At 41.1% G+C, this 72089-nt stretch overlaps 2 protein-coding genes across 2 annotated transcripts in view; one reads left to right on the forward strand and one right to left on the reverse strand.

The window, feature by feature from the left end:
- The first annotated feature begins 41423 nt into the window (after nt 1–41423).
- On the forward strand, nt 41424–55306 carry CD40LG (CD40 ligand). Its single transcript, XM_006881823.1, has 5 exons — nt 41424–41579; nt 43753–43884; nt 49136–49193; nt 51780–51842; nt 54930–55306. The coding sequence occupies exons 1-5, from the start codon at nt 41424–41426 to the stop codon at nt 55304–55306; spliced, it is 786 nt and encodes a 261-aa protein (XP_006881885.1).
- A 9505-nt stretch (nt 55307–64811) lies between these two features.
- Nucleotides 64812–72089, reverse strand: part of ARHGEF6 (Rac/Cdc42 guanine nucleotide exchange factor (GEF) 6) — a 157682-nt gene continuing 150404 nt past the window's right edge. The window contains exons 21-22 of the mRNA XM_006881824.1: nt 70487–70541; nt 64812–64952 (exon numbers count right to left, since the gene is read on the reverse strand). Of these exons, the coding sequence (XP_006881886.1) occupies nt 64812–64952; nt 70487–70541 (196 nt within the window). The remainder of the gene's footprint in view (nt 64953–70486; nt 70542–72089) is intronic.

Consider the following 72089-nt stretch of genomic DNA (forward strand, 5'->3'; position numbering starts at 1 on the left):
CTCCAGCTACTTAAATAGCAGACACATGGTCCTGCAATTCACCAACAGCTATGGGACTAGGATAAGAGAGAGTCCTTCCCACACTAAGCAGCAAGAATTGAGGAAAACTGGAGCAAGACCCTGATGAAAGTGAGACACTGGTGATGGTGGAGAGGCTGTGGCATTGCTGTGGAAAACTGTGGCAAGGTGTAACCAGAGGAGACCTGAGATAAATGCTACAGATAAAAGTTTTGGTGTTCTTGACGATGTTGAAAGGAAAAGATGACTGCTGAACTGAATCTGGAGCCTGGACTAATTAAAGAATTGTGCCTTGGGATTTCTGGGCTAAAGCCTGGAGTTGCATTGGATGATATTGTTTGGCTTCCCCACTCTTCGACTTATTTCCATAATAAACCCCACAATTGTGAGTAAAATATGTGAGTCAACAATGAATAGCAGACCTGAATGATTGGTAGAAAGAGGTGTAGAAGCATGGGGGGGGCGTGTCTAACTGAGCAGTTATCTGTTTGCTGCTATGGCTATTGATGGGGACAGGTCAGTTTATGAAATGGGCAGAAGTTAGATTCGTCCACTTCCATGTCATTGCATCTGCTCCTTTTGCAGTACTCTTCTCCAATATAACAACTAAAAGTCATCAGTTCTTTTTCTGTCATCCTTATTCATTGTCTAGCTCTCAGATTCATAGAAAGTGCTTGAATCAGGAACACCTTAGTCTTCAAACTGACACAATTGCTCCTCAATAATTTGGATAGATCTCTCCAAGTTTCTAAGGTATGTGTTATGGAAGGACAAATAAAATTTGAGATTGTACGAATTCCTGTGTTTTCTTTGAGAACAGACAGCTTGAAATTACAGTATGGAGTTAAATAAGCATAAGTGTGGCAACTAGTTCCCTGGGTTGTGCTGCCATCCTAAAGGTACATACTTTCAATCCACCAGCTGTTCCATGGGAGAAAGATGGACAATCCACTCCTGTACAATTTACTGCCAATGAAATTCTTTTGAAAGGTGAACTACAAGTCAGTTCTGACTCAATGGTTCATAACAACAACAACAATGTTTCATGGCAGGTAAAATGTTTCTCGAGTTCCTATTTCCCTGGGACTTGTTCCTCCAGAAATTAGGATGGATATTTGGATGGGACCTTTCTGGCTCTCCTATTCCAAGTGTGCTCCTAGAAATGAAACACAAATCATGCCAAACCATCCCATCTACACCTCCACCAGCAAACTCATGACCATATCACTACAAGTACATTGCTTCAACCAACTATGTCAACCAATGCATCTGGAGAACTGTTTTCCTTAAAAGCCATGGCAGCATTTCTTTATGCGCATCACAACCTCAGTCTGGGCTCTTATCCCAGTACGCTGGAAGATTTTGCTTTAGTTCAGATGTTTTAAAAATTAAGTCAGTCATCTCTGAAAAGTAGAGTGTCTGCCAGGACCATCTCTGGGCACAGTGCCCACCCAACTCACAGTTTTCAAATAATACTCTGGTGCTCATTTGGGCTTCAGAAAGTCCCAGTTCTGATTTTCTGATGTTTGGGTATGAAAAACTCTTCAGGGAAGTGTGTGGGCTGGTAACAGACAATTATAAGCCAGCCAGTTGGTAGACATTTGGTGAAATCCTTTCCTAAGTAAATCCTTAGAGGCTAAGTTACCACCAACAATCTTTTCTGGAAGTAGTTGGGGAAGAAATAAATAATACATTAAATGAGTGGTTGAGGTAGAGTTGAAGCAAAAGAGAAATACTAAAAGCTGGTAGCAGCTGTCGCTTAGGGAAAGGAAGGTGCTGGAGAAAGAGTCGTCTTCTCATTACGGATAAGAGACAGGCTCAGAAAGGAGGCAACCTAGATCTAGATCCTGTTCTATCATCCTCTAGCTGATCAACTTAATTAACCTCAGTTTCCCAATCTGTAAACTAGAGGTAATAATAGGATAGAACCTCCCTCCTGAAGCTATGATTTTATTAAATGCTTATTACTATAACTTGGAAGCAAGAATGGCATCCACTTCCTAAACAACTTGCTTCCGGAAACTCTATGAACTTTGATAAATGTCGATAGTTGTAGAGGGGATTCAGGCCTTTTGTTCATAGGGTCGCTATGGGTCGTGCTCAACTCGAAGGCAATCAACAACATATAGAAAGTAGGGCACGCTGGTGGCCTAGTGATAAGAAGCTGCACTGCAGTCCCAAAGGCCTGAGGGTGTACTCACTCTCAATTCATTGCAATTGAGTTGCAATTGACTCAGTTGACCCTCCAGTGGCTTATCAGAGGCTATAAGCTGTGCAGTAGGAGGTTTTTCATCTTTCTCCCTCAGACCCACTGGTGGATTTGAACAATGAGAGAGATGTCACTTTTGCATGAGCAACTCCCTGTAGACCTACCTAAGAGCTGCATATTTGTGTTGCCAAGTTTTAGACGTTTCTCGAATGTTCAATTGACTTTAACTGCTTTCCAGATTGAGGAGCAGCTGTTAAAGGCAGAGCAATTTGAATGCGGGGGGGGGGGGGAGGCGGGCCTGTGGGTGAGGAGAGCAGCTGTGAGAAAAACACACAACAAATGGAGGCCATTAATGACTGTCCACCCAATCTTTACTTGAAGTTGTTTTGTATTCTTGTTCTTACACACCCACATTTCTGGGGCAGGGGAGAGTGGGGAGTGTTTCCACATGGAAATTAAAGCTTGAAATTGCTTGTTTCAGGAAAAGCAAAAATAAACAATATGGAGGTATGCTTGGGGCCGTCCCCACCTACTTCCTAAGTGGCTTCATAGGAAGCTGACACTGGACCTCAAACTGAGTGTGGGGTCATCTGGGTAGGGTGCTGTCACACACCTACTCTTTTCTATTCCACCATGTAACAAATAACCAAGTCACCTTTCTTTGGTTACCAGTCACTTTGATGAGTACAGCTCTTCATTTCCTAGTAACCGTTTCCTTCCTCATTACTAAGCCCTACCCACCGAAGGCCCCTGAGCTCTTCCACTGTGACTCAGAACAAGAGGCCTACACAGCAAGGCCGGAGCCATGAGCTCTTCCAGTGTTTGTTGATAGGAAGGGAAGACTGCAGGTATGGCAACAGTGATCACAAGCCTACGGCTCTGGAAACCTCTCAAACCAATTTCTAGTCACTCATCATCGCAAATTTGTTCCTGAGCGGAAAAGCACCTTGATGCGCATGCGGAAATAATGATGCAGAAGCTGCGGAAGGGCTCCCTCTCACCCTGTCCAGCCTCTGCCCTACTTGGCCTCTCTGTCCTCATGTCACTTCATCACTCTGGAAAGGGGGGAAAGGATTTAACATGTGGCAGTGGATGCTACTCCTTTATATTTACAACTTGTATCAGTGCAGATAGGGTAAGAAACTTCTGGTGGTCAACAGACAGGCCCTCGGGCCACTAGACCCTAAAATCCTGGTCATTCTCTAACTCAGAACTCTGTTTCCTTTTCTTTCGAATCCTGGTTACTCTCTGAAAACATTTTGCTAATTTATGCCTTTATTTCACTGTTGTCTGTCTACTCTCTCTGAAATGAAATGCTTTTAAAGACAGGGATGTTGTCTACTTTGTCGCTCCCATATCCTGAGGGGCCTAGAACAGTCCTTGGCATACAAAACAAAGATATTCCATAAAGATTTGTGGCCTCAGTAAAAGAATAATGACCTGAAAGGGTTGGGGTTTTTTTTCCCCCAGCAAATTCCTTCTGAAATTATATAGTTCACCCTCCATGTTTTAACGCCCCTTGACAGCCTTTGCCAAATCAGACCCCATGAAATTTTGATGAGGCAAACAACACTACCCTTTGTCATGCCTATACACTAGTTCCCTCTTTAAATATCAGTGGTAGAAAGCACCAGAGATTTAGTAGCTGTCACTCAAGGGGGTTAGGGCAAGAGGTAAACTGTTGTTAGTGCCATCGAGTCGCTTGCGACTCATAGTGACCCTATGTACAACAGCCCTAAACCCTGCTCTGTCCTGTGCCACTCGCACTGTCTCTGACACACCCCACCCGATTACCCCAGTCACTGAGTCAATCCACCTCATAGAGGGCCTTACCCTCCTGCGCTGTCCATCCACCCTCCCAAACATGATGTCCCTCTCCAAGGACCGGTCCCTCCTTACAACCTCACACACCAGTTTGGGGCTGGAAGGGAACACTTCACTTGTAACGTAATTGAAAAGCTGAAGGAGTTTGAAAGATGAAGATAAGAGGTCTCCACACAACAACCCCGCGACTCTGAAAGTTCAAAGGTTTCCACTTTGTTAAATGTACCTCTTCTTCTAATGATTCCCCCGCTCTGCATGGCCTTTGCCTACAATAACACTCACAACAGCAATAAGGAGTGTAGGTGGTGTGTATTCTTAGACCCATGCAGGTGGAGAAAGTGAGGCACAGTCAAGTAAGAGTGAGGTGAATCAGCCACCTAACTTACGGTGTGCTTGCTCCTTCAGGTCACCACCCATTGAGTTCCTACTGTGTACAAACATAATTCTCAGGCCTTGTCAACCAACAGCCCATGTTGTTCCTCCCAACCCCACAGACCTGAATTTGCTGGGCTCGGGGCTTGGATAGACTGCTTTGCTAGCCAACAGGCTGCACTAGAAAACTCAGACACACATGAACAGAGCTGGAAGACCAGTTTCTGGGCTGACGCTCAGTGCTTAAGAACCATGGGTTTCCTGTGTGTAGAATGAAAGGAACCTTCTGATTGGTTCGAGATGACAAGGCTCACTCAGAGTCAAGCACTGTGCTAAGTGCTTCCCTGCATTACCTCATTGGGGCCTCATGACCCTTAAGGCAGAAAGCATCCTTATAACCTATTTTACAGCTGAAGAAAGTAAAGCTCATTGACTTTCTTAAAGTCAGAAAACCACTAAATGATAAAGCCACTTGAGCTTGAATTATTGAGGTCTGATTCCAGATGCCACCTTAAGATACATGTGTTTTCAGCTATAGCATTCAAGGAGAGTACTTTGTGGTCCTAATTTGACCAGCTAGAGCCTCACATAGTGTACCAACAGCACAGGCACTCAGTGAACATGAAATAAATGCCTGGCTAATGTTCTTAATAAAACCACTGAATCCTCCAGAAAACACAACCACATGTTAGAGCTTTTAATTCTATGGGGAAGTTTAATGGGAGCTCTGGTGGCCTAATATTAAGAAGCTACATTGCAATCCCAAAGGCACACATTTCTAATCCACCAGCTGCAAATACCTCCTATGCGATTTACCGTCTCTGAAAATCTGCTGGAGGGGCAGCTATGAGTCAGTTATGACTTGACAGTGCAAAACACCACCACATTGGGAAGTGTAACGAGTCTAAGTAACACAATGGCTAAGTACTCGACTTCTAACTGAAAGGTCAACAGTTCAAACCTATCAGTGGCTCCATCAGAAAAAGACCTAGTGCTAATCTACTCCCATAAATATTGCAGCCTTGGAAGTCACAGAGGAAGTTCTACTCTGTCCAGCAGGGTCACTGTGAGTTCAGATAAACTTAGTGGCAATGACTTTAGTTTTTGGTTTTGATTGGGAACTCTACAGAACATTATAAGAACTTTATCCAATAACAAGGGAACTCTAGTGGCCTAGTGGTAAGGAATTGTGCTGCTAAACCAAAGGCATGCAGTTAAAATCCGCCAGCTGCTCCTCAGGAGAAAGATGAGAAATCTCCTCCTTTGTCATTTATTGCCCCTGAAAAGCCACTGGAGGGGTCAGCTATTGGGTCCATTCCAACTTGACAATACATAACAACAATCCAATAACAGTTATAATACTCTAAGTTCCTACACTTTAAGGGATGCCCTTCATCTACATGGAAAATTAGCTTCTCCATACGAGAAGTATTTGGTGCACTCAAATTTTCTCTAGAGAAAATGAACTTCTTCCTGGTGCTTCTGTAGGGTTGGGCATGCTTGCTGCCATTGTCCTCCCTTCAAAGGCAGTGACCAGGCAGTATTATGTTCCTGGGTGACACAAGTGCTCTGAAATTGGCTGCTATCTGAAAGGCTAGCAGTTTGAACTTATCCAGCAGTGCCCCACAGAGGAAAGGTCTTGGAAACCTGCTTTTGAAAGATTAGAGCCAAGAAAATCCTATGGAGCAGTTCTACTCGGTAACATACGGAATCTTCATGAGGCAGAATTGACTCCATAGCAATAGGAAAGGCAGTATTAAGTTTCAATGGTTAAGGCACAACAACCCTGAAGTCAGGCTCCTGGAGTTTTAATCCTCTCTCTGCTGCGGGCTAGCATAATATCTCAAGCAAGCTGTCTCGTCTTTATGCCCCTCCATTTTCTCATTTCCAACAAGGATTTAATACGTTGGTATTTATAAAGCACTTAAAACAGACATAACACTTTGTAAACACACAGGGTTTTGTTGCTACCAGTTAAAGGATCCTGTGATGCCCATGGATGGACCACCAAACATGTAAAGCCTAGGCAGTAACTTGAAGGTTAATTCTACAAGTCAAAACTTCTGCACACCAAATTCTTCTCTTTTCTCTCTTCACAGTTTGTTGTGAGTAGTTAGACTGTGGCCCACCAGAAGCCACATTCTGTGACCACCAAAACCCAGACTTGCCCACCTCTGTCTTCTAGCAATTCCGGAGAGGTGACTCAGCACTCACTTTCTAATTCCCCCAAAGTGCTCTAACCCCAGGCCTAGCTGAGCCACAACAGCAGGTGACCTTGGTTGTGTCTAATGGGTGGCCCCTCTCTCTTCTTCCTTTAGCATCTCTGTCTTCCAATTCTCCCAGGTATTCATTTCCCTTATAATGGCCCTGGCTGTTCAGAATTCCCTATAGATATTACCCAGCCTGCTAGCCTAAAGGGGTTCATGATTAGGGGGAAACTACATTCCCAGTAGCAAGTTTGATTCACATAGGCTAATCATTCACAAAACTCCTAAGCTTATTGCTAAAACAACGTCCAAATGTTTGTGATGGAGGGTCAGCTATGAGTCAGTATTGAATTGATGGTACACAACAACAATCTTTGTTATGCACCTGAACATAAAGGAAAACAAAATTCCTCACAACCAGAACAATAAACAGCATCATGATAATTGTTGAAGACGTTGGAGTTGTCAAGGATTTCATTCTTCTTGGATCAACACAGTCAATGCCCATGTAAATAAGCAGTAGTCAAGAAATCAAACAACTCCCTCAGTGAACCACAGCCTTTTTTAACCAGAAGAATTAGACAGCATCTAGCTACTACTACCAACCACTCTGACCAAGACCACACTAGAAACTCCCAATTAGGTAAAACAACATTAGAATAAAAACCAAAGCAAAACAAAACCCATCCCAGACATATTGGTCTAAAAAAGTCATGTATGAACTATGGATTGGAAAAACTAATTTGTAATATAAACCTTACACATATATAGAAGCTCTGGTACTGCTTCTCGGCCTTTTGGCTAAGATCAAGTGTTGAAAGAAGCCCTGGTGACTTAGTGGTAAGGAGTTGAGCTGACAACCCGAAGGCATACGGTTTGAATCTACCAGCTGCTCTTTGAGAGAAATATGGAAAATCTCCTATGTTATTTATAGCCTCTGAAAACTTGTTGGAGGTTTAGCTATGAGTTGGTTCTGATTCGATGGTGCATATCAACAACTATATAAATATATTCACGAAAAGCTAAAAAGAAACAAATAAGCTGCTGGTGAATTTGAACCATGTGCCTTTGGGTTGGCGTTGCAACTCCTTACCAAGAAGTTACCAGTGCCCCCTATAAAACCTTATTTCTGTTTCCAGAAAAGGATGTTTTACTATAAAGATCCTATTTCTGTTTCCAGCAAAGGCAAGGAGAAAAGCAAAAAGAAAGGTTCAGAGAGGAATAACTTTGAAACTACCAAGTGAACATAAACTTACAATATTGTCTGCCTTTGAATTTTCCAGAGCCTGTTTGTCCCCCATGAACACAAATAATCAGTAGGTAGTCTCACTAAATATTTCCTTGAACTCATTCCTTTGGAAAAAAAAAAACCAACACAAAACACCAGAGAGCAAAGCATGTTCACTAATCATTTGAGTTCTACAAAACATCGCATAATTGTTTTGCATATCAGTATTTTGGCCTTTCCTGTTAAAGGCCCTTCCTTGGGCTTGCAAACAGGAGTCTTGGTACTGACTGAACTTTCTTAGTAATGTCACAAAATTTCCAACCACAGAGTCAATCTCCATTTGAGTCAGAGCACTGATAGGAAGACTAATTGGCTGTGGACACAACGACTTCAATATTTTATTGAGGAAGCCAAGGAGGCAATTGAAATAGGAAAATGTCCTTTTTTACAGTGGTGGAGAGACCATCTTCTTCTTTCAGCAGGGAAATGCCCAAAAGCTCTCCTTGAAAAAGAGGAGAAAAACAGGAGAATCCAAGGCTCTTTCTTACAATTTGCAGGCAGAGAAACATATTTTCCTAAATTCTATTGTAATACGCAGTTTTCACATTGTTCTGTGATTCTAAATCCAAACTCTGATTTTCAGAGCATCTGGCATTGCCTATATTCCAATACCTGAGCTGTTGCCTGTGGTAAAAACTGCTTTCTCAAGAAATCAGATATTAAAGTCAATAATAAGTTCACAACTTATTATGTTCTTGGGCCCAATGTTTGAAACCAAAGAAAACCCCCATTGAGTTAGCTAGAAAGGTGCAAGACAATGCTATTTAACACTGCAGAATGTTGGGTAAAGAATGGTAGCCTATTTGGAGGCCAGAATAGCTGCTGGTAGACCCAAAGCATTGACTGTTCCAATGGTTCTGTGACTTGAAAATGTGTTGGTGTTGGTGTTGGTAGTTTGCCATTTATTGACCTTTGGTGAGCAATGATGAAGATTTCCTTGAATCAAGAACATGGAAAACTTGTTTTTCTCATGGAATTCTGGATATTTAAGGTGATCCATACTTGTAGGAGAGCTCACTATGTAAATTATTTGGATTAATAATGCTTGCACAAATCAACCAGTAAAAATGATCCATTGCAACAATTTCCATTCACTGGCCTCGTAGGTCCCTGTATATGTAGAAAGGAGCTATAATGGCCGAGTGGTAAGAAGCTGTGCTGTAATCCTAAAGACGACGTGTTCAAATCTACCAGCTGCTCTGAGGGAGAAGGCTGGGGAATCTCCTACCATGTGATTAACTGCCTCTGAAAACCTGCTGAAGGGTCAGCTAGGAGTCAGTTGCAACTTGGTGTTATACGACAACAACAAAGTCCCTGCATGGTACTAGTAGCCAAAAGGTTGGCATTACTATCCACCTAGCAGCATTGCAGAAGAAAGGCCTGGCAATCTATTTCTGTGAGATTACAGCTGTGAGGAACGCTGTGGAGCTCAGTTCTATTTTGAAACACATAAAGTCACCATGAGTTGGCAATGGGTTTTAAAAAAACCTTAAGGTTGGAGATGGCAAAATGCAATCATTCCCATTCAGGTCATAAAGGATGGTGGCACCTCTATAGGCTAGGTCACTTAGAGCCAGAAAGGTAAGGATTATGTTCCTTATGTTAGTATTTTACTGAGATTCTAGAATCTCTTCACTTGGGGATAAAGTGTAAGCCTACCAGACCACACTGTATCAAAGAAACCAGCCAGATAAGAAGGGTGTGGCAGAATATTCTACACATAAAACCCCCACATCAAGGAGGTTCTAGCAAGGAGTAGGTCATATCAGTGCCAATACAGAATCAGAGTTTGAGGGTGGTAGACGTGGGTCACTGAAGATGACTCATCAAATTACACCCACGTGTGCTCCATTGCTCATGGCAGGGAACCTATTAAGACAGACCTCCATTAGCTGTTACTTATGCTTTGAGGCTCCAATTTTAAAATCTTTGAAGGAAAGATTAGTTCCACCCTCCAAAAAATGTTAAAACTCTGAGAGAAAGAGCCATATCTTTTTTTAATTTTATTTTACTAATTTTAATGAACATTTACAGAGATTTTGGATTTCCATTCATTCATTTTGCACTTTTCTCCCTGCCCATTCCTCCCCCCCAGTTCGCTCCTCTCTTTGAAAAGTAAAAGAAAAATTCCTTCATTGGTATACAATCCCCCCACCCCGAGTACACTCCACTGTGCAACCTTCATTCTGGACTCTTGTGCTAACCATAATACTCTATCATATATCACTTTTAAATTGTTCTCTCCCTCATCTGTTTCAATACAGTGTACATACTTTATCCAGTTTTTCTCAGTCTTACCCCAACCCTGACGTCAATCCCATTCTACAATAGTGGCACTATGCAGTATTTGTCTTTTTGTGACTGAGATATTTCACTCAGCCTAATGTCCTCCAGGGTCACCCATTTTGAATAATATTACATAAGTTCCTTGTTTTTCAATGCAGCGTAGTATTCCATTGTGTGAATATATGAACAGCAATATCTTAAACCTCTCAGCTCTGTACCTCTCTCAGAGAAGAAAAAAAGTCAACGTTATGATGTCAATCTTTTTTTAAAAAGCATTCTAATTATGCTTAATTAGATGGTGGCTATTAAAACAAGGAGTGAGACAGAAAAATGCTCATTGGAGAAGTCTAAGGAGAAGGCAAGGGAGGTCTGGTGGCCTAGTGGAAAGAAGCTGTACCGCAATACCAAAGGCATGTGGTTTGAATTCACCAGCTGCTCCACAGCAAAAGGGACCATTTACAGCCTCTGAAAACCTGCTGGAAAGTCAGCTATGAGTCTATTCTGATTTGACAGCATACAACAACAATAAGAAATATCAGGCTACAAACACTGTCTAGATTGTATAGTTACAACTATGGGGAAAAATGGTTATGAAGAAAAGACTACTGGGAAATGACCCCATATAACAATGGTTGTGTCAGAGAAAAAAAACAAAACAAACAAACAAAAAACAACACAAAAACCCAGCCTTATAATCTTATGTTCCTTTCTTTTTTGTTAGCGCATTAAATTACCGTTATCATTTTTCACACTTTAATTTAAACATTCTTTTAATTTAAAAACTCTTTTCTGCCCAGGTAATGTGTAACTAGGTTTCCAGGTTGAAACCATGAGCTGATTCTTTTTCCCCTCACCTAAGTGAATCTTCCAGAAAATGAGAATCCCATTGGGGTAAGCAATTCTTCACACACACCCCAAAAGTTTGCCTAGGAAAGGGGCTCTGCTAGGCTCTCCTCTTCTCATGACTAGTCCCAAAGAAACTCTGAGTCATGAAGCCAGTACGAGAGCCATCAACCTCATTCCCTTCCATTCCTCTGAACTGAGGCCCAGGTGCAACCCACTTCTCTGCGTGCCTGCCGGCATGGTTTCAGAAAGCTGAGCTTCAAAGAGGAGCACAAGAAATAGCTGGAAACCTCTGAAATGAGCCCAGTGGAGTTAGATCTGAGGGAACGAGTGGCTTGGGCACAAGAGGAGGACTCTGGTGATGTGTGAGTTCTATGGTGTGAGGTTGCTAACTAAAAGTTTTCCATTTTATTTCAGCTGCCGCACGGGAGAAAGATTAACATCAGGAAACCTGGTAGAATCAACTCTCAACAGCAGTGGGTTTGGGTTTGGGTGCATGATAGCGCCTCCTCTTCCTGGGAGGGAAGATGGCCTTTGTGGCTAAGATTTGCCACTTCGAGCTTTTCCTGGCCCCCACAGGTCATTAAATGAATCATCAGATTAACCAAGTCATTTTTACTTACTACAGTGACAGAAGAAAAAAAAAACAACCTTAAATGTAGGGGACGGGGCACCCAAGAAGCCAGGCATCTCGAACTTATCTTGCAGCTCATAAACTAATCAAGCAGACAGGAAGCAGTTAGTGTTAGAAATCAATGCTACAAAATTAAGCGTCAAAAGATCAGGTGAGAACTCCAGGGTCGTCAGAATAATCTCGGTGTTAATTTCACTCTCTCGGGATAGCTTTGCTGCACGCTGGGCTTTGGAAGTCTTCACATTTGTTTCGTGAGGTGTTAGTATTTCCAAGTTACGAGGAGTGCCTCTGAGAGCCAGCCAGTGCTCAAATGAACCTATGCAGTTATAAAGTCAGTTCCTAATGGCGAATTCAGAAAAAGCTTAAAAAGGAAAAATGCTCATGGAAAAACACAGGGCATAAAATATACTTGGTATGATTCCAGTAATGTATATTGTGAGGAGAGAGGAGAGAGGAAAGGGGGGGGGGAGAGAGAGAGAGAGAAAGAGAGAGAGAGAGAGAAAAGCAGCTCCCGAGTCTAGAAGGAAACACTCCAGCATGTTATCGGTGCCTATCTTTAGGTTGCGGTGCTTCTTGTTTCCTCCTTTCTATTTTTCTGCGTGCTAGAGTTTCCCACAATGAACACTTATCACTTTTCTCATCAGAAAACCAGAGCTCCAACAGGCATTGTTGAGTGAAGTATTGTAAAAGCTTTGTCTTCTGTGGAAATAATAAAGTGAGTTTAAGAACAAGTTTCAAGAAATGTCTGCTAATGGGGGCAAAATGGATTCTTGACAGAAAATTCGATCCCTTTGAGGTAAAATTTGTTTGCCATTGGGATCCAGAGGGCAACCACACCCTTCCACAAACTTGCCCTCCTGTGGCAATTGCCAGGGGAATGTTACTAAAAACAAGAGCGACTTTGAAGCCAGAAGTCTTCTCTGCAAAAATAGGAGAAAGAAAGGGTGTTGTTTTTATTGAGGAAACATTAAACTAGAAAGTGCAGCCCAAGGTGCTCCTTAGAGGCAAGGATAGAAAATCTTGATCTCACATGCTTTGGGCATGTTGTTGAGAGGGTCCAGTCCCCAAAAAGGGATGTCATTCTTGGAAAGTTATAGAGTCAGCAAATGAGAGGGGGAGACCCTCAACAACAGTGACTGCAGCAATGGGCACAGTGTGTCAGAAATAATGAGGGTGGCACAGAACAGGACAGGGTTCAGAGCCATTGTTCATAGGGTCACTGAGAGTCCTAGTCCACTTGATGGCACCTAACAACAACAAGTAAACTGGAACATGGTGCATTACAGAGCATCACTGAAGAGATTGTGAGGTCAGAAAGGAGCAGGTACAACTCGCTCTAGTTTATGTTTAAGATACAATTGCTAATCTTTTAGTATTTTGTGATAGGTTTATCTGTATGTGAATTTGTCCTGAACACCCTTTGGAAAATCAGAAGGTAGCGGTGTGATCTTCCTTTATGATTACATTTCGAAAGGTGCTTAGGGAAAGTTTTCAAAGAATTAGAGAAAGAATATACAGAACACATTTTCTAAAAAGAATTCTGGACTAATGGGGATAAGGGGCAGGAACTCCCTCTTACCACTAAGCTCTCTACATTTTCTAGTTTGCACAAATCGCTTGACCCTGCCTTTATCATTTCGTCTCTACTGTGTATATTCCTGCTGTGAGCCTTCTTCTAAATAGGGAGGAGGAAAGCTGCTTCCTTTCCATCTGCATTTGTCTTTTCACACTCAGCAACTGAACCTTAGGCTTGGCAGATGATCAAAGGTCTGCACAATGAAGAGCTGAGGATCCAACGTGCATCCAGCATCACACTGGAGCTGATGAGGCTTCCGAGGCCTCTGCCCTCGGACAGGAATGCCACGCTTAGGAAGAATTTGGGCTTCATCTGACTATGTCTGCTCCAGTGTCTCCTATTGAGAGAGCCACCATAGTACAGACCTTAAAAGCACAAACACAGGGATCACATAGACTTCGATTTCCCCTCACACCTTCCTTTAGGCCACTTATTAAAACAGACAAACAAAAGCATTGTTTTTTAGTTCATTCCAACTGACACAGACCTCATGGGACAGAATAGAGGTGCCCAATAGAGTTTCAAAGTCTGTTGCAAACCAAAAAATCAGTGGTTCTAATCCAGTAATGACTTCTTAAGAGAAAGATGGACAATCTCCATTCGTATTCCTCAAGGGAAAGATGAACAGTCTTTTCATAAATATTTAGCAGTGACACACTTAGCCACTGTGTCACTTTTACTGTTGTTATATACTGTCACCCAAGAACCTCCAGCAAGTTTTCACAAGCAGAAGACTGCACGGAAGAAGATTACTCATCTTTCTATGGCAAAGCAAATAACGGATTTGAACCAAGTGCCTTTGGGTTGGCAACGCAACTCTTCACCACTAAGCCACCGAAGCTCCTGCTTTTATTAGCTTGTACAAATTACTTGACCCTTTCCCACTTCTGCTCTACCACGTATATTCACTCTGTGAGCCTCCAATGAGATAAACATGCCAAGCCCTTAGCAAGGACTGGGCCTACAAAAAGTATCCCAAGTCAGTTCTGTCCTGTTTCGTTCCCACTCCCATCGAAAGTTCTGAAGTACTGCGATGCTTTGTCTAGCTTGAAGCACAAAAGAATCACAGAACACAACACATTGGATAGGAGGGAAATGGCTTTGGAAGACCCAGTTGAAAGCACCATTCCACAGCACTCCACAGAAGTGCAGGTTTTCTATGCATAAGGAAGGGCTAATTTGTGTGCCTGTTTCATTGTTATAAGGATTTAGATAGAAAAGAGTACCAGCTATGTGAGGTTCCCTGTTGGTTGTATAGCTGGGGTTGAATCTGAAATGATGGAAAGAATTAGGCAAAGGGGGTGTGAAAGGAGAAGGTGTAGCAAGTAAGGTGAACAAAATTAAAGTCAGAATAGAGCCAATTGGGACGATTGGCTTGTTGGACTAAATACTGTGCTTACAGCTACAGTTCCTGGCTAGGATTTAAGAGTAGTAGAAAAAGCCCTTTTCTAATCTAAGCTCCACATTTTACATCTAAGAAAGCCGAGAGCCAGACACGGTTGGTCAGAAGCAGTCAGGACTGAAACCTTGGTCCTTCAACTCCCAGAGTAAAGCACTGTGATTGGTGGACAGTAGTAGATCCTTGAGCCCAGGAGCGGGGAAATCTTGACTTAGTCAATACTGGGGTGAGTGGAGGTGGGCATGAGATGACCGCTAAAGGGTACAGGCATTCTTTTGGGGTGATGGAAATACTCCAGAATCAGCCCTGGTGGTGGTCACACAATTCTGTAACCTTTTAAAAACCACTGAATTGTATATTTTAAATGAGCAAGTTGTATGGTATGTACATTATATCCTAGTAAGTGTATTATAAAAAAATTAAATAAATAACTGAATCCCTCAGGCCCATCCTGCATCCTGATCAAGGAGAAGAATGAGGAAGCTGAATAGCAGGAAAGTATTCAAACCATGTACCAAACTTGTACACTCTAAGCTAAAGAGATTTTGAGGTGAGGTATTACATTTGTTCTCTGATGTTAGGTTTAGCATTTCTCGTTCACCCAGGATGCCCTTGATCGCTTCCTAAGCAGTTGAGATCTGATGGTGCCACTGTATTAGGAAAGCCAGATGTTAGATCTGGCTGCCTGCAAGGGATTGGAGCTGGACACCGGGGGCCCTGCACAGTTGGGACTGCCTGAGCCAGCCAAGACTCCAGGAGCTGCCCTGTTGCCTTTGGTGCAAACACCAAAGACTCAAAACTCAACTCACTGAGACTGAACGAGAACTGACTCATAGCTGGCCCCCAGCAGGTTTTCAGGGGATGCAAATCACATGGGAGGAGATTTTTCATCTTTCTCCTGCAGAGCAGCTGGTGGATTTGAACTGAGTGTCATTGGGATGGCAGCGCAGCTCCCTAACTACTAGGCCAGCAGAGAGCTTCCAAGCACCAGAGAGAGTTTCAGTACTGATGCTCCTCTGGGCACGTGCTTTACATATTCGAAGCAGTCTTTCATTTTTTTGCTTGTTCATTCATTCTACAGAACAGACCTGGCCTCTCTGCCTTTGTGTATCTGAGAAACAGTGGAGTTGGTATTTGAAAACAGGGAATGTGGTGGTGGTTGTTAAGTGCCATCAAGTCATGGACGACTCATAGCGACCCTATGAATGAAAGACCTGAACACTTGTATAACTTTCATCATTTCTCCATGTTCATAGAATTTGCACAGGCAAGCTATTTTGGAAGTGGATGCCACTCCTGCTTCCAAAATGTGGTGGTAGTTCTTTTTTTTAAATAAGTTTGAAGTTGTCAGTAATTTCATTTTGCTTGGATTCACAAAGTAACTGGAAGCAACACTCAAGAAATTAAGGTGTGTGTAAATAAACTCTATAAGCAAACCAAAATAATTTTTTAGAAAGAAAAAAAAAGAAATTAAGGCATGTGATGTATTGCCAAGGACCTCTTTAAAGTTCTAAAGAGCAAGAAGGTCACTTTAAAGTCTCAAACCATGGTATTCTCAGATGCTTGATATGCATGTGAAAATTTGACAATAATAAAGAACACTTAAGGAGAATTACGGAAGCAGGAGTGGCATCCACTTCCTAAACAACATGCTTCTGGAAACGATGAACTTTGAGAAATTATGATAGTTATAGAAAGGCTTCAGGCCTTTTGCTCATAGGGTTGCTATGAGGCATGCTCGACTCGATGGCAATCAACCACAACAAGGAAAATCAAGGGAGCTCTGGTGACCCAGTTGGTAAGAAGTTGTATTGCTATTTCAAAGACAGGTTACCAACTTCTCCATGGTGGTAGGTCTTGTTCTGACTATTAGGCCATGCCTACTTGCACAGATCCAATTGTGCCTGATCCAAGACACGGTCTTCTCAGTTGCTTGCTATGCGTTTGAGAGCTAAATAATGAATAAAGATGACAGAAGATTAATCAATGTCTTTGAGGTGTGGTGCTGGAGAAGAGCATTGAATATACCATGGACTGCCAAGAGAATGAACAGTTCTGTCCTGGAGATGGTGATACCAGGCTGCTCCTTGGAGGCAAGGATTTTGAAGCTCGGTCTCATGTACTTTGAACATGTTGCCAGGAGGGACCAGCCCCTGGAGAAGAGCACCATGCTTGGAAGGGTAGTGGGACTACACAGGAGAGGAAGACTCTAGAAGAGATGGATTGATACAGTGACTGTGGCAATATGGTCAGGTGTGTCAGAGATGGCAGATTAGCTCAGGATTGGGCAAGGGTCAAGGCTTTATTCATAGGGTTGCCATGAGTCACAGTTGACCTGATGGCACATAACAACAACAACACTAGTGCATAAAAAGCCTTCCTGGGGAAGGAGTCCTGGGTGGGTGGTGCCAACACTTAAGTGCTTAGCTACTAACTGAAATGTCGGTGGCCTGAAGGGCACAGGTATTGAAAACCCTGCAGAGCGGTTCTAGTCTGAAACATATTGCGTTCCCATGAGCTGGAATCTATTAGTTTGATCTGGAGTGAGGACTCAGGACAGGTACAGGAGGAAAAACGAGAAGATTGAACTCAGTCCTTTATGCATCTCTCTCCTTTGATTCTCTATAATTTTAATGTTTCTCCTTGATCTTCTCTCTCTTTTTTAACCTAATTTTGAGCTGTCCCAAGTTTGGTTACTCTGTTCTGTTAAAATCTTTTTCTGTCTGCAAGTACATTTGTTCTTTGGGGTACTCTGAAGTACCCCATTCAGTAAGTATTTATGATCGAGTCAAATCCTGAGTTCAGAATTCAATAAAAGCCTACACAGTGAGGTAGAGTGATAACCTCAGCAGTTTTCAATTCCAGCTGCCTAGTGGAAGAAAGTGTCTGGGGAGCTGTGCAGGTGATTCTAATGTGCAGCCATGGACAACTAATTAAGCCGATCTGTATGATTTTACCTGCAGGGAATCTGAGAGTTAGCACAGCTGCTGTGCAAGAAAAAGGTTATTTTGTTTATAAAACTAGGCAGGAATGAAGACCAGCTAGGGAAGCAATAAAAGCATTCTGTCCATCAGTAGAATGAGAAAAGATGGGAAAACCTAAAATGAACATTTATCATTTTCCACAGTATGTCCGGCATAATGTTAAGAGAATGTGTCACAGGTGAGAAAATAAGGTGGTAAGGAGGAGGGAATCGAGTATCGTGAGACCAGAGAAACACATTGCTGTCAGGTCAGAATCCATTCATAGCTGACCCTCCAAGCCAATTTTCAAAGGCAGAAAAATCACACAGGAGGAGATTGATCATCTTTCTCCCTCTGAGCAGCTAGTGGATTCAAATGCCTTGGGGATTGCTGTGCAGCTTCTTACCACTAGGCCACCAGAGCTAGACATGTTGCTAGAAAAGGCTATTTCTTGGAGAGGAACATCACGCTTGGAAGCATAGAGGGATGGTGTGAAAGAGAGGAAGACCCCCAACGAGATGGATTGACACAGTGACTATACCAATGAGCTCAAGTATGTCAGAGACTATGAGAATGGCACAGGATAGCACAGGGCTCAGATCTATTGTTCACAGGGTTGTTATGAGTCACATTTGACTCAACAGTACATAACAACAACTTAAAATACGAAGAAACTGAGGCACAAAGAGTAATTGCTATACCCAAGGTTATACAAATAAGAAGTCTAGACTTTCTCACATTAACAGAAGAAAATATAGTCTTTCTCTTCTAGAGCTATCACCAGGAATGTATGTTTAATCTTTTGCTTTTTCATAATTTATCACAGTAATGCTTTTTCTTTGTTACCAAAGTGAATTATATTAATAAATTTGTTAATATTAAACTATATTACCATATTAGGTAACTAAGTGACTTTTAAAAATTTTTTAAGTGACTCCTTCTTGGTGAAAGTATTAAGTTATTAATATACTGTGACATTCCTTTTGAAAGGCCCAGGGTTATATAAACAGGTAACATGCTTTACTACTAGCCTAAAGGTTGGAGGTTTGATTCCACGAAGATGCACTTTAGGAAAAATGCCTGACATTCTACTTCCAAAAAATCATCCCTGGAAGATGCTATAAGGAACTCTGGTGGCACTGTAAATAGCGTTTTGCACAGCTAAGATAAAAGGCTTGAATTCACCAGCAGCTCTGAGGGATAAAGAAGGACTATTTCATTTCATTAGGATTTACATCATCGTTATTCACCATAGCAAGAAAATGGAAACAGCCCAAATGCCCATCAACAAACAAATGGATAGAGAAATGCTGGTATAGTAACACAGTGGAATACTATGCAGCACTAAAGAACAACAAAGAATTGGTAAAATACTACATAGTATTGTTGAGTCTAGAGGATGTCATGCTGAGTCAAATAACTCAAACACCAAAGAACAAATATTACATGAGTCAGCTACTGTAAAAATATGAGGGTAACTAGGAGGTGAAAGGATGCAGCGAGAAAACATTGAAAGCACAGGCAATGAACTCTTAAAGGACCAGGACAAGGGAGGATCTACCTGGGAAGACTTGATTTAAAGACAATATGGCTGTTGCAATTAGCAAATAGGAACAAGATATGTAAAACTGTTCAAAAGAGAAGGGAGAAGGTGGGAGGACAAGGTAAAATAAACCACTGAAGATTTGATAGGATGGGATGAGAAAAGGCATTGATCAATACAATAGTAAATAATGATATAAAAGACAACATACAGAAATGAGAGTGTAAAACCCAATGTAGATGAATAAAGCGCAATGAATGTACAAAAACCAATTAAAAAATAAAGATATCCAGACTCGGAAATCAAATGAAGGGTCACTGTGAGTTGAAGTCAACTAGAAGTCAGTGGGTAGGAAAATCATATGGAATACAGCTCTACTGGACACACATGGGGGCACCCTGAATTGGAATCAACACCAACTGGTTTTAAATCTCAGTAATATTTTACTTAGAGTACTTCCAATAACTAGTTATGTGCAAGACTGGTGGTTAATTTTTCATTCTGTTTGTCAGTATGCAAGGAGGTCCTTGGAGAGGGACATCATGTTTGGCAGAGTGGAGGGGCAGCGAAGGAGAGGAAGATCTTCGATGAGATGGATCGATTCTGTGACTGGAGCAGTGGGAATAAGTGCGTTTGAGATGGCTAGGTTGGCAAAGGATAGAACAGCGTTTAGAGCTCTTGTACATAGGGTGGCTATGAGTTGCAAGCAACTCGATGGCACATAACAACAACATAATGGCTTTGGGGAAAAGAAAACAAAATGGCAACTTTTCATCTTTTTCTCTATTCTAGAACAATTTTTTTTCTCTTACGTATTTGTTAGTTTTATATTAATTTGCATATAAAATTCATATACATTGTGTTTCCCACAATCCCTCATTCACATTGTGTTTCATACACCCATTCCCATACAATGCATTTTAGAGAACCAATCGGAATTTTCTATTCTTTGAAAAAATACATTCATGAAACACCCTGTGTCTGACACTGGTGGGTGGTAGCTTTTTTAAAACATTCTATATCCTGTGGGTGCTCTAACTAGCCTAAGGAACCCAATGGGGGATAGAAGGAATTCCTTCCACCCTATCAAGACTGCTTACTCGTTTTCTCATGAGTGATATTGTTCGGTTTACTTGACAAATCCTATCTTCTTTTTACCCAAGTCTGGATCAGTTCTAGAAGAGCAATCACCCCGAGGACTGGGTATGTCTAGGCAGATGATATAACTGAGTACAAGAGGCCGGCTCTTTGTAAATGCAGTCTTCTCTCTCTCTCTCTCTCTCTCTCTCTCTCTCTCTCTCTCTCTCACACACACACACACACACACACCACGAGCTCTGATGGCCTAGTGGCAAGGAGCTTTGCTTCCAACCCTAAGGCGGCCACTCTACAGGAGAAAGATAAGTAATCAATCACCTGTGCAATTTACTGCCTCTGAAAACCTGCTAGAGAGTCAGTCGGTTCCAACTCAGTGACACATAACAAAACATACACACACACACACACACAAAACCCACACAACAACCCACGCCCCAATTTTTAGATGAAAAGTGTTCGGACTTCCTCAGAGCAACATTAACTTTTCTTCTGTTTCCCTTCCTTCCTCTTTCCCAGAATACTCCTCCATACTAGAAGTGGCTGGGGAAGAGCCACAGAACCAGGTGAGGGAGGGAGACGCAAGAGAGTGAAGGCCATCAGAAACCTTTATTGGGAATGAGATTTTCCCTGCTTTTCCCCCACCCAAGAGGCCTACTGTGCTTCCGGCCATAGTTTAGAGACTGCTGCTCTAGAATGTTCCACAATGCAACTATAACTTTCCTGCATAGGTCATGCAACGTTGAGTTTTGGCTTTCCGGTCTATGCTCGGAGATCTTTTTCATTTCAGTGAAACACCCATCCAGAAGCTGCTTTGAAAAGTATCATAAGCTGTCCGCAGCCTCAGTTTAGGAATAACTTGTGCAAAAGCCACAATTGCTCTGCTTCACAAAAACCTCTACTGTGGTTTTCACACATCAATGCTCCTGTGAGCACAATCTTTCCTCTTTCTTACAGGAGTAAGAGAAAGTATTAGCATTAAGTCAGCTCTGCTTACATTTCCAGTTTCAAAGACTCTGAAAATGCACTAATATTCATCATTCGTCAACCTGGTGAAACGTATTCTCAAATCCCACTTGACTGAAGTACAATTCTTACGTGGCCTTAGCCTCAACTGAATTTTCTGCTCCCAGTGGGGAGAGTTTGAGAGAAGTGAGTTTTTGAAAACGGGAGCCTTGGTGATTGACAGGAATCCTGGAGGCGGGTTTATAGTTAAAACGCTTGGCTGCTAAGCAGAAAGGTCGACGGTTCAAACCCACTATGTGCTCCACTGAAACCAATAAAGTCATCTATTCCTGTAAAGATTTGCAGTCTATAGCCTTTCTACGAAAATGGTACCAAAAGCAAAGAAGGAAGCCCCTGCACCTCCCAAAACTGAAGCCAAAGCAAAGGTGTTAAAGGCTAAGAAGACAGTCCTGTAGGGCATCCATAGCAACAAAAAAACCGATCTGTGTATCACCCACATTCCAGCAGCCTAAGATGCTGAGACCCCAAACCAGCCCAAATACCCCCAGAAGAGCACCCCAGGATAAAGAAGCTTGACCACTATGCCACCATCAGGTTTCCCCTGCCCAGTGAGTCAGTCATGAGGAAGAAAGAAGATAACAACACAATTGTGTTCATTGTGGATGTCAGGGCCAACAAGCACCAAATAAAATAAACTGTAAAGAAGCTCTGTGACATCAATGTGACTAAGGTCAACATCTTGATTAGGCCTGATGGAGAGAAGAAGGCCTATGTTCGACTTGCTCCTGACTATGATGCTTTAGATGTTGCCAACGAAATTGGGATCATGCCAACTAAGTCCAGCTGGCTAATTCTAAATATAAATTAAACTCACACACACACACACATTTTACAGCCTATTGGGAAATTCCACTGTGTCCTACAGAGTTCCTATAAGTCAGGATCCACTGGATGGTAGTGGTTTGGATCACTGGCAAAAGACAGTAATTCAAAAGACAGTAATTGTGCACTAATGTTTGAGATACCCAGAAATTCAGGGGCAGGGCCGAAGTACAGAAAAAGTTGGGAGAAAAAAGACTTCTTTTTCCCTACTACAAGTGGCTCTATCTGGGCACCAAAACACAAAATCAGTGGATCTCAAAACTGCACCTTTTGTCTAGCAAACCAGCTGGAAATAATTCTTAATTAAGACAGTTAGTTATGTGAGCTTTACCTCCATTAAAATAATCTCTTTACCTACAGTTGTGGCCCTTCATCTTCCATAAGCTTCCTCTTCCGGTACCAAAGTGTGTGGAAAAAGTTGGCAAAATGGAGAAGCCCATTGGGTCCCCAGCTTTGCTCCTAGGCCCCTGACTCTCCTGTTCCTTGTTGAATTTCTGCTATACTTCCCTACACTTAGTTCTTCCCAGCACCAAGAGTAGAGACACACCCCATGCTTCCAGGCAGGGGAAAGGCAGTTTTAACACTTCTGTGAAATTACTTACTCCTGTGTTGGTTTTTTCTGGGAGGATTTGCTCTCCACAAATGGCATAAGGAGGCAGCCCCATGGTAGCTGTACAAAACATGAGCTCTCGTAGACTGGAAGGAGTTCTGCTGGTGAAGTCCAAGGTTGTTCTGGAAGAGAGAATCAGAATTCTCAGAAAGATCATGAGAACTGGAGAGGGGTTCTTCTATCTGCCTCACTTGAATCCTCTTTCTCTTTTGTTTTGGTAAATTCCTGATACTCTCTTACTCAACATTTCTGGATGCACATTAAGCTGCTGGTTCCTTATCTATCAGGGGGAAACTGGAGTCCAAAGATTGATGAATATCAAGATGTGCACTTTGAAGAGAATCAGGTATCATTTAAATACATGGCTTTACTATTGTCTACCTTCACCCACTTGAGAGTTGTTAGGGAGTAATTCTTAATCTTGAGTCTACAAGAAATGAAGGAGCCCTGGAATCATAATGGCAGGAAGGGTTCTGTGAGTTAAGAGTTGTTGTTGTTGTTGTTGTTGTTATGTGCTGTCAAGTTATTTGTGACTCATAGCGACCGCATGTACAACAGCCCTAAACCCTGCTCTATCCTGTGCCAATCGCATTGCCTCTGACACACCCATCCCGATTACCCCAGTCACTGAATCAATCCACCTCATAGAGGGTCTTCCCCTCCTGCGCTGTCCCTCCACCCTACCAAGCATGATGTCCCTCTCCAAGGACCTGTCTCTCCTTACAACATGTCCAAAGTATGTCAGACGAAGCCCCAGAATCCTTGCCTCCAAGGAGTAGCCTGCTTTAACCCTCTCTAGGATGTATCTGTTTGTTTTCTTGGCAGTCCATGGTACATTCAATACTCTTCTCCAGCACCACAGCTCAAAGGTATCAATTTTTCTTTCCTCCCTAGTCATTGTCCAACTCTCTGATGCATAACAAGTGATTGCAAAGACCATGGCCTGTATCAGGCGCACCTTCATCTCTAGAGAGACACTGTTGCTCTTGAGTACTTTAGAGAGGTCCCTAACAGCAGATTTTCCCATCGCAATGTTGTTTGTTTTTTTTTTATTTCCTGGCTGCTGGTGCCAAGAGTGTTGACTGTGGAGCCGAGAAAACTGAAGCTGTGAACAATCTCAATCTCTTTGCCATCCATCCTGATGCTACCAATTGGTCCAGTGGTGAGAATCTTTGTCTTCTTGACATTGAGCTTCTGAAATAGCAGGCCTCTGAAAACCCTATGTACAACAGAACACAAGTAGACTAACAGAAAGAGCAACCTAGGTAGAACTTTCAAGTATGGAAATACAAAGGAAGAGGAATAGTTGTAAGCACACACTAGTGATTGGAACATGGAATGTGAGAACCATGAATGTAGGAAAATTAGAAATTGTTAAGAAAGAAATGGAACACATAAATATTGACATACTAGGCATCGGAGAGATGAGATGGGCTGGCATGGGGCATTTTGAGTCAGATGATCATATGATATATTACTCCGGAGATGAAAAGGTGAGGAAAAATGGGGCTGCTTTCATAGTTAAAAAAGTAATTTCTAGATTCATCTTGAAGTATAACATTGTGAATGATAGGATTATATCCATACACTTACAAGGAAGTCCAGTGAATACCACTATCATTCAGATATATGCACCAACAACCAGAGCCAAAGAAGAAGAAATAGATGATTTCTACCAACTTTTACAGTCGGAGATCAATCGAACATGCAATCAAGATGCATTGATAATAATGGGTAACTGGAATGCAAAAGTTGGGAACAGAGAAGAAGAATCAGTAGTTGGAAAATATGGGCTTGGTGACAGAAATGAAGCTGGAGATAGAATGATTAAATTTTGTACAATCAATGACTTATTCATTGCAAATACATTTTATAAGAAACATAAACGCAGGTTATACACATGGATTTCACCTGATGGTATGCATAAGAATCAGATCGATTGGAAAAAACCGCTGGAGAAGCTCAATATCAACTGTGAAAACTAGGCCAGGAGCTGATTGTGGAACAGACCACCAACTACTCAAATGCAAGTTCAAGCTGAAGCTGAGGAGTTAAGAGTACTAGTAATTAAAGAGAATGAAATGGATAAATAAATGTTGTTGATTGTTGTTGAGTCGAGTGCAACTTACAGTGATTATGAACAAAAAACTATCATCATTTCACCAAGTTCCTAGAGTTTCCAGAGACATGTGGTTGAGGAAGTGGATGCCATTCCTGCTTCCCAATGTGTTTTACAACTGGGAACTCCACTAAACACTGTCTACATTGGGAAACCATTCTAGTATTTGATACCCAAATGGTATAAGATTCAGCATCACAGCAAACCCAGTTTTTTTTCATACTGCACATTGACAAAGAGTGATGTACAAAGTGGAAGAGTATTCCTCTAGATATAACAGCACTAGTTTCATTTAGCAGTGGTTAAGTGTCATCAAGTCAAACATGACTGAGAGTAAGTTTTGCACAAAAGACCTGAACTCTATTCTATAACTAACATCACTTCTGCACATTTAGAGAGTTTGTAGAGTTTCCAGAGGCATCTAGTTTAGGAAGTGGATGCCATTCCTGCTTCCCAGCATAGATCAGTCTGGAAGCTCATCCAAACATTGTACATAATGGATAACCATTATGGTATTTGGCAAGACTATGGAACAGTGTACAGCATCACAGCAACACCAAGTTGTTCAGTTCAGCAAATAGACAAAAGATTGCTGTATCATTCAAAGAATATTCATTTGAAAATTAATAAATTTGGTCCAAGGGCAGCAGGCCCAAAGGCCCTGTAAGGTTTTAAAGCCACACTTTTGAGCAGGCTTCTACATAAGTATATATTTTACATCCAAACCAGAAAACTCAAAGCCATCAAGTCAATTTTCATTGTCAGTGATCCTCCACTGTGTTTCTGAGACTACAGGTCTTTTTTTCTCTTTAATAAAATTTTTATTTTATGCAGGTTTCATTACAAAGTTCATATACATTGTTTTTCATACCAGATATTTCCATTTCCTTTACCCACCCCTCCCTCTACCCATCAAATTGTGCAAACCTATGATTACTTCCTTGCCAATCCTACCCCTCTGCTTTTACCCTGCCCCCTTGGATCCTCATACTGGTTTACTAGTTATCTTTTTTCTATTTCTACAACAATGATCTTATACAGTATTTGTCCTAATGGGACTGGGTTACTTCACTTAGAATAATGCTCTCCAGTCCTTCCCATGTTAGGTAGTAATTTTCAAAACCATTGCTCCTGCGTGCTACATAGTATTCCATTGTGTGAATGTACCATAATTCATCAATGTACTCTGTTGTGGTTGGACATCTGGGCTGTTTCCATGTTCTTGTGGTGATGAACATTGCTATGAACATTGGTGTACAAGTCTCTGTGTCTCAGTTTTCATTTTCTCGGGGTATATTCCAAGCAGTGGAATAGCTAGGTCATATGGAATTTCTATGTTCAGCTTTTTTTTTTCTCAAGTTAGGTAATAATTTTGTACTGGTTTGCATACAAAGTTCATACAGTTCACATACATTGTTTTTCACACTGGACCTTTCCCCTTTCTTTTACCAATTCCTCCCTCCACCGGTCAAATTGTTCAACCCTATGTTTAAACCCTATGTTTAAACTGAAAAAGGAAATAGACAACACTACTATAGTACTTGGATCCTTCAATACACCCCTCTCAAGAAAAGATAGAACTACTAGAAAGAAACTCAACAAAGATGCTCAAGAATTAAACCACACAATAAACCAACTCAACCTCATAGATATTTATAGGTTAATGCACAGGGGGGGGGGAGCACAATATAACTTCTTCTCCAATGTACATGGAACTTTCTCCAGAATAGATCATATCTTAGGTCACAAGGCAAACATCAATAAATTAAAAAATGTAGAAATAATACAAAGCATCTTCTCATACAACAATGCTACAAAATTAGAAATTAATAACAAGATGATAAATGAGTTAAAACCATACATTTGGAAGCTGAACAACACCTTGCTTGAACATGAGTGGGTACTAGAAAAAATAAAAAATGAAATTTAAAGTTTCTTGAAACAAATGTTTCACTGTACTAGTTCCAAGCAGTCTTAATTACTGTGATTATGAAGTAGATTTTGAGATCATAAAATGCAAGACCTCCTACTTTTTCTTCTACAATAGTGCTTTGTTTGAGTATCTTTACTTTCCATAAGAAGTTGGTAATTACTTTTTCCATTTCTTTGAAGTATAATTACAGGATCCGGATCAAAATTACATTATATCTGCAGTTCACTTTGGACTGTATTGATATTTTTACAGTGTTAAGGCTTCTGATCCATGAACATGGTATGTTCTTCCACTAAGGAATGTCTTTTTGGGTTTCTTGGATTAGTGTCTCATGGTTTCCTTTGTATAGGTCTTTTATATCTCTGGTTAGAGTTATTCCTAAATATTTAATCTTGTGACGATTATTATTATAAATGATAACATTTTACTTAATTCTTTTTCCTAGTTCTCTTTGTTACAGCAGAGGAATCCAACTAATTTTTATCTGTTGATCTTATACTTTGCCATTTTGCTCCATTAGATAAAGTATTTTTCTTCCTGAGATTTTTTGTATTTTCTATGTATAGGATCATACCATCTACAAATAAGAGATAATTTCCATTTCTCTCTTCCAATTTAGAAGACTTTTATTTCCTTTTCTTGCCTTAGTATTCTGTTGAGAACGTCCAATATAATATTGAATAGAATTGGTGATAAAGGACAACTCTCTTTGGATCCCATTTGAAGGGGAATGCCTTTAATCTTTCTCCATTGAGAGTAATGTTGGTTGTTGGTTTCTTATATATACTTTTAATTATGTTGAGGAATTTCCCTTATATTCCTATTTTCATGAGTGTTTTTGTCAGGAAAGGTGGCTGAATATTGTAAAATGCCTTTTCTGGTCAATTGAGATGACCATGTGGACTTGTTGGAGTTTTTTTCCCCCCTTTGTTTATTGATGTGATGGATGTTGTTGTTGTTGTTGTTGTTAGGAGCTGTCAATTCGAGTATGACTCATAATGACCCTATGAACAAAAGATCTGAAGCCTGTTCTATCCTGTGCCATCCTCACACTTCCTAACACACAAGAGTCCATTGCAGCAGTCACTGTATCAATCCACCTGGTCAAGGGTCTTCCTCTCCTTCACTGACACTCCATCCTTTCCAGCATCACATCCCTCGCCAATGAATAGCCCCTCCTAGCATCATGCTCAAAGTATGTGAGGTGAAACCTCATCATTCTTGCCTCCAAAGAGCATTCCAGCTTCACCCTCTCCAAGACATATCTGTTTGTTCTCTTGCTGTCCATGGGATGTTCAGTGCTCTTCTCCAACACCACAGCTCAAAGGTGTCAATACTTCTTCTATCATCTTTATTCATTTTCCAACTCTCAGATGCATAGCAAGTGATTGGAAAGACTATGGCCCAAATCAGACATGCCTTAGTCCTCAAATTGACATCCTTATTCTTCAATAATTTGGAGGGGTCCCTAATTGCAGATTTTCCCACTAATGAGTCTCCTTATTTCCTGAGTGCTGGCACCAGGGGTGTTAATTGTGGATCCAAGCAAGATGAAGCTGATGACAGTTTCAATCTTCTCTCCAACCATCATGTTGTTGCCTATTGGTCCAGGAGTAAGAATCTTTGTTTTCTTTACATTGAGATGCAATTCATACTGAAGGTTCCATTCCTTGATCTTCTGCAACAAGTCTTCCTCACTTTCAGCAAGGAAGGTTGTGTCATCTGCATAATGCAGGTTATTGATGAGTATCCCTCCAATCTAGATGCCACAATCCTCTTCATCGACTCCAGTTTCTTGAATAATTTGTTCAGCAAACAAATTAAATAGGTGTCAAAAGAGAATACAACCCTGATGCACTCCTTTCTCAATTGTAAACCATGCAGTTTTCTCCTGCTCTGTTTGCACAACAGCCTCCTGGTCCAGGAACAGTTTTCACATGAGCGCAATTAAGTGCTCTGGAACTTTGCTGATGTTGGGTCCTCGTTGAAAGTAAATAATACCAGAAAAATGTCTATTTTCCTTTATTGACTATGCAAAGGTATTTTACTAAGAAGACGTGAAGTACTTGTAGAATATCAAAGAATACAGTCAATTGTTTTTTAATGTTGAACCATTGTTGCATACCTGGTATGACTCCCACTTGATCTTGATGAATGTTTTTTAAGTATGATATTAGATCCTATTGGCTAGGATTGTGTTGACAATTTTTACATCTGTGTTCTTGAGGGATGTTAGTCTACAGTTTTCTTTGCCTGGTTTTGGAATCAGGGTTATGTTTGTTTTATAAAATGATTCTGTGAATATAATATCTTTTTCTATGTTCTAAAATAGTTTGAGTAGAATTGGTCTCCACTCTTCTTTGAATGGTTGGTAGGATTCACTAGTGAAGCTATCTCAGCCAAGACTTTTAAATTAATGAATTACGAGGTCTGATCATCCCCTATTATATATTGCCTTTCCCTCTTTCAACTATTCCATTTATTATCTTTCCCCTCCCATTCCTGGTAACCATCCAATAATTACTCTATTTGTTAACCTTTCTTTAGCTTTATGTAATAGTGGCCTTATACTATCATTGTCATTTTTTAACTAATGCCACTCAACATAATTTCTTCTAGATTCATTCATATGTATATTCATTAATTCTTTATCATTTTTCAGCAATGCTTAATAGGTTTTTTGTGAATGTGCTATCCATAGTTTCTTTAGCCCTTGAGCCATTGATGGGCCCTTGGGTTTTTTCCAAATCTTTGTTGTTGCAAATAATGCTTCAGTAAACATGGGCATACTTATATCTGTTTACATAGCAGCTTTTATTTCATTAAGATATATAATGAGTAGTTAACTTTGTCTCTTGTTTTTCACACACATATATAAATATATCCATTTTTTCTTATACTAATGAGGAATAGAGTCAGAATGCCCACAAAGCAGATGCCAAGAAGAGATATTTGCCAAGAATATTCTTCTTGGGGACTGAAAATTAAGGTACTTAGCTTATATAAATGTATAACTGGAAATTTTTCCACAACCTTTCAAAACAACTACCTGAAACTATCTCCAATCACACACATGATGTTGGAAATTGCTGACCCCTGAGCTCCCTCCTACCTTACTCCTCTTGAGGTTTTGAAATAATCAGAGCAAATATAGCCAACTAAAGAATGTAGAATGAAAACAGTGGAGAATTCAGTTTCAAAAAGCCAACAACATAGATGAATATGAATGTTTAGATTTGTCACTGCAGTTCTGGAAGCCAGAAGGCAAGCAAAGTTATGGCAACTGTCCCTTCTTCTAGGGAGCTTCCTTTGATATCTATTCCACTGCCCGGACTATGTAGGGGTTCCCATAATATTCTACACTCACTTATTCTGTTGTAAACAAAAACCACTTTTCATACTGTTTATGGTTATTTGCTTATATATTAACTGACTCTTCCTGGTAGATCCTGGCAATACAGGGATTGTCTTATCATTGTACACCCAATATCCAGCTCAGAACCTAGACCACAGTGGATATTCTGTGAATGTTTATTGACTTGAGCAAGTGAAACTGATATAAATGTCTCCTGAAATGACTTCATATTGATCTAGTATAGTGCCATGTCCTGGATGAAGGTATCTGAAATCAAATCATCTCTGGATTTCTGCTGCAGACCTGTGAAGAGAATCCTATGGGGTGAAATCCTCAAGGCCAGATGGTACTTTGTCTTGGAAGCTTTGAAATTAATGTGTAGCATTGAAGCAGGCTTGCAACAGTATGAACAATGACTTGCTCTGCATTGATCTGGCTAATGAAAAATGAATATTAATGTTAAAATTCTCTCCAGGCCATTGTTGTTATTGTTGTTGATAAGTGTCATCGAATCGTAGGCAACTCATAGGAAAGTCCTCAACACTTGCGTGACTTTCATTCTTTCTCTAGGTTCATAGGGTTTCTGGAGGCAAACTATTACAGAAGTGGATGCCACTCCTGCTTCCAAGCTTGTTTTAATAGGGGAGCACCAACAAACACTGTCTGCTATGGGTAACCATTAACAATTTCACACATCAGTGTCACAGTGCTCAGCTTCACAGCAACCACGAGTTACCTCTGTATGGCAAGTGGACACACCAAAGTTATACGACCTAGAAGAATGAACAAAAACAATGAAAACCAGGCCTGAGGGCTGCAGATTAGGATTCACCCACCTTTGGCTTGGTAGGCCATAGTCTTTGCTATGCATCAGAAAGCTGGACAATGACAAGGGATGATAGAAGGAGAATCAATGCCTTTGTGAGAACAAGCATGTTCATCCTAGAGAGGCTAAGACCAGGCTGCTCCTTGGAGGCAAGGATTCTAAAGCTCCATCTGACATACTTTGGGCATGTAGCAAGGAGGGACCAGTCCTTGGAGAGAGATGTCATGCTTGGGAGGGTGGAGGGACAGTGCAAGAGAGGAAGACCCTCAATGAGATGGATTGATTCAGTGACTGGGGTAATGAGACAATAAGATTGGCACAGGACAGAGCAGAGTTTAGAAATGTTGTACATAGAGTCACTGTGACTCGCAGGCAACTTAATGGCACATAACAACTTTTTTTTATTGTTGATTCCTCATTTCTTTTTTTAAAAATTCTTTTATTATTATTATTATTATTATTAATTTCAATGAACATCTACAGAGATTTTGGAATTCCTTTCATTCGTTGTTGCACTTTTCTCCCCCCCCCCACCCCCCACCCCCAGTTCACGCCTCTCCTTGACAAGCAAAAGACAAACTCCTTCATTGGTACATAATCCCCCCTCCCCCGCACATCCCCACTCCCACCCCAAGTATACTCCACTATGCAACCCTCATTCCGGACTCTTATGATAATCATAATGCCCTAAAATATATTAATTTTAAACTATTCTCTCCCTCATTGGCTTCAATGCAGTAAACACAATTTATCCAGTTTTTCTCAGTCCTACCCTGCCCCAATGTCAGCCTCATTCTACAACAGGGGCACCATATAATATTTGTCCTTTTGTGACTGAGATATTTCAGCATAATGTCCTCCAGGGTCCCCCATTTTGAATACTATTGCATGAGTTCCTTGTTTTTCAATGCAGCATAGTATTCCATTGTGTGAATATACCACAGCTTCTCTATACATTCGTTTAACAACAACTTTTTAAAGTGCAATATGTTTACATTATTATGTTGATTGGTAATGTTAAAAAATAAATCATTTTTAGCCTTCTAAATCCCATGAGATGTCTTAAAGGTAACTTTCAAAATTGAGTGCAAAGTTATTGAGTCGTTTTCAAAATCATAAAATTGGAAGCAACCTAACTGTTGTTGTTCTCCATACAGTGACATATTATGTCGCTATGACAAAAAAAATAAAGTTCTTAACTCATATGGAATAACCTTTAAAATTTGTTGTTAAATGAAAACACAAAGGTACAAAGCAATGTGTTGCATACAACTATTGATAAAACATAAGAAAATAAAATATCTATGTATTTACTTGAATGTACATAAAAGTATCTCTGGAGGAGAATAAGAAACTACTAACACTAATGGGCATATTTCTAGGAGAGGCTCTTCTTTGAAATGGATATCCTCTTTGCAAAGGTCAATGGAAGAGAGGAAGACCCACAATGAAGTGGATCAACACAGTGACTGCAACAATGGGATCAAGTGTATCAGAGATGTTAAAGATGGTGCAAAATAGGGCAAGATTCAGATACATTACTCATAAGGTCACTATGAACCATACTCAATTTGACAGTACCTAATAACAAAAACAATAGGAGAAAGACTTGGGAGGGAGACTTTGTATTGCATACTGCTTTGTAACTTACATTTTCAATGATGCAAATGTATTACCTAGTCAAAAACAAATATAAAATGCACGTAGCCACAGTAACCATGTGAAGGTGACATAATGTGGCATAAATTTTGAAGGATATCAGGAAGCAAGAAAGCCAGTGAATTCAGACTCACAGAGAATTAACAGAAAATATTACAGTTCAAAAAATCAGAGATAAGAATTAATTTGTCCCAATGAAGCACCAGTCTCATAGGAGTGAAAATAGTGGTGAGGTGGAATGGTGGGGGGAGGGAATCACTGTGACAATGATTGGAAACAACTGAGACCCTTCTTTTGTCTTCTTTCCTCCTACAGACTATCTGCAGTAGTCTTTGACCATTGATTGACCTCAGGCTAAAGGGGTTGAAGAGGGCTCTAGGAAAGATGCTGAGACTTTGACAATAGATAAGAAAACAAAAGGAAAACTATCATTACTCAAGAATGAAACCTTCTAAAGAACTCCACCCTCAGAGAAAAGCCCTCCCTATTTTATCAACTGTGGGGGTCCCGGGCCTTCCTGCCTCTCAGCCCACGCCAACATAACCTAAACGGAAGTTAGTGTGTTGACACGCCCTACTCACTTTCACAAAACCCACAGTCAGCCCTCCCATTCCAGAGAGAGGTTTGTAGGGGAAGTAAATCAACTGCCGGGGAAACCCATGCATAATACCAGCATAGTTTTCTATCTATAATACCAGCATAGTTTTACAGTCATCAGTATAACCAGACAATTAAGGCTCTTTGAGGAATATATTTGGGCAAAACTGCCAACATGATGTTGTTGTTGTTGTTGTTGTTGTTGCACAAACCTATGCCAACATGAATGAGGATAAAAATTAACTAATGGAATTGACCTCAGAGGAAAGAGAGATAACTAAAGGATATAAGAATAATTAAAACAGATATATTATTATGTATAGCACCAGAAAGGCTGTTGTTGTTGTTGTTACGTGCCGTCGAGTCATTTGCGACTCATAGCGACCCTATGTACAATAGCCCTAAACCCTGCTCTATCCTGTGCCAATCGCATTGCCTCTGACACACCCATCCCGATTACCCCAGTCACTGAATCAATCCACCTCATAGAGGGTCTTCCCCTCCTGCGCTGTCCCTCCACCCTACCAAGCATGATGTCCCTCTCCAAGGACCTGTCTCTCCTTACAACATGTCCAAAGTATGTCAGGCGAAGCCCCAGAATCTTTGCCTCCAAGGAGTAGCCTGCTTTAACCCTCTCTAGGATGTATCTGTTTGTTTTCTTGGCAGTCCATGGTACATTCAATACTCTTCTCCAGCACCACAGCTCAAAGGCATCAATTCTCCTTCTGTCCTCCCTAGTCATTGTCCAGCTCTCTGATGCATAACAAATGATTGCAAAGACCATGGCCTGTATCAGGTGCACTTTAGTCTCCGAAGAGACACTGTTGCTCTTGAGTACTTTAGAGAGGTCCCTAACAGCAGACTTTCCCATCGCAATACGTTTTTTTATTTCCTGGATGCTGGTGCCAAGAGTGTCGACTGTGGAGCCGAGCAAACTGAAGCTGTGAACAATCTCAATCTCTTCGCCATACCAATTGGTCCAGTGGTGAGAATCTTTGTCTTCTTGACATTGAGCCTCAGTCCATACTGAAGGCTGCAGTCCTTGACCCTCTGCAGTAAGTGCATGAGGTCCTCCTCAGTTTCAGCGAGCAGAGTTGTGTCATCTGCATAACGCAGATTGTTGATAGCTCTTCCGCCAATCCTAACGCAATGCGTCTCTTCATAGAGCCCAGCCTCTCAGATAATCTGCTCTGCATACAGGTTGAAAAGGTATGGAGATAGGACACATCCCTGGCGTACAGGCTAGCTTATATAATTCTCCTAGGGTAGAATATTCTACAGCTTCTTCTTATACTCTCTAAAAAGAAAATTTAGCAATTCAACAAATATTTATGGATTCCTCACAATGCATCAGAAATCCAGGATTCTGAGAAATTTGTAAAGTGTAGTATGGCTCCTATAGGAGCTAGAGGTAGAGAAGTCAGATAAATCAGTTTACAATGTGATTTAGCACATTATGGCAGAAGCAAAAGAGAGTACCTTGTCAACTACAAGGAGGTTCATCACAGAGTGGGTGTCTCTTGCATAAGAAAGGAGGTAATCAGCCTGTGCATATGGGACATCATGCACATGCACAGCATATTAGGAAAATGAAATTAGCTCAAAGTGGCAGATGCTTTATGACTGAGAATGTGTTAGTTGTGATAGATGAGGCAACAAAGTTAGAGAAGGCTCTAATCACGTGCTGTACTAAAAAAAAATAAAGAGAGAGAGAGAGATTCTAGACGCTATGCTATTATGCTGTTGCTTATCGGTCCAGTGGCAAAGATTTTTATTTTCTTGATGTTAAGATGCAATCCATATTGAAGGCTGTAGTGTTTACATTCTGCAGCAAGCATTTCAAGTCCTCCTCACTTTCAGCAAGCAAGGTTGTATCATCTGCATAATAAAGGTTATGGATGAGTCTTCCTCCAATCCGGATGCTACATTTTTCTTCATAGAGTCCAGCTTCTTGAGTAATTTGCTCAGCATGCAGGTCAAATAGGTATGGAGAAAGGATAGAATTCTGACGTGTCAGAATTTAGTCACAGAATTTTTAGTCACTTGTATCCTTTTTTTTTTTTTTTTAGTCACTGTCTGAGAACTGGACAATGAATAAGGATGACAGAAGGATGCCTTTGAATTGTGGTGTTGGAGAAAAGAACTGAACATTCCACGGACTGCCAAAAGAACAAACAGATATGTCTTGGAGAAGGTGCAGAGTGCTCCTTGGAGAAAAAAACAACAAAGCTTCATGTCACATACTTTGGGCTTGTTGCTAGGATGGCAAAGGAGAGAAAGACCCTCAACCAGGTGGATTGACACAGTGATTGCAACAGTGGGCTTGAGTGTGTCAGAGATTGTGAGAATGGCACAGGATAGGACAGGGTTCAGGTCTGTTATTCATAAGGTCACTATGAGTCGTACTTAACTCAACAGCACCTAACAACAATAACAATTTCTATGATGGGATTTTTCAGACATGTGTAAGAAATCAGTCTTTGTGAATCCTTTTGATTAACAAAATCATAATGTTTTTCATGTGTATTGGGAACAATTTTACTAACAGAAATTATAACTAGCTAGTTAAAATCACAGTAACAAATAAATATATTCACACCAAAAAGAAGCTTTTGAAGTATGATCCTTTCTTTGGAGTTTTCCTCTTAATACTTATTTGCTACAAATCAATAATTGGCTAGCAAAAAGATGAGTAGTGGAAGTGATAGGTTTAAGAAAACCTGAAAAGTGAGACAATTCAATTAATTAACTTAATTTTTTTCGTGCAAACTAGTAAAAGATGGCCAATATTTTATTTTACTTACTGGCATATTTATGTACTTTATGGATTTATGAGTTTCTTGGAAATGAAGTGTGGTAATAATTTCTAGAAATATGACAAAGCTGAGGGTCTTTCAAGAAAAAGCTAACACCAGGGCCAAGCTCCATTCCTGTTGGAAGAGAAATAAGATAAGGTGGTCTGGACTCAAATGATATCTGATACAGAATCAGAAATTAGAAAGTGTAACTAAAATTTGGAAGCTGGAAAGCTAGCTAATTGTTGCTTTAAGCTAGTGGACCAGTGAGAAGATGGGAGAAAGCAGATGCGTGGAAGAATGGAGGACCCTCTGACACTAATCTTGTCCATGTTCACCATGAATGCCTGTCTGGATCTGGTACAGAGTCTCAGGGGGCTCGAATCAGATTGTATAATATAGGAAAATAATGATATTTTAAATTCCTGTTTTTTTCTGGTAAAGTGGGTGGTGGGTGGGACAGGAAGGAAGTAAAGATAGATTAAGAAGGTTCAATCTGGTAATTTAGGAGAGAGGGGATGTGGATTTTGGCAGCAGAAATGGAGAGAATTGATGGCAATCAAACAGCTTTGGAGAGGAGGAAGCCACTGGACATGGGGATTTCTTGGTTATCTGGGGCAAGAGAGCAGGAAAAATCATGAATGACTCCCAGATCTTTATCCTGGACAACTGAGTTAAGGGAGATAAAATTCAAGAAGATAAACAGAACCTGAAGAGATTGAGTTAAAAGTGGAGTGGGCCAAGGAACAAAACAGACCTGTTTGATCTTTGGCAGTTCATAGTATGTTCAATACTCTTTTCCAGCACTGACTATAGATACAAGTAGAAGAAAATCTTTAACAAAGGTGGGTAAAAAGGGGAGAGTACGAGTTAGCTCTGTAATATTCAAGTTGTTGTTGTTATGTGCTGCTGTGTCAGAACCTACTCAGAGCTGAGTCTCCAGACCATTTTCACCTCCTCTTTGCCAATTTGGATACCTCTTATTTACTTCTTTTGTCTTATTGCTATCGCTAAGACTTCCAATACAGTATTGAATAAGAGAGGTGATAGTGGGCTTCCTTGCCTAGTTCCTGTTCTTAACGGGAATGCCTTTAACCTCTCTCCATTGTGAACAATGTTGGCTCTCAGGTTTGCACTTTTTACTCTGTTGAAGAAATTCCCCTCTAATCCTATTTTGTTGAGTGTTTTAATCAGGAAATGGTGTTGGATTTTGTTAAAAGCCGTTTCTGCATCAATTGATAGGATCATGTGGTTCTTGTTCTTTGCTTTGTTAATGTGATAAATTACATTAATTGTTTTCCTTATGTTGAACCATCCTTGCATACCTGTTATGAATCCCACTTGGTCATGGTGAATTATTTCTTTGATGTATTGTTGAATTCTATTGGCCAGTATTTTATTCAGGATTTTTGCATCTATGTTCATAAGAGATATTGGCCTATAGTTTTATATTTTGGTAGTGTCCTTCCAGGCCATTTTCAAAGGCAGTAAATTGCATGGGAATAAAATTATCATCCTTCTCCTGTGGAGCATCTGGTGGATATGAACTATCTACCTTTGGGATAGAAGCGCATATTCTTACCACTAGGCCACCAGAGTTCCCTAATATTCAAGTAGAGATTTAAAAAAAAAAATCTAAACTCGAAAACCTCAACCACATTGCGATTGAGTTGGAAATGACCTGTAGCTGACCCTCTAGGACATTTTCAGAGGTTGTCAATCTCCTGCCTGGGAGGAGATGGCCCATTTTTTTCCACAAGACTTCTGGTGAATTCCAGCCACCTGAGAGGCACCACCTTTAGGTTCATAATACAACTCTGTATGGACTAGAACCAGAGCTCTCTAGCAGATACTTCACCATTCACTCATTGCCTTCAAGTAGAAACCAACTCATAGCTGACCTTCCAGTGGGCGTTCAGAGGCTGTAAATTGCATGGGAGGAAATTGCCCATCTTTCTCTCATAGAGCAGCTGGTGGGTTCAAACTGTCTGCCTTTGCATGGGTTGGCAGCACAGTTCCCTAGCCACTAGGCAACCAGAGCTCCCTTTAGAGATATTTAGAAATATTTAAAAGTCTTACAGACCTCCAATGAGATAGACCGACACAGTGAGTGCAGGAATGGGCTCAAGTGTGTTTTAGAGATGATGAGAATGGCACAGGATAGGAGAGAGTTCAGGTCTGTTATTCGCAGGATCACTGAATTGTACTTGGCTCACCAGGACCTAACAACAACTAGTGTCTTATAATGAGTAAGGGTTTTTTTTAAGTCTTGTAAGGAATCCCGGTGGTATAGTTCATAATATATCAAGCTACTAACTACAAGTTTTTTACACCTTTAGTAAAAAAAAAAAAACAACACAGATTCATCCTAGAGAGGGTTAAACCAGGCTACTCCTTGGAGGCAAAGATTCTGGGGCTTCATCCAACATACTTTGGACATGTTGCAAGGAGAGACAGGTCTTTGGAGAGGGACATCATGCTGGGTAGAGTAGAGGGACAGCGCAGGAGGGGAAGACCCTCTATGAGGTGGATTGATTCAGTGACTGGGGTAATCAGGATGGGTGTGTCAGAGGCAATGCGATTGGCACAGGATAGAGCAGGGTTTAGGGCTGTTGTACACAGGGTCACAATGTGTCGCAAACGACTCGACGGCACATAACAACAATAACAACAACAACAACTAACTAAAAGGTCAGCAGTTCAAATCCACTAGCTTCTCCAAGGGAGAAAGATGGACAGTATCTTCATCTTAAGATTTGCAGGCTTGTAAACCCAATGGGTTGCTATGATTCAGAATCAACTCAATGGTAGTGGACTGAGGTTTTGTTTTGCTTTCTGTTTAATATAAGTCTGAAGTTCAGGACTGCACGCACTCATAGTCATAGGAATTATTGCAATGAAGGTGATAATGGATTGTAGCCACCCAAGAAACATGTGGAGAATTGGAAGAGAAGACAAGAAGCATGAGGATAGAAAATAACAAAGTTTTGTGGAGATCAGATAAAGAGAAAAGAAAGAGGGAGATCACATGAAGGATTCCAAGAAGGCGAAGTTCCTAAGAGCATGGTTTGGTAACCTCAAGTTAGCTCGGACCCAGCAAACCTCCATTCTGTTTCCATGGCTATAAACAGCAATGGGAAGAAATGGCCCGTCTCCCTTTTTTAGAGCCATGAGTGGACTTGAACTTCTGGAGACTCACAGCCCAATACTATTACACCAGAGCTCCCCCTAAGAGTTTGGTGATGTGGAAATCAAGAAAGGAAATTTTCCAGAAGGATGGATTGTTCAACAATACGAGAGAAGCCACTAACAATCAAAATAAGTATTCGGCCAGAATTCTTATTCAGCTCATGGTGGTGGAAGCAATTTCTAGGGACTGCTTGTGAGCAGAAGTTAGAAATGGGCTGGAGATGGATAGAAAATCAGGAAATGGAGGCAGGTAGGTTAGAAAACTCTTCCTGAAGTTGGTTAAATGACCAAATCCTGACATTGTCTGCTTCTTGGTGGTTTCTTCAGGGCTGTCTCCTGTGTCCTAGGATCTGACCTGAGCTGCTGACCTTCAGAGGGCGCTGGCATTCTGTGATTGTATCAGAGTGGCCTTGCACAAGCTCTCAAGACCATTTTGGCTCTGGTGGTAATTTTCCTTCAGTGGAACTAAGGTATCTGGTCTAAGAACTGAAGCATCTGACTTGGCTGATCAAAGGTCATCACGTGCACTGAAGCCACCTACTTGGCAGATGCAATGAAAAGCTATGCAGATCTGGTGGGCCCAGGACAGGATGCTGAGGCGTGGGAGGGGAAGAAAGCAGGTGTTAAGTATACAGACAGCGTGCCTATCAGAGTAGCTTGTTACATTTCCTATTTGTGTCAAAAAACAATTTTGTAGGAATCACCAAAGCAATCTCATCATGGTTTTCTAAACCAGGTTGGGATGTGGGGTAGGGATTTGCACAGCTGCTTTTATTTTGAAGACAATCTGATAAAGCCAAGAACAAATCACTCAGAGGCGTATAACCTACACATCTCAATGATTCAAGTCTTAGTTTAGACCTTGAGTGTTTTCGATGCTATAATTGTTTGTTTTTTATTAGTCTGTAAATGATCAGCTGTAAAGTTTTTTATTGGTATGTCAAGTTTTTACTAGTATGTCAAATTTTTCACTGGTATACAAAGATCTGCTGTTAAGGACCTCTTTAAAGTCCTAAGAGCAAGGATGTCACTTCATAAACTAAAGTGCATCTGGCTCAAACTATGGTATTTTAAGTCACCTCATAAACTTGTGCAAGTTGGACAATGAATAAGGAAGACTGAAGAAGAAATGATGCCTTTGAACTGTGGTGCTGGAGAAGAATATTGACTCTGCTATAGACTGCCAAAAAAACAAGCAAGTCTGTGTTTTAAGAAGTACAGCCAGGGTGCTCCTTAGAGGCAAGGATGTCTCATACACTTAGGGCACGTTGTTGAGGGGCCGGTTTTTGGAAGGGGATATATATTGTTCTTGGAAAGGTGGCGAGGTAGTGAAGGCAAGGAAGATCCTCAACAACATGGATTTGATGCAGTGATTGCAATAATCGTAGAGATTGTGAAGCTGTACAAGATTTAGACTATGAGTTGACTCTAGAGTCAGTTCAATGGCCCCTAACACAGGGATGATTTATTATTTAGATGATTTATGTCTCATATTAACAAATTCCACAAAACTTAGATTTTAGCCTAATCACCCTCAAGACTCTACTTCTCTTGCCTTTTCCTTTTTTCTTTTCCTTGCTTTTTCCAACCTAAATATATAGTTGTTAACCTTTTTTTTTTTTTTTTTGCCTCTAACCATATAGACTTGACCTGAAAAACTGCTAAAGTTTCACTGGATTAAAAGGTTTAAAAAAAAAAAGTCTTGACATTATCAACTAAGCAAAGCAATTAGCACACTGATCATAAAATCAATCCAAGCTTTTGTTGACATGTGTTTCTTTCCCCCATATACCAGGTTCCCACTTTATATTAGTAAGACTGAAATTGAAATATGTCTGTTGCTGGTGGATTAATTTGTCACTTTCCTTGAAACTGGTGAGCCCCAAAGAAGTTAGACAGTGATAGGAAAATACTGCCATTGTCTGTTGAGAAGTCTATGACATTTCAAGGCAAGAATGAATATATGGAAGAAGAAACTTGTTTCTTCTTTACTAACAAAAAGGAAAGCCTGGAAGTGAATGATAGGGGTACAACTGAGAAAAGAAAAAAAAAAAAAACCTTTACGTAACTTTTTTGCCAGGAGAGAAGACTACGAAGCACATTTTCCAGGAAGTGTGGGCTGCAACGATTGTGCGCTCTTAACTAATCCTGAGTAAGGTGGCTACTTTGACAGTCTTCTCATGCTGCCTCTGCCACCTTCTCGACCAGAAGATACCGTTTCAACTCTAACCAAGCATGATCGAAACTTATAGCCAACCTTCTCCCCGGTCTGTGGCCACTGGACCTCCTGCCAGTATGAAAATTTTTATGTATTTACTTACTATTTTTCTGATCACCCATATGATTGGGTCAGCTCTTTTTGCTGTCTATCTTCACAGAAGGTTGGACAAGGTAAGATGGGGTTCTTGTTGATTTGCTGTTGGTTGATTTCAGCTCTATCCAAATGATGAACAATGGTATAAATCCAAATATATGATTGTCTTATGGCATAATAGCACTTATTGGTAGTACTCTGTGTCCTTGCTTCTAGTGAAGAGCTTGGACTCTGGACGCAGGCTGCCTAGGTTCAAATATTATATCTGTTCCTACCAGCTCTGTGGTCCTGGACAGGTTACGTTGCACTTCTGTGCCTCAGTTTCCATATCTGAAAAATAGAAATGATAATGGTGCAGGCATTGCACCAAGTCAGTCCGACACAGGGGCTAGTTCTAAGTGTTTGCTAAAATTTTACTTTTTAAAGGGAATTAACCTTTTTTCAGAAATGCAACTTTTTTTTCTTTTAAATGTCTGATTAAGGAAGGATACGTGAATTTAATCTGAAGTTTGCTGGCATTTCAAATTAGCACTGGCATGAGCCAGTCTTAGAATTTGTAGTCTCTTAGGAACAGTGACTTTTCTCTGTATAACTCTTCAAATATTGCAAATAATCTACTTAGTTGGCTCAGCAATCCTAGAAGAGATTACCTTTAGGATTTTTCCTGTTTCCACATGCTTGTCCAAACCTATTGAAAAGCGTTTTGGCTCTGTTGACAGAATATCAGTTATAGCTACACAGGAGACATTTGATCGATTATCAACTACACGGACAACTCTGGATAGGCAGCATTTATAGGTTGGTGCATTTTCTCTGGGATGTTTCAGTAAGCTGTATTAGGATTTTAAAAGAAAGATTGTCATCAAGTCAAATTCCAACTCATAGCAACCTTCTAGCACAGCATAGAATAACTACATTGAGTTTCTAAGGCTGTAAGTCTCTATAGAAGTGGACCGCATGTCCTATGTCAGCAGGGCTCATTCCACACTAACGGAACTATCCAAAGCTTATGGCAGGGGAGGTCATTCTGACTCATGGTGGGTGACACTACAGGGCCGAGTATGACAAAGTGATCTTTATGGCAGTAGACTGGCACATCTTTCTCCCTAGGAATGGCTGATGGATTTGAACCAGCAACCCTTCAGTTTGCAGCTGAGCACTTAACTACGGTGCCATCAGGGTCCCTTTAGACTGAGATACAAATCTAGAAATAAGGCCATGAGGTTTCCCATCAGGATGAAGTGAGGCTGTGAGGGTTGAGGTAATTCACTGGGTTGCTCAGATTTTGAGTTTCATAGGTGAGAAGAAAAGGAAGGGCTTTGGGGGGGGCTTAAGGTTTGATTGTTTACTTGTTTGCTTTGACCTGATGGTCTCTGCCAATCAAATGCCTAAATACCAGCCTAGCCTCTAAAGATGAAATATCGGCTGGACGAGACAAATTTACTGTAACATTTGGATGTGCTTTTGGAGCGTGAAAGCTGTTGGCTAACTGCATCTTGCTTTGAGTCTAAAAATCTAACATGAAAGCAGTACAGAATTCATTGATAATACAAAGTTAATTCCATAGACTTTTTTTATTTTTGCAAGACTCTGCTAACTTTGGGGATAATAGAGGACTTCTTTTTAAAATCCCAAGCATGATCTGTACATACTAAGAGAGATGCAGTTAGAACCTGAATTCGTTGACAAACATTGCAAATGAGTGTACACAAAGACACTACCTCACAGGCACCAAAGTGGATGAGTTAGCTTGGCAGAGTGTTTTTACAGCCTGAAACTATAATGGTCAATCCTTCCTGGAAAACTGGAAGGTAGGGTAAAGGATAAAATATGACTGAGGGAGCGCTGGGGCATGGTCACGTCTCTGGCAATTGGAATCCACTAGCTGCTTTGAAATAGAAGGATGGACAATCTCCTCCTGTGTGATTTTCAGTCTTCTAAAACACACTAAAGGGTCATCTATGAGTCGGTTCTGACTCAAAGGCAATGAGGGTTTTGTTTATAGTGAATTGGGATTTAATTTTATTAGAATAACTATGCTCTATGCCTTGAGTTTTAGATAATAGGGCATTTAATTTCTGGCTTTGATAGCTTTTTCAAAGCCACAGATAACAATTATCCAGCATAACTTCTTCTGTCTCATTTATCCACCCTGAAGTTCTCCTATGCCATAGAAGTGAGCCTGGGGGAGACACTGTTGGCTGCATTCACATTCTGAATTGCATTTCTCATATCCCTGTTATTTCACAGTTAGAAGATGAGAGGAATCTTCAGGAAGATATTGTGTTCTTTAAAAAGATACAGAGATGTGTCAAAGGAGAAGGACCTTTATCCTTGCTGAAATGTGAGGAAATAAAAAACCAGTTCAAAGAACTCATCAAGGTAAGGAGCTCAGTTGTCGGTCAAAAGTGTCTACTGCATTTGCTAGACAGAGAAGCTGACCCGTGGCCATGTGAAAGTTAAAAACATTTGGGCTGTATATGTGTTATATGTGTGTGTAAAAAGCCAAAATGAGGATGGGAAAAGTTAAGAGAGATTCAGTGCAGATCTGAAAAGATGGGGTAATGATGTGCGTGGATCAATGGTGATTAGTTTTATAAGACGCAATGTATGGGAATGATCATATATGAAATACAATGGGAATAAAGGAATGTGTGAAATGCAATATATATGAATGAAACACAAACTATACGCATTTTGGCATACAAGGCAAAATGAAATAATTTTTTTTAAAGCCAAAATATATGCTACAGAGAAAAGGAAAAAATGAAAGCTTACATAGTCCTACTTGATAAATATAAAACATCCTCTGAGGAAAAGGCAGATCTTTGGGGAACCTGGCCACAAGCTGCCTCTGCCTCATCCAAACTTCTTTGCCTTCCCACTGTGGACTCATGTTCTGGTCCCCATTTCCCAAGGAAGCAATAATTGTGGGCCACCACAGCAGGTCCCCAGTTAAGGTATTATCTTTACTGGGACAATGGGGACTCTTAGAACTTTTAAACTTTTCTTTTTCTCTGATAACAAGATTTCAGGTTTCATATAAGTAAGATATTTTCCCCTTCTTATCATGGGAGGGGTGCACGGGATGGGTGGTTGGCCTTCTCAGTTCAGTTCTCATATCAGACCCTACCTGATGCCCCTGGCTTATGAAACCAGTTCCCTCCAGAGCCCACCAGGACCCGAGGCAGAGCAGGTTCCAAGGCTTCTAGCCCAGGAGACTAGTGGCCAGCATGAAGTCACTGCTGTGATTGTAGCTTGTAATTGTACCCAAAACAAGAATTTCGTCGAACGTTTTTCCAAAATTGTATCTACAGTATTTATTGCCTCATCACAGACATGGAGTCTAGGGTTTCTTCAGCCTGAGTTAGAATTTCTGAGAGTTCTTCTTGCCCTTTTCCCTGTCAGAATACAGAATTAATCACTCTCATCCCTCAGCTCCTTTTGTGGTCATATCTAGGAGGTAGTTCTAGAAGTCTCACCTACTTTGGACATGTCAGGAGTCCTTGGAGAAGGACATCATGCTTGGGAGGGTGGAGGGACAGCACAGGAGAAGACGACCCTGGATAAGATGGATTGACATGGTGACTATGGCAATGGCGGCACGTGAGCCAGAGATGCTGAGATTGGCTCAGGATAGAGCAGTGTTCAGCCCTATTGTTCACAGGGTCACTATGAGTCATAGTCATCTCAATGGCACATAACAACAACAACAACAAGGAGGCAGTACTCCATGTTGACAACAGCTCTGGGCTAGGTGGATAGCTGGATAAACAAAGATTCAGTTCCTTCATGTAGATGCTGTACAATTTAACCCAAGAGGGAGGGGCTTATGATCTTATTCCTGAGCTCATTCCTATCTCCCCAGGCAGTCGCTGATACAGAATTTAATCCAGCAGTGACAAATCTATTCCTTAGTCACCTTCGAGAATCAGAATACAGTGCAAATCGGCTGCTGGTTCTCAGGCTCTTCACATCAAGCTAGGTTGCAGAAGACTCCTAAGCAGTGATTTGCCAGGCTTGGCTGGCCAGTGTTGGGAAAGATTTGAGGTTCTGTGATTCTTTCAGCGTTCTGACCAGTATGACCGAGTCTTGAGCTGCATCATAACAAAAACATTGTCAAAAGAGTAGTGATTTACTCTAATCCAAATAGTGTATTGAATACGCATGGCTGAGTGACCTTGGGCAAATGACTTGACCCTTGTGTGGGCTTTGGTTTTTCTCACTGATGAAACAAGAGGGTTGAGATTACCTGTAAGGGCACTACCAGGACTGACATTCTGTAGTTATGCATCTAGCCTTCAGTTCCCTCCCTCCAATGACAGGAAAAGCATTTATTGAGATTTTTTTTTTCCCCCTCCTTGCCTCTTTCTTATTGAGTCTGGCAGCTAAATTGTCAATTCTTCCTGTGTCGATTTCATGTTGGAGATATCAAACTTCCAGAATCAGCTACGCAGTAGGGCTAGAGAAAGAAAAATGTGGTTGTTTTCCCTCCTTAGGCTTGTATGAATAAAGTGAGAGCCCCAGAGTTTCATATTCTACTACACTAGGCCTTCTCAGGTACGTCAGTCAACCTGTGTGATCTCGTCCTTCCATGTGATAAAGGGTGCCCTTTGCAGGTGTGGAACCTCAGGCAATGCCATCTGTACCCATGATGGGCACCATGGTTAGCTACAAAGTCCTCTAACTACCGGGTCCACCTGTCATCACTGACTCCCTTTCCATTATTTAACAGAACTCATTTGGACTGTCTATTTGTTTTACCCAATAGGACATTTATTATTTTTTTTCTATAATTATATTTTATTAATTTTCATAAACATTTACAGGGTCACCTCAGGTAGGATTTTTATTTTCTTGGCAAATGTTAGCAGTGTTTCTTTCCAAGAAATTTAAAATTTTATATTTAGGGTTTCCAATCATAAGACTTGAAGGGAACCTTTGAAATCATCAAATTCAATTCTCAGCCCAGACCTACCAAAGGGTCATTGAATTTAAGACCTCTAGTGAGCTTTGGTCACCTCGTGGTAAGGAACGGTGCTGCAGTCCCAAAGGCAAGCGGTTCGAATCCACCAGTTGCTCCACTGGATGGGTAATCACCTCCCATGTGATTATCTGCCTCTGAAAACCCGCTGGAGGGTCAGCTATGTGTCAGTTCCAACTTAATGGTACTTAACAACAATGACAAGAAAGGCAGCTCTGGTGGTCTAGTCTCTGGATAGTTGCACTGCTAACCTAAAGCAGCCAATTCTAATCTAGCAGTAGCTCCGCGAGAGAAAGGACAGTCTCCTTCCATGCGATTTACAGCCTCTTGAAACCCTGCTGGGAGGTCAGCTGTGAGTTGGCTCTGACAAGATGGCAGTGAGTTTTGAGTGACAAGGAACAGAGGCAGGCAGAGCCAAACTGTCAATCTAAGAGAAGATGAGGCTTGGGGATTATGTCAGGAGACAGGAGACAGCATCGTGTGTAGTACAATTTCATACCATGCTTCACTGTCGGTACCCAGCACCTGTTAACAGCTATCAGCTCTGGGGTCACTTACCTTCCATCCCCTTGAGATGCGGGATGAAAGCAAGTCCATACCTGACACATAGCATTCCTGCTCTTAGATTAGGAATCCCAGATTTTTCCGAGACCAACTTTTAAGTCTTTGAGCTGAGGTGAGGAGTGAAACGAGGGGAATGGGGGCCCTGGGGAGTGGAGTGTGGCTGGGGGGAAGTTTACAAAAAGGCGAAGCGGGGAGCATAAAAGGCAACTTTGCTGACTTCAGGTTTTCATCTTGGCCAGGCCCCGGCACCAGTGCAAACACTGAGCCTAAAAGTATCTCAGCCCCGATCATCACACTCCATTTTTCACAAATACAAGAAATAGTCATTTGTTTACTTATCTGGCAAACATTTTCCTGTCGTCGCATTTTCACAGTGCGCCACTTGAGCTCAAGTGGAAAGTTGAGGCTCTCCGTGGCCCATGTGAGCATTGTTGAGGTGCAGGCCACCCTCCCAGTTCTCGCCTGACCACCCTCTCATCTGGCAGCTGAGCTGAGCCTACAGCAGCACACTCGATAGGAACAAGAGAAATGATTTCGAAGGGAGGAACAGAAAGGAAGACTCCTGGGGGCAGCTGGCCCCAGCAATGAGAAGGAGCGCAAGGACCTGGTTTATCTGAACATTGGGAAATAGCACTGTCTTCTTCCGCCTTTCAGTTTAAAGCGTAGGGTGAGGTTAGCCTAACCACGAGTGTGATCCAGCAATTTCTATTTGAGGCTTCGATCTTGGACTTCTTGGGTGAATTCAATTCTCCAAGTGTCTCCATTTGCTAGGAGTCATCTCCAACTCGGGATGGCCTTCGGTGTGTGTCAGAAGAGAACCGCACAATTTTCAATAACAGCTTTTAGAAGTACATTGCCAGAGCTTTCCTCTGCGGCTCCGTGGGATGGACTCAAACCTTCACCTTTTCGGTTAGCAGCTGAGACCCTTGAGCATGGCGTCACCTCACCCCAGTCAGTAAAGCCCGCCAGGCCTTTGGTTCAGTGTCTTTTAACGGCTGCAAACGCCTTCATTATCTTGTAACCTGTGTTGATGGCAGTCTCTGCTGCTTTTTTCCCCACTTGAATTTTAGTAGGTTTTCTTTTATTTGGCTTTGGGTTTTAAAAAAAATTTTAGTGGTTTGCATACAATCATCTCTGTACATTATGTTTCATACGTGTACTTTGTGTTTTATACAATCATTCATACACATCATGTTTTGTTCATGTGCATTGTGTTTTATGCAATCATTCATATGTATTGCATCTTATATAATTATCATTGATCTAGGACTATTATCACCTCATCTGTTCAAGTCTCCACTGAACCTTTCCCTTCCTTTACCCACCCCCCCCCCATCAATCTCTGCTAGGAGGCTAACTGATGTGTGTGTGTGTGTGTGTGTGTGTGTGTGTGTGTGTGTGTTCAAAAGGAGAAAGGGAAGAGAGAAGGAGGGGCAGAAAAGGGCGAGGGGGAAATAGCCTGCTAACATTTTTACAACTCTCCAAACTTCCTTCACTTGGTAAATGAGAAAAACGGAGTTTCCTAAAGGCTGACTGATTATTATCCTAAATAAATAAAAGCCATTCACAGCAACCAGCTTCTTAAAAAGGACAAGGGCATTTTTAAAATGCCCCAAAGTCTTGTCATAATCTAGAATTTCTCTTCCAAGATCAAACTTACTATTACCTTTTCCTACGAGATTTCAGACCAGTTTTATCCTAACAGAGCACAATGCTCTATGCTTATTAATATTCTATATACCAGTTTCCAGGGTAGAAGCATGCAGTATTATTTGTCAATACCTGTCAAAGTCAGGGTGGTTTAGCCATGAGAGGGCCCAGTATCACAGCTTCTAGCCTGGAGAAGGCACTGGAATAGAGACTTAATATCTCAGATTCTGCTTCTAGCTTCACCCCTGGGCTTTCTGGGCTGTCAGTTCATCTGTCAGAGCCATGGCTTCCCCATCAGTATGATGAAATAAAGGTTAGAATCCAAGTCTATGTACGAAGAAACAGAGTAATGCCAGACACCAAGTGGGAAATGGCTCTCAAAGCCCACAGCAGAGCCCCTTCTCTAATGACCTTTTGCAATGTTTCTTATTTTAGGGCTTAATGCTCCAGGAAGAGAAAAAGGAGGAAGAAAATACTTATGGAATGCAAAAAGGTAAGTTGCTGTTTGCCAATTGCTAGAAGTACTTAAAAATGAAAAAGAAGCTTCTTGTTGTTGCTGTGTCCCATCGAGTTGGAGCCAACCCATAGCTGACCCTCCAGCTTAGGATAGATTATAGCTCTAATCAGAATTAGGCTGATTATATTTGAACAAACCAGTATCGAATTTGGAAACTTTTCACTCTGGAAAGAAAACAGGAAGTCAGTGGTCAAATGGACACCTTCTCTGGTCCCTGTGGTTTTGAAAGCTTCATGTATACACATTTATAAGAAAGGCTTTGCTCCTTGATGCTCACAATACCCAATAGGAAGGGATCCCGTTATTTTTAGTGCCTCAAAGCATCCATATAGCATGATCAAAGAAAGATAAGATGGCAGGAAAACCATCATTTGGTAGCAATGGCATTCATCGCTCAGTGATACTAGTGTCTCATGGGGAACAGTGGCCAAGTGCAGCTTCTGGGGGGAAAAAGAGTGCTTTGATTCGTAGGACAATGTTCTTGACCCTCTTCTTGAACTCATAGAATCTCAAATGTTTCAGAGTGAGAAGAGATCTTGATAGTTCTCAAATCCAACACCATTCCAAGAGCTCAGATGTCCTTCCCAGCAGAACTGACTGCCTGGCCTCCGATTGAACATGTCTAGGGATGCGGCACCTTCCGCTCTGTAAGACAGCCTGACCCATAAGTGGAGAGCTCTAATAATGGTTGTAAGAGTGCCAAACTGCTTAAGAGAATTCTTCTTCGGAACCAAAATGTGCCTGCCCCAAACCTCCACTTGCAGGCCTTTGAAATGGATTCTGTGGACCCAAATCAAACCAATCACCATTTCTCTCCTACAGAGCAACTGTCCAGGTGTTCAAGACCACAGTCATGGACTCTGAGCCTTTTCTTCCTCAGGCTCAACATCTCCAGTGTCTTCCACTGTTCCTCATATGACATTTCCCAGCCCCTTCCTCTTCTAATTGAGTCCATTTCTGAAAATGCCAGTTCTTCCCCCTTCCTCTTAGAATGTATTGCCCTCAGCCAAAACACGCCAATTCCTAAGGTAACCTTCACAACAGAGTATGGAGAAAACGGAGCGGATCAAGGGGGTGTTGATGGAGAGACTGTTATAAAATTAATGAATACGATACTCTAGTTTGGGTAAATTTAGCACACACACACACACATGCATACAGATACTGCTTCTGAGACAAAAAGCTTGCCTTAACTATGGACCTGAATGCTATAGGGTCAACTGATTTCTACATGAAGATTTTATCTTCAAAATGAGTGATACCATATTGTCTGTTCATAGTAGTGAAAGTTGAGGAAATGCTTGATGTGGAGTCATCAATAAAGTAATCACCTTAACTAAATAGGGTATATGATTTGACTCAACATTTATAGGGTACCTACAAAGCTAATTGGGAAGGTGGAGGGGTGGCAAAAGAGAGGAAGACCCTCAACCAGGTGGACCAGCACAGTGACTGCAGCAGTGGACTCACATGTGTCAGAGATTGTGAGGACGGCACAGGATAGGACAGGGCTCAGAGCTGTTGTCCATAGGGTTGCTATGGGTTGTACTCACTCGATTACTTCTGACAGCAACAAGGCTAATTTACTGGAGAGAAAAAAAAGAAACTTCCACATGGCTCTGTCCTTTGGGGATTGGCACACCTAATTAAGGAGCAAGCCTTTTACAAGAGAAATACTTAGAGAAATAGACAAAATTTGACCAGTTATTTGCCTTATTGTGTAGATATGATCCAATAAAACTCCCACTGTACAGAAGTTATTGCTAAAAGCCAAATTAATTATACGTAGAGTGAAAACTAGTGGAATTTTGTTTTACTTATGTCAGTCTGTGCAAAATAGAACTGAGTAATGGACAACTATGAATTCAGTGGAGTCAATGGTGACACCCAATCATTAAAATTTGGTAGGAAACAACTTTTTCCTTGGTAAGAGAAAGGGATTCCAGACCATTGTATTCTCCCTTTCACATCACCTATTCAAAATCCTGAAGAGGAAATGATGTCAATTCAAAGACTGAGATGTGCCAGATTCAAGATTCATCTGAGAGCTGGACAGTGAATAAGGATGACAGAAGAATTGATGCTTGAACTATGGTGTTGGAGAAGGGTACTGAATATTCCATGGACGGCCAAAAGAACAAATAGGCCTATCTTGGAGAAAGTGCAGCCAGAGTGCTCCTTGGAGGCAAGGATGGTGAAGCTTCATTTCCCATACTTTCGGTAGGAGGGGTTATTCCTGAGAGAGGAACATAACATCATGCTTGGAAAAGTGGAGAGTCAGTGAAAGAGAGGAAGACCCTCAACAAGATGTACTGACAAGGTGACTGCAGTAATGGGCTCAAGTGTATGAAAGATGATGAGGATGGCACAGGATAGGACAGAGTTCAGACCTGTTCCTTATAGGGTTGCTGTGAGTTATACTTGACTTGATGCCACATAACAGCAACAACAATTTCACATAAACACAGTCATTCTTACATATTGATAAAGACTGGACCACGTAGTTCTGTGGATCATTTTATAACACTTGGGTCTAAAATCTTGCTTTTTGTTTAGTTACAGGTGATCAGGTGCCTCAAATTGCAGCCCATGTCATAAGTGATGCCAGTGGTAAAACATCATCTGGTAAGTTTCACAGCATTCTATGTGTCAGTCACCCACGGAGGAATGTTGGGGTGCTGAAACAATGCAGTTTAAACTCTTCCTCTGGGGCTCAATATACGTAGACCTCCTGTATGTTCTTCTTTATCTCCAAAGTGAGCTTAAATGCTCAGACGGCACTTGGAGGAATAAAAGGAGGTGGGAAGGAGTCTTCAAATCCCAATTATATTCTTGCTTAATGACTGATCTAAATTATTAATTACTAGGTGGAGGAACCATTATTCTAATAATATCAAATAAGTGGAAGGTACCAACCTCCTAGCTGAAAGCATCCCTTTCCCTAACCTCTTCATACCCATGCGTAACTGGGCCTCAAAGGGCATTTCCTGGCATTTGTCAATCCCTGTATGATTCATTCCAGCCTCCCTGGGGCCAAACTCAGGGAAATTAAAGGTAAACTCATTTGGCAAAGATCAATCAGTTCCAGGGTGGTAGATTTTTCCAATGAAGCAATAACAGACGACATACTATGATCTTTCCAGCTCTAAACAATTTATTTCCATACATGTTCTGACGTCATTCTAGTCCTCTGACTTCTTTCCCCAAATATGTAACTTGCAATAGATAGCTGGTGTTGGAGAAGATATTATACCTGATAAACAGATGGAAACATACACACTAGCAGAAAAATCCTCCATCAACATAGAGGCAGTCCAAGAGCACCTAAAAATTCATTAGCATGGACACAAGACACCACGTCATCCCAGAGGCAGCTCGGACTTTTCAGTGAGTGGAATTTATGCAAGTTCACTCTTAAATGGACTTAAGAGCACTGGATAGGGAGCTCAAGAACCATAGCTACCACTTACTGGACAAACGTCTTTACTTTTACCGTTTCCTGCCTTAGCTACTTTCTTCAAAGAGTTGCTCTGGGCATCATTTCAGCTAATGTGGAAGAAAGTTAAGCTGTCGAGTGTAATTCCAGTGTAAAGTGTCCACCACTTACCTTATTTCACTGTGGTTTATATGTCAAAAGAATAGCATTAATCCCTTTATTGGTATCAGTTATACAAATGGCATTTAATAATCCCAAAGTTTTTCTTCCTCACAAGAAACACTTACGGGAAAATATAATGACTGTATTCGTGTGTACAAGGTGGCTAACCACCTTGGCACCTTTTCATTTGGGTAGGATGACAGCAACAGAGAAATGTCCTAGAAGCACAGCTTCCACTCGTCTTTGTCCACCTGTATGTGAATCTTGTCTTCTTGCTCTGGGATTTCTTTGATGTGGCTCAGTTTTTCCCAACAGGCTCTTGGTTGAGATCAGTCCTAGAGTATTTTTATAGCAAGCATTGTAGTGGATCTGCAGAGGGACAGGGGAGAAGACAGTAACATTCCTCCCCAGCTTCTCCTATCAACCCCAAACTTCTCATTCCCTTCTGGTCACACTGTTACAAACGGAACCTTCCTCTGCCAGCAAGAGCTAAACTTACTGGACTGAAAGACAGGTCTCCTATTCCTTTACCCTCCATCAAATGGTTCAAAAGTGAAAAGTTTGAGAGGGGAAGTGAGAAGTTTGGGGGTTCTTTCTTTCTGTATCAAAGTCATTATGTTAAGCATCCTTTCTGGAGGTGTCTAGAGGCTGGAGGTGTCTAGAGGCTCCCAAAATGTCAAGTATTGCAGGATGCCTCCTGATTCCCAAAGGATGCATCTTAGTAGATAGGATTTTACATATCATGCATGATAAGCCTAAAATCACCAATCGGTAATAAAATATAACTCAAGGAGGCACACCCACATCAGCATATTTTCACTCCTCCCAACCCCCACGCCCATCCCTGCAGACCTCTGTGGGAGCTGAGATTTGAGATTGGGTACACACTACTTTGAACCCACTCATCATCTTAGCCGAGAAAATGGCACACTGCTTGCTGGTGGGTACTCGGCTTAGCCACAAGAACACAGGTACTTTCAAGTTGGGGCGCCCACTACAATGGGAGATCAAAACACACCGTGAAATGACAAGTTTATTTTCATACTTCCTTGCCTAATTTTAGTCCTTGCTGTGGGAGGCAGGTCAGGTTTGCAAGAGCTGAATTGTTAGGAAGAAATGGGGTCTTTCCTTCTCTCTATGCTGAAGCTCAACTAAGAGGGCTGCCAATTCTTTGACTCTGTAAAATCCAAAGGCAATCAAGATGTTCGTTTCTTATTAGCAAGGACTGGGCCTGAATAATCCGGCATGTGTAATTTGTGGTGAGGAATTTTGAAATTACTGATGTTATTCATTCCAAGGACAAATTGACTTCAAGAATTCTGGGTGGGAGCTCTATTCATGGGGCTCCATGCTACTTTATTAATCCTCACCACATGTCTCTGGCACAGGCTTGCTGCAGATAACAAGGACTAATACCTAGGAAGTGCAAATAGTTCAGCGCTTGGCTACTAACCACAGGGCTAGCGATACAAATGCACCCAAAGACACCTCAGAAGAAAGGCCTAGTGATCTGCTTCCCCCCCCAAAAAAAAAACCTAGCCACTAAAAAACCCTACTGAATATATTTCCGCTCTGAAGGACGTGGGTTCACCATGAGTCAGAATCAACTTGAGGGCAACTGGTTCATTTTGGGGTGTTGTTTTGGTGATTTATTGCTTATTTGTTTTTGGAGGTTCTGTATCAATGGAGTACTGTGGCTCATGTAAGTTTACTGACTTGCCCAATCGTGCATGAAGCCTCGAGTGGAACCAGGTTCCACGTTTCCTCTGATTCTCAAACTCACGCTGATTTTCCAGCCGTAGCTCCTCCCTATACCCTAAGTGAGCTCTAGTGCCTTAGTGGAGTTGTGCTGTCAACCCAAAGACAGGTGGGTCGAATCCACCAGCTTTCTCCACAGGAGAAAGATGGACAATCTTCTGCTTTGTAAAAACTGTGAAGGCTCAGCTATGGGTCAGTTCAGAGTCAACAGTAATGAGTTGAATTGTGACTTTACTGGCTAGAAAAGTCTTGACAAATCCCTGATGCCTAGTTTTTCCATCTGTATATGGAGCCCTTGCCCCACACGAACTATAGCGCTTCACTTCACCACATATTTCCCCCTCTTCTCATTACAGTTCTACACTGGGCTGAAAGAGGATATTACACCATGAGCACCAACTTGGTTGAACTCAAATACAAGAAGCAGCTCACTGTGAAAAACCAAGGACTCTATTACATCTATACCCAAGTCACCTTCTGCTCCAATCAGGAGACTTCAGGACAAAAGCCATTTACAGCCAGCCTCTGCCTGCAGTCCCCAGGTGAATCGGAGAGAATCTTACTCAGAGCAGCAAATGCCCCCAGTTCCTCCAAACCTTGCAGTCAACAATCCATCCATTTGGGAGGAGTATTTGAATTGCAATCAGGTGATTCCGTATTTGTCAACGTGACTGATCCCAGCCACGTGAGCCACGGGACTGGCTTCACGTCTTTTGGCTTGCTCAGACTCTGAACAGCAGACCCTCCCAACTGCAGCTGAGCTGACATGGGCAGTCTTCAAAATCCAGCAAAGCAGTTAAGACCAGCCCCTGTCGAACTGCCTATTTATAACCCTAAGAGCCTCCTCGTGGAGAACTATTTATTACACACCCCAAGGCATGTAAGGGCTGTAAAAAGTGAACTATAGGGCAAAGGAAACCAAAACAGGCCCTGCTCCATATGAGCTTATATTTAGAAGCAGAAACTCCACTGGCACAGGCATCCAGAGAGCGACCAGAACAGAGGACCAGCATGCACGGGGCGAATGCTGAGCAAGAGGCAGACAATTTGCCAAGTCTAGTTTTGTTTCTTTTGGGTGCAATACCTCCCAGTGGGCCACTCATTCAATTGATCAGTGGAGAATGTGGAAGGGAAGTGGGGAGAAGCCTCAGCTCACATCCAATTACATTTGACTCTGGGGTGCTGTGGCTCTACTGAGAGAGAAAACCAGGTTCTAGAAAGTCCGACACAATGGAGAACTGAAAAACCTGGTTCTACCACACACTCTGAGACTCAGTCTCTCCATCTCTTTCTCTCACACACACACAGATCCCCAAATCAGGCAGTTGCTAATCCATTGTCTAATCTCAACCCTGTCCTTAACTCTGCCACTGTAGATTGGAGGAGGGGAGGGAAAGCAGCTCTGGGCCTTGCCCACTCCTCATTGTGAAGTGACGCTATTTAAAGGAAACCTATTGTCTCTATCTGCAGTCTCCAATGTGTCCTGAGTGAACTTGTGATTATCTTGTTATTTATTTTTTTTGAATAATAAAGATTTCATAACATTACTGTTGTCATCCAGTACCTAAAGGTCCTGCCTGGGCTACATCAGGGGAAAAGAAACCATCTGGAGGGAACAGTCCAAACTATTGTCAAGTTTTGTAAACTGTTCTCAACCTTGTCACACCACAAAATATCTCGGTAACAGCAAACTCTCTGGAAGACTGCTATAGCCTTTGATGGATGAGGCTGAAGTGTATGCAGTGAACACAATTTGGGTCTTTCCTTCCAGCTTACTCTAGAAAGGTCGCAGAATATTAATATGAGAATCGTTCTGTTTTGATTAATCACAGCTAAATGGGGCTGGAAGAAGAGCCTTAAATAAGAAGCAATAACAAATCTTTTCAATAACTAGCTGTTTTCACCTTTGGTCTGAGGAAACAGAGCTGGGAAAACCAGAGGGGACTATTCCTGGTCAGCTTCAACCCAGGGATTTTTCACCCAGGAAATTCAGAGTAGCTTCTTCATCTTTGCTAGTAGTGTTTCAGTTAAGATAAATGCCACAAATTCATCCCAAAAATGTACCATGGAAATAAGAAGAGTGAGAAGGGAGCTCAAACTCTTGGCCTATTTCCCAGCTCTTCAGTCCCATAGAGAGCCTCATCTTTGCTTGGTTGAGCCGAAATTGTTATTGCGTGCCATTGAGTCATGTGTGTGACTGCACTACCTGAAGCCTGCCCTACCCTGAGCCAGTCTCACTGACTCCAACACACCTAGCCCCAGTACCCCAGTTATTGTGTTAATCCATCTCGGTCGGGGTCTTCCTCTCCTGCGCTATTCCTCTCTACCTTTCCAAGCATGATGTTCTTCTCCAAGGACCAGTCCCTCCTGGCCACATGCCTACGTTCAGCGAGTTTCCTTGACTGTGTACATTCTCCAACGAGCAAACTTTGGTATGAGCAGAGGTGGAATTTGTTGATTCAGAGATTCGTTGGGGATATGTCCGCAGTGCTATCTTGTTTCATTGCAACAAAGATTCTCCCACACATTAACGTCTGCATTGGTGGCTTGAAGGAACTGGGGCAGTGTCCATGGCAGTTGAGGGGGCCATTGGGCATGATGTCCTCACAGGTGCGGGCCTCCATTAGGAAATCATGATCCTTCCTACTGGAGAGGGGTAGACAATCCACAGGCCATGATTGCCCCTCCCTCACAACAGCTTAGTGCTCACTTTGTAACATAGACTTATTTGTGCAGCTTATCTGGAAATAGATGTGACCAAGGGCCAGCGTTCCCTTTAGCAAGGTAATAAGGGAATCTATATCTAATGTGGGTGTATCTTAATCATCTTTATCTACTTACATCTTTCCCTGTTAAAAAAAATAGTATTTTGTTGTGTTTTCAGTGAAAGTTAACACAGCAAATCTGGTTCTTATTTGTCAATTACTACAAAAAAGAGCTCGGGTTGGACTACTTTTAAGAAGCTGTGCTGTAATCTCAAAGACACACATGGTTTGAATCCACCAGCTGCTCCACAGGAGGAGAATGGACCATCTCCTCTCGTGTAACTTTGAAAACCTGCTGGAGGGTCAGCTAGGTGTCAGTTCTGACTCGATGGCACACTCCACCACCACCACCACCACCACAAACTGCTCAGTGACACTGGTTACTTTTCACTTTTCACTATGTGTCAACATTCTCATTAATTCCATTCTGGGAGTTTTGTTTCCAGTAAACTGGTTTCCCTGTCCCTTACCCTTTCATCTTTGCTTTGTTTGATCTCATATAATTTTCAATGGTGTTCACTACTGGACCCATCTGTTATTTAGCTAAAAGATGGCCTCAGGTAGTAGTTTTCATTCAAGCTTTATGGAGTGTGTCAGGCTCATAGTCTCAGGGAATCCTCTAGTCTCAACTGGTCTAGTAAATCTGTATTTTTTTTTTTATTTTACTGAAAGTTTACAGAGACTTAGGGTTTCCATTCATTCATTGTTGCACTTTTCTCCCTGCCAACTCCATCCCCCCCCCTAATTAGCTCTTCTCTTTGAAAAGTAAAAGAAAAATTATTTCATTGTTATACAATCCCTCCCCCCAAGTCCACTCCACTGTGCAGCTTCATTCTGGGCTTCTGTCATGACAATAATTTCTTAACCATATATCCTTTTTAAACAGTTTTCTCCGTCATCTGTTTCAATGCAGTATACATTATTTATCCTCTCTCTCTCAGTCTTCCCTCAACCCCAAGGTCAGTCCCATTTTACAACAGTGGCTCTATGTAATATTTATCCTTTTGTGACTGAAATATTTCACACAGCATAACATCTTCCAGGGTCACCCATTTTGAATAATATTTCATGATGGAGTACTAGACAAAGGGGAGCCCAGATTCTCTTCAACCAAGACACTAAAAAAACAAAAATAGCAGATAAAGAGGATAATTCTGGAACTTTGTATCAAAAAAGAAAAGATAAAGTAGTTCAAACACTAACTAAAGGAATAAGGTCCCCAGAACATCCAATATGGCTACTTACAGAGGACAAAACTGTGAATAGTGGGACAAAACCATTTTGATGACCACAGGGTAGGTATGGGAACTCAGGAGTGTACCAGTGTCCACTCCAACACCTGGGTTATGACAAGAAAGATTCTGTCTCTCCCCTTGTTTCCCATGTCCTTTCAAGTTTCAGGGAAGTGACTTTCTCCACCACCACTTACCACTATTATTCCTTGGCTTGGCCCAGCTTCACTTAAGGCAAGGCCCAAGCCATTTTGTATCCACTGCTATGGGCTTTCACATAGCTCTAAACTCATAGACTCCCTCTGGAAGTCTGTGGATTGTGTTGTACTTGACCTGCAGCAAGCCACTAAATTAGCAGAGGCGTCAACAACTTAACCCAATATCTCCAACAATTAGAAAAAGAAACAGTAAACGAAACCTATAGTCTCCAGAAGAAAGGAAATAATTAAGAATGGAGCAGAAATAACTGAAACCAAAATCAGAAAAGCAATAGAAAGGACCAACAAGACTAGAAGTTAGTTATTTGAAAGGAATACTAAAATTGTGGTGTTTGTTTAAAAGTTGGCCTTTCTGGCCATTACATTAGAGCCCACCAGTCTCCAGCCATCTTAACTGCATCAGATACAAGGTCTTACAAGTCATCAACAGCTATGGAACTAATATAAGAGAGAGAGTTTTCCCACACTGTAGAGTGAAATCCCAGTGACAATGATGGTGGAGAGACTGTGGCATTTCTATAGAGAGATTGTGGCAAGGTGTAACCTGAGGCTTCTTAACTTTGTGCTGGCCACAGTTAAAGGTTTTGCTTTGCTGGATGATTAAAGGAGAAGCTGACTCATATAACTGCTCTGAGGAAAACTTTGCTGGATGATTTGGATTTGTGCTACTGAACTGAACTGGACACTTTGACTAATTGAGAAATTGTGTTTTGCTGTTAATCTGGCTTCAGACGGCTGGGCTAAACATGAACTTGCATTGGGTGATATTATTTGCTGCCCTCATTCACACCAGTAGCAGTGACAAAGTTTAACAGGACAGCAAGCAATAAATGCTGGAGAGGATATGGAGAGATTAGAAATTTCATACATTGTTGGTGGGGTTATAAAATTGTATAATACTCTGGAAGGAAGTTTGGTGCTTTCTCAAAAAGCTGAACATAGAAATTCCATATGACATAGCTATTCCACTGCTAGGAATATACCCCAAGGAAATTAGAATTGAGACAGTGTCTAGAGAACAGCAAGTGGGACATGAGGGCACCAGGCCTTGAGCATCTCTCTGAAAGGGCCAGAGGGAGTGAGGATAAGTATAGGCCCTCACTTCCCCAGAGCAGAAAACAGATAAAGAGCCCATAGCCCAGATGCATGGTGGCTCTAGAGCTACAGAAGCAGCAAGAGGTTGATTTATTCATTGTTGACTCACAGTTGTGGTACTGAGAATGGAGTTTATTAGGTAAGGTGGAGAGTGGGAAAGGCAAAGAATATTACTCAAAATAGTCCAGATTTTAGCTCAAGTTTCAAGGCACAATTCCTCAATTAGTCCAGGCTTTGGTTTTAGTTCAGTAGTTAAATCTGGTTTCAGTCCAGCATGGTTTGTCTCAGAGCAGTTACATGTCAGCTTCTCTTTAATTATCACGCAAGAATAGCAAAACCTTTATGTGTGGCCAGCACAAATGCAAGAAGCCTCTGGTCACACTTTGCCACAGTTTCTCTACAACAATGCCAGATTCTCTCTACCACTATCATCAAGGTCTCACCACCAGGGTCTCGCCCTCAACAGGGTTAAGTCTTGCTTGTCACAAGTCTTCTCCTCAGTGTGGGAAGCACTCTCTCTTATCCTAGTCCCACAACTGTTGATAATTAGCAAGACCATGAAAGTAGCTGGAGATCAGAGGAGACTTACTGTAACAGCTTAAAAAAAAACCAATTTTAAGCTAACACTGTAGACACAGCCAGAGATTTGTACACCAAAATTCATAGCAGCATTATTCACAATTGCAAGAACATGGAACCAGCCCAAATGCCCATCAACAATCTAATGGATTTTAAAAAGTGTGGTACATTCACATGATGGAATACTATACAGCACTCAGGAACAATTTTGAAAAATATGTAACATCCGAGAAACTGGAGAGCATTAGGCTGAGTGAACTCAGTCTCAAAGGACAAATACTTCATAAGACAATTATTGTAAAAACAGAAGGGTGATTAATGAGATGTGAATGAAAATCCAAGTGGAAAAGGGAAGGAACCTCCAGGGCTGAGGATGGGGAGGAGGAATCATGGGATTGCAGAGTTTATTGGGCAGAGGGACAAGGGTGAAGGAATTAAGAAAAATCTAATGGGGACCTGAAAAGATGTTAATGGTGGGCAGAGATCAATGGTGATTAATTTTATAAAACATAACGTATAGGAACGATCATATGAAACACAATGTGAATGAAGGAATGTGTGAAATGCAATGTACATGAATTTTGTAAGCAAACCAAAATAAAATTTTTAAAATATGATCATGGATTCTACAGGCAGACAATGTATGCATTCAAATTCCAAGACCTTCACTTAGTGAAGAGCTCTGGTGGTATAGTCAGTCCATAGGGAGCTGCACTGCAAAAGCAGTGCAATTCTGGCTGTTCAAATCCACCAGCAGCTCTGCCTAAGAAACATGGGCAGCAGCCCACAGAGCTCTGGTAGTATAGTGGGTTACATGTTGTGCTGCTAACCAAAAGGTTGGTGGTTCATATCTGCCATCTGGAAACATAAGCAATCTCTTCCTGTGCCATTTATAGCCTCTGAAAACCTGCAGAAGGATCAGATATAAGTCAGTTCCAACTCAATGGCAATTAATTTGAGGGACTTGGGGGTTTTGTCACTTGATTAACAAGTCATTCAACATTTCTGTGTCTCTGCACATTTGTAAATGGTAACAAACAATAGTGCATAACAACTTCATAGGAGTTGTTGGGAGGATTACATGCTCTTAACCATGTAAACCACCTCGTGTGATATCTAGTCCAAGGAAGACGGGATGCCCTATTTATTGATTCAGGGCAGAAGGTGAAACCAATGAAACTCTCTCAGGCTGGAGAAGTGAAGTCAGGGAGCTGCCACTCAATTATTGATTTCAGTATCATCTCACTATAGTTGTTATCCAAATGTCAGGAAACTTCTGCTGCCGTCACCATCACCAACGAAACAACTACATCCCCTCACCTACAAAGTGGTGACGTGACACATAGAAACAGAGTACAGATCTCATGTCTTTGGAACTTTTCTGCAAGCCACCAAGTTCCAGGAAGATAGTCTCTGCCTGATTCAAGCTTTTCAAACTTTATGTGTATCCTATTGTTAGAGCTATACCAGAGTCCAGGATATATGGAATACTAGCTGCAAGGGAGACTAAAAGAAAAAATATGGAATGTATATAGGATCCTAGCTGCAAGAAGCTCTGGAACAAATATGTTTCAGCTTTTTAGGAAGGGGAAATAAAGGGATAGGAATGGAAGCTGAGTAGCAGCACACAATATCCAGTTTATCTACCTTGAAGTAATGTTCATTTTATCATCTTAACCACTGAACTAGCAATTGTAATTGGTCAAAATATAGGATATCACTCATTGACAAAACCCTGCAAAATAAAGAGGGATAAGGCCAAAATGGGGTGGGGATGAAACAACCCCAAAACCAAGAGAGGTAAACTTGTGGAGGGAATGGATGTATCTTTCCCTAACCGTGGCACAAAACAGTGAGAAGGGATGCAGACTGAAGTCAGGGATCAAGGAGGTGGAGAAGTAAAGAGAGATTCGGTCTCATGGTGGCTTCTATTTTCTCTCTAAAGTAGAGAGCAAATGTTGCTGCTTGAGTGAAAAGGGTACAGGGCGACTAAGGAGCCTAAGGAGAAAGAACTCGTCAATGAGGAAAATGGGGCAGGACAATGACCCTACTCAAGAAATCTCTGCACAAAGGCTAGTGAACGAAAGAAACAAAGCTCTTATTTTATAAAGCATTGTTATTGTTGTTTATTGAAAATGTCCATTTGAAAAGTCTTCAAAATAAAAACAAGTTAGAAAAATTGAGCTTGTGTAACAAGGGGCATAACAGAAGAGGAACTGAAAGACCTTTAAGGGCAGCAGTTTAATTACAGGGTAATGGGGACCCATTGACAGAATATTGTAAACAACACAATTATGGAGACACTGCTCTCAGAATTAACATGGCTTCATTTCCTTTATATTATTGTTTAGTGTGTGAGCACATGACACCACTCTGTACCAAAAGACTCCCATCAGGAAGGCAAAGTCCCAATACATGCATAAGTACACATCACTTTGAGAGAAAGACCTTTCACTACTTGAAGGAATCCTATACCTTATCAACTAAAGTCTTTTGCAATCACAAAAATGTTTCCTATAGATAGAGTTGGTGTATTTACTATAAGCCGTTGACTAACCACATACAGAGCATTCTAAGATATGATTGTTGGTGGTTTAAAATTTTAGTCTGAGGGCATCATATCTAAACTGCTGTGCTAAAAGACAAAACAGGTCATTCCTAGAAACCACCCTCATTCTAAAGCTTCCAAAAATAGCTGGGTGTGGTCGGTTGATGTTGGGCTGTGGAAATCGTTTGCTTCCTACGGAAGATGTCATTTCTACCATGCAGCCAGCAGACACCAATCCACACTACGTAGCTATGGGATTATGAGATCCCAGTTTCAGAAAGAAAATGGGCTGCTTCTGCAAGCTGAGAGCTTCAAGCTTCAAATTTGGCTTCCCAATATTTACTATTTGCAGGTACCCATCAAATATGCCCGGGAGACAATTTTGATTGGTCCGTTGACTCTTTAGCTCTCTTTCCAGTGGTCCTCCCCACTGGCCACATTTTACTTGTCCTTGGGGGCAAGAGGGTCTGCTCTTGCCTAGAACCTAGGAAAGATGCTCAAATGTGTTGAATTTGGATATGTGTTGCCCTCTGGGACTCTCTTCAGAACCTGGCTTCTCACAATTGTAATTTCTGGGAGACTTCTAAAGATACTAATTTGATAATCAGTTCCACTAGTAACTAGCACCCAGCTCTTAGAGGGGCCCTTTCTTTCTGGCTATACAAAACTGGACCATCTACACAATGCTGCAAAGAATGCTCAGCACCCTACTCAAAGAGGTCAAGGAATAGTACAACTTCTCACAGCATATACAGTAGAGCAATAAAGTGGACGAATGTTGTCTCCTAGGACACAAAACTCTTCAATGCAGAGTGCTCTCAAGGATGAAAAGTCACAGTTTGAATGTGCAAAGTAGAGAAAGTAACTGCTCATAGTCTATGATTTTTGAGAAATACACACATACCAGGTTTACACACTGCTAGGTACAATTGACTAAAAGCACTGGGAAGTACAAAACATACACTCTAGTCAGAAGAATAAGAAAAGAAAGCCCATCATGCAGTAGGAGGGGGTGGTCAACTCTGCTGCCAAGGGAAACATTGTTCAGTGCAATTCACTACTGGATTTGGTGTTGGCATAAATGACCACAGTTTCTGCCCCACTGAGTTAAAATGTAAGCCAACAAAACAGGAATAAGGAAACTGTTGTTTTCTTAGTCTTACAGACAACATAGGGCAGTAGTCATAAAAAGATGTGCACTGAGGGGTGGCACGTGAGGGACTAAAGGACAATGGGATCATTCAGGCAAACGCGTTAGTTTTTCATCCTTTTCTAGTCATAGCCCAGAACACTTTGCTTTCAACACATTAGGTACTGAGAGGATTCCAGGTACAGGGAAGTTTTACAGGAAAACTCGGTTTCATGCTTAACCAACCACAGATGACCAGCCACTTTGGGACAGCAGCTGCCCAACAAGAAGGACCTGAGGACAATGGCTTTGCAGAGGCACTGTGACCTGAAGGCCATCTGAAGACCATTTGAAATCATTGGCCTGCATTCGTTTTTCTTCTTTTTGAATGGAAAAGACTCTGGGGAGACTTCCACCACTATCTCTTGGGTTTTCCCCCCTTTCTTTGTAACAATCAACTAATAGCCAAACAATAACAAACACCCAAGCAAAGATACCACACACACACATTCAGAGAAAGAACAGAGGAAGAGAGAAACTAGGGAGTGGTACAGGGAGCGAGAGAGGCCCAAATAAAAATAAAAACCAAAGAAGTGAGCAAACGAAGTCTAATCACTCAGCTAGACATCTCTAGAAGCCCTGAAGGGACTCTGTCCAGCTGCACAGTGAGGCTTATGGAAGAACAGAAGCCTTGCTACCAGATTCAGACCGAATACACTCGTCCGTTTGCTTCAGCAATCTCCGGACCAGCTTCTCGAGGTCTCTTCTTGACTTCAGTTCTTCCTCCAGGCATTGCTTCATTCTTTTATTCTCCTGCAATGCAAAAAGACTCATCAGTTGCCAAACATCACGAGACCTACCTTCCCGGGGCTCATCTTGCTCATCCTGTTTCTGCGTCAAACTGTTCCTCTCTCACTTTTCAAGGCAAGTCAGTCTCCTGTTTCTCTGTCCACCACTTCCACAATCATTTTTTTGCTTTGATTAGCATTTTTTCCATAAAATTTTTATTTCCACAACCTTTTTTAATGAAATGCAGACATTCTCCAAGAGTCTAGCTTCTGCTCTCTTCCTTTTAAACAGTCTCTTCACTTGTTGTCTTTTCCGTATTTGTCCCTTTGTGACTGATTTATTATACTCAAAATGATATTCTCTTCTTTTTTCTTAAATTTGGTTGAAAGAATACAAATCATGTTGGGATTTCTCCCCCTCCCCCCCATAATATGATTTTTTAAAATTTATTTTATTTGAATGAAAGTTTACAAAGCATATCAATTTTTTTCTACTCAATCATCTGTGCCCATTTTGCTCCATAATAGTGATTAAAATGCCCAGTGTCTGATTGTTCATTCATTCCATATTATCTTTCTCTTCACCCTCATATCATTCACATCTCATATCACTAAGTATTCATTATCTATTAATTCATTTTCTACGACCCTTCCCCTTCCCCTCCATGGTAAACATTCTAGTATGATTCTCTCTTTCCTAGGGTTTTTTTTTTAATGATCTTATAAAACACTTGTCCTAATGAGATTAATCAGAACTGGCTTTGACAAGCACTATGGCAATTGGACAATTAAAACAGACTTTCAAGGGGGGAAAAATAAAAGAATGACGAACTGGGGAGGAGGGTATAGAAAATAGTGCAACAATGAGTGAATGAAAACCCAAAATCTCTGTAAATGTTCATTAAAATAAATTTTTTTATTCTAGTGAGAGTTTATTGTATTTTATTTTTATTAAGACATGGATATTCAAGATACCTACAACATAAGAACATATTAAAGAATAATTACAAAGCAAACACATATCTTAAAATGACCCAGCTAAAGAAATAAAATATTACCAGTTTCTAATTAGTCCCTCATGTGGCTTTTTTTAATTAATAAAATTTAATAATTAAAAAAAACCTTGTCCTTTTGTGACTGACTCATTCGTTACGTAATGTTTCACAAATTCTTCATTGCTTTTCAATGTTTATAGTATGTATCCATTGTGTGAATTTACCATAGTTCCTCCATTCATTCATTAATGGGCACTTGAGTTGTTTCTAAGTCGTAACAATTTTGAATAATGCTGCAATAAACATGAGTGGGCATCTATCTGTTCATGTTTCATATTTCTTTGTAATTCAATCATTCATATGCATTTTGTTTTAGAACAGTAATTACAATTGAGTCATATAACTAATTAATTATACTGTCTGATTGATCCTTTATTGTCTGTTGCCTTTCTCTTTACTCAACTATTTACTAATTTTTTTTGTTCTTCCCTTCCCCTCCCTTCTGATCCCAGGTAACCATCTAAGATTGATTCTCTCAGTGTGTAAATCTTTCCTTAGCTTTTTATACTACTGGTCTTATACTATAATATAAACTCTCTTCTGATTTTTTTTTATTAACAGGTTTTCTTTTAACTGTGATTTTGACAAAAGTTTACAAGAAAAAATGGACTTTCATTCATCAATTGTTATACCTTTTGTGATTTTTTCGCTTTGAATAATTTCTTCTAGATACATCTATGTTGTGCAGTTTTCCTTATTTTATCTTGGGCTTTTTTTTTCTAGTTTCTTTAGCCATTCGCCTGGGGATGGACATTCAGGTCATTTTCATATCTGTCTATTGTAAATAATGCTGCAGTGAACATAGGTATGCATCTGTTTCTACGGCACCTCTTATTTCTTTAGGATATATACCTAGTGATGGAATTGCTTAATCAAATATTTTTATTCCAACTTTCTAAGGAATTGTCAAGTTCTTTTCTATATCATGATTTGGGTCAAGTTCACCGCAGTCTTTAAACAAATATCCTGCTCTTAAACACTTTAAAGAAATCCTTGGCAGCTGATTCACCTAATGCAATTCTTCTATTTCTTGACTGCTATTACGTTACTGTGAGTGTTAATTGTGGTTTAAGTAAACAGAAATTATTGAAAACGTTAATCTTTTCCTTATCCATCATAGTGTTGTCTACTGGTTCAGTTGTGAAGATTTTCTTTATGTTGCGCTGCAATCCAAACCAAGGCTATGGCTTTGAGCTTCATCAGGAAATGCTTCAAACTCTTTTTATTTTCTGCAAACTAGGTTGCGTCATCTGTGTATCACATGTTGTTGATGAGTCTTCTTCCAATCCTGATGACACATTCTTCTTCATAAAGAAGAATGATTCATGATGAATTCGCTCAGCATACATATTGAATGAGTATGGAGAAAATATAAAACCCTTCCTGATTTTAAACCATATAATGTTCCCTTGTTCTGTTCAAACAGCTCTGTCCCATAAAATCTATATATAGGTTTCTGGGTTTCCAATTCTGTGCAATGTTATGCATACTTTATCATGATCCACGGAGTTAAATATTTTGTATAGTAAATAAAGTATAAGCAAACATCTTTCTGGTATTCTCTGCTTTCAGCAAAGATCCATCTGACATCAGCAATGATATCCTTCATTCCAAGGTCTTTTCTGAATCCAGCTTGGATTTCTAGATGTCCCCTATGGATTTACTGTTCCAGCCTTTTAAAAATAATGTTCAGCAAGATTTTACTTGGATAAGATATTGATATTATTCAATAATTTCCATAATCTGTTGGATCATAGTTCTTTGGAATAGGAACAAATATGGATCCCTTCCAGTTAGTTGGCCAGGCAGCCATCTTCCAAATTTCTTGGCATAGACTAGTGAGCAAGTCCAGTGCTGCATCTATTTGCTGAAAGACCTCAACTAGTAGTCCTTCAACTATAGGGGCCTTATTTTTCCCAAAACCTTGAGCACATCTTGGACTTCTTCCTCCATTACTATTGGTTCTTGATCGTATGCTACGTTTTGAAATGGTTCCAAATGTGATCAAGTCTTTTTGGTACATACAGTAACTCTGTGGACTTCTTTCATCTTCTCTTGATGCTCATAGAATATTTCAGTATCACAACCTGAGATTCAGATTTTGTTCTTTTTCTTTTTCCGTTCTTACAGCTTGAGAAATGCCAAGTGTGTTCTTCCCTTTCGATTTTCTAACTCTAAGTCTCTGCCTATATATTTTAATACTTCACTTTGTCTTCTTAAGCTGCCTTTTTGAAATCTTCTGTTCAGCTCATTTTTTTCATCATCCCTGCCTTTTGCTTTAGCTTCTCTACATTGAAGAGCAAGTTTCAGAGTCTTTTCTGACACCCATTTTGGTTTGGGTTTTTTTCCCTTATTGGTCTCCTTAGTGACTTTGCTTTCTTCATGCATGATGTCCTTGACGTCCTTTTAGAACTCACCTGATCTTTACCAGTGCATCACATCTTTGCTAGACGTGGCTTGTAAATTCATGTGGCACAAACGCAAGGTTGTATTTTGGCTTTCCTGAGCTTATTTTCATTTTCTTCAGCTACAGTTTGAACTTGCTTATGAGTAATTGATGGTTGGTTCCACAGTCAATCCCTGGCCTTGTTTTGCGGGGCTCAACCATCTCTTTCCACAGAATTAGTCAAGCTAATTCCTGTGTAGTCCATCGGGTTGTGGTTTTTAAGGTATTAGTAGTGAAACCAGGCTGCTCCTTGGAGGCAAGGATTCTTGGACATGTTGCAAGGAGGGACCAGTCCTTGGAGAGGGTTATCATGCTTGGGAGGGTGGAGGGACGGCGCAGGAGAGAAAGACCCTCTATGAGGTGGATTGATTCAGTGACTGGGGTAATGGGAGAGTAGGTGTGTCGGAGACAATAAGTTTGGCTCAGGATAGAGCAGGGTTTAGGGCTGTTGTACGTGGGGTCGCAAGCAACTTGACAGCATATAACGACAACATTAGCAAGTAACAAATTACTGACTGTACAAAATTCTATCATGTTATCTCCAGTTTCATTTCTGTTGCTATAGCCACAGTTCCCAACCACTAATCCTTCTTTGTTTCCAATGTTTGTATTTCTGTCGCCAATTACTATTACTGTGTCTTGACTGCATGCACGATCAATTTCATATCGAAAATCAGTAGAAAGTCTTCATGTTTCACTTCAATGACTGGTGCTCTCATTTGAATAAGAGTTGTATCAGTGAGGTGATCTCAGTCTTGCCCCATGAGTGAAGCTGCTCAGGTGTATGTGTGACTGGATCCTGCACTCTCTGTCCTGTTGTCAGTCAGCTGCTAATGTGGATACCGCCAGAATCTTGGGTTTTCATGCCCACCATGCTGTGCTGCCTAAGGTTCCGTGCTTCATCTGTCTCCTTATTTTTTTTTCTTTATGTGATTTTTCTGCAAACAGGTTGTAGGTGTTCGTTTGGGGTTTTTTCCCCCCTTGTGTACCATCAAATCGGGTCCAACTGGCACAGGAGGAGATTGCCCTTCGTTCTCCAGCAGAGCATCTGGTGGATTCAAACTGGTGCCTTTGGGATTGCAGTGCAGCTTCTTGCCACTAGGCCACCAGAGTGTCCTTCTGTCTCCTTAGTTTAAGCATGAACTCTCCAGCAGTGTTTGAACTCTTTCTTTCTTTCTCTCTCTCTCTCTCTCTCTCTCTCTCTCTCTCTCTCTTTTTTACTTAGGATTTAATTTTTGGCCCTATCTGCTATTTCTTTTTTTTCTTTTCTGGTGTTTTAACTGATGAAAGTCTAGGCCACCATCTGTTACCTGGAAGTCTCAGTACAATGTTGTCAAAGTTATACCAGTGCTGTAGCATAGATCAAGACCACATTTCTCTGCATGGCTGAGTAATATTCCATTGTGTGTTATATATTATTTCCTTTATCTATTCATCTATTGATGGATTTGAAGCTTTCTTAATCACAATATCACATCACACTCTTCAATAGGTTCTAACCTAGAAATGTGTTTTCCTTAGATTTGTTCTCTTCCTCCACAGCCCTATTGGCACTATCCTAGTTTAAGACCCTGTGATGCTTCAACCTCAGTTGAAGACAGCCTCTAAGTACTCTTCCAGTCTCTGATCTCTCTCTCCTCCAATCCATCTTTGACACTGCCACCACCAGGTGCAATTTGTCCACAATCACACTGAGAGACAAGTTTTCCATCAGATCCTTGATCAAGTCCCATCTCGAGAGGAGCCCACTTATACTGACACAACCAAAAATGACTTCTCTCTTCTTAAATCCCATTTGTAAATGTTTGGGAACATGAAAGTCATAACTAAGCTTGAAACTCTAATTGCAAACTGCTAAGTAGGCATGTAAACCAACCAAAAAGAACTTTAAACCAAGGCCATCCACTTCAAATCAACAAAAACCACCTTGATATAGAAAGAAAAGAAAAATCCTCACCTTACCATTTTCCTTCTAGACCTTTCCTGACAGCAGCTACCAGCAAGAAAGAGAGCACGGTTCTGTTACAGTCTGAGAGAATGACTTTCATATTTCATTACCTGTTTCAGTTCCTTGACCTCATCCTTCAAAGCATAAACAGTATCGACAAGGCTCCTAGAACACAAAGATAAAATTCCGAGATAGATTATTGGCACTGAAGAAGTCCTACGTAACACTGCACGCATGTATAAAAGTACAAGTTCTGAAAAGCTGTAGTTCCTTGGGAGGAACACTGCTCTGAATGGTCCCAGTAGTTTTGTTTACATCAGTTAGTGACAATGTCCCACATGTGCATTCAAACAGCATGCCATACCTTTCCCATGCTGCTTCTTTGCCACTCCCTTACCAGCACAAATGACTACACATTAGGAGGGCAGGACCCATAGAAGGCTTAGGGTTCTCTGGGGAAGTAATGAGCATGAGCTCATGTGTTGTGAGAAGTACCGCAAGGCCAAAGCCACTCTACAGCATTTGTACTGTGGCTTTGTCTCCTCATCTACAGAACTCTGTTGTTGTTGACGGTGTTGTGTGCTGTCAGGTTGATCTCCAGTTATAGCAACCCTGTAGGACAGAGTAGAACTGCTTCCCAGGCTATCATTTTGACCACAGCAGACTGTGTCCTCTTCCTACCAAAGAACAGCTAATGGCTTTGAACCTTTTCGTTAGCAGCCCAGTGTTAACCATTGCACCACCAGGGCTCCTGTACAAAACACTCTGTGGCACAGAGTCAAATACTGTTTCTCAACAACCCCTCCTGAAATGTATAAATATTATCTGACAAAGGACGAAGCAACCTACTAGAATGGCTTTTCACACTCTGGCTGTTACTTCAGACAAGGAGGCTGAGATCAAAGTTCTACACTGGATTCCATCACTTACTAGACCTTTAATCTTAGAGAACCAGCTTTCTCTCAACTCCTTTAGCCAGTTTCTTTACATACACAATGTAAAGAATATCACATTCCTTACAAATCTCACAGCACCATTGTAGGAATTAATACAGCTACAATAATCCTCACGACAAGGTGGCATAATCACTCATTGAGTGACTACCAGATGCTAGCTTTTATATTTAATATCCCCTTTAACCTCAGAACAATCACAACCCTATTATTATCATCCTCATTTTATAGATAAGAAAACTGAGGCACAGAACCATAAGAAGGTTTTCACTTCAGGCCGCGCAGATTGTGACAGGTTAAGTTGGGAGTCGGCCAGGACTATTTTTTTCTGGAACATCAGTTCATACCACTTCATACACCAGAGCTGAAAATACATCGACAATGCCAAGCACTTTGAAATATGCTGTCCTATGCAAATTCAAGGCTTGACTTCAGAAATGACTCAAGTTTAAACAAATGAATTGTTGGGCTACTTTGTATTTATTCTATGAGCCACAAGGTACTCAGCCTGGTTTTTCCCCATTAAGTCACACTTACTAGTGTACAAAGGTAGGCTAGAGACACAATTTCCCTGAACCTCAATTTCCTCATCTGTAATCTGTCACAGTGATGAGAGTAATGTCTCACTGGATTGCTGTAAGATTTGAAACATGGTTAAGTGTATGGAAGTTGTATCTAATTCCATAAATATAAAAGGAAGCCCTTTAGACTGTGAAATCAGTGCTGTGGGTGGCCCTTTGAGGCAGCTCCTATACCCAGC

This window comes from Elephantulus edwardii, unplaced genomic scaffold (assembly GCF_000299155.1).
Source record: "Elephantulus edwardii isolate Elephantulus edwardi_28Jun2011 unplaced genomic scaffold, EleEdw1.0 scaffold00016, whole genome shotgun sequence".
Lineage (NCBI taxonomy): Eukaryota > Metazoa > Chordata > Mammalia > Macroscelidea > Macroscelididae > Elephantulus > Elephantulus edwardii.

Excerpts from the sequence above, each read along its gene's own strand:
- CD40LG (XM_006881823.1), top strand. The coding sequence starts at position 41,424 with ATGATCGAAACTTATAGCCAACCTTCTCCCCGGTCTGTGGCCACTGGA. Across the intron at positions 43,885-49,135 it reads AGTTCAAAGAACTCATCAAG|GGCTTAATGCTCCAGGAAGA; the intron begins GTAAGGAGCTCA and ends TTCTTATTTTAG. Across the intron at positions 49,194-51,779 it reads TACTTATGGAATGCAAAAAG|GTGATCAGGTGCCTCAAATT; the intron begins GTAAGTTGCTGT and ends GTTTAGTTACAG.